Raw genomic sequence first — 70034 nt, forward strand, 5'->3', positions numbered from 1 at the left:
AGATTTGGTACAGCTACGCCGCGCCGTTCGGAAACTATTTTGGAAAAAGCTTTGGGGGGTCAATTTGACCCCCAGTGCGTATTAACGCAGGCACATTAACGAAGCTTTCTTACAAAATGGCGAGCTGACAAATACGTTACTTTTGTCAGTTAAGATCATTTGACCATAAGTTATGAACTGCCAAAAATTGGCCTGCAGCGTGACCTCTCAAAAATTTCCGCGGCTGTGACTCGGTGATCCTTCCTCGCAAATGTCTTAGTTTCGTTCAGGCGCCTTTCCGGCATAAGGCTTCTCTACATTACATCCCCAGATTTTGTGAAGACGTGAAGCTGTAATCCCTCGGTTGACTGAGCAATGATGAATATGATTTTTCCGGGTCAAATCAAGTCATATGGGCTAAATCAGTCCTTTAAGGAGCCCTCTTACTACCTCAAGAACTAAGTATGCTGGTGCAATGCAAATGACGGCGTTTAAAGCTCCTGGGAAACCCCCATCAGGTTGGTATTAGTGAACATAGATCAGACAGTGGAAAGAGCCTTATTCCTCGACTAAAAAACAGGAGAATGGAGATATAGAATAAAAATATATTCTCCTGGTTTCTCTCCGGGGAATAAGGCTATTACTACTATGTTATCTATGTGAATAATGTTCCTCGCTAAGGCACTGCACAACTTATGGTATTAGTGAACATCGACGGTGTGATCCATGGTATATCACTTTCAGGTCAAGGGGTGCAAGGCTATCGTTGCATTGGACCGTCCCGCCAATGTTGCATCAGAACTATATAAGCCATGTTGATGGAGGAAAACAGTGCTTCAATGACCTTCCAAAGATGTAAGATATGGACCCTTAAGGTAGAAATCACACGACCCTCAATGGGTCAAAACTGGTCAGAAAGGTCCCAGTTTAACCTAACTTGGCCATGGACAGCTTGACCTTGAAAAATCAGCTTGAACAATAGAAATGCACTTGAAAACAATAACGACAATAAGAACCTCCAGAAAACCTCTTGGAAGTGTGTTTCAGTACAGAAAAAAACGCTATTTGTCACTTTCGGGTGCAATGTCACGGACACGAGCCCGAAAATATCAAGCCTCATGAACTGTTAAGGTCAAAAACGTTCCATTTTACCATGCGTAATACTGATGTAAACTTGGTCAGCCAAAATCTCACCATGATGCTTTTTATGTACATCTTGTCAGATTTTTTATTTGACAAGACGTTGTTCCACGGCCTAGATTCCACGTGCTTTGGAGAAGTCTGGTAGCGTCCTTTTAACGCAAATTTCGCACGTTGTATGAATACTCTGGCCGTTTTAATGAATGGTCGTTTGCTATGGCAAGCGGATGAATAAATGATTATCCGTTTAAATGTAATAATTTTGCTGACTAGACGCAGATTTCTTCTTATTTCACCTCAGTGGCGTCGATTTTGACTATGGCTCACGACACATGGTTTGATTCCGACTGTAGCTTTGAGCAGCGCAGGGCGTCTTCTAAAAAAAAAGAAATCGAGTCGAATCTGACTCTGATCGAAGAGGACAAACCTATGTTCCGGAACTGGTACCAATTAAGCCGATCTAGATGACAGCAATTAATTAGATTAACCATTTGTGTGATTGGCTCAACGATGTAAATATGGCATGCATTTTATTACAATCCAGCTACGCATAATTGTGCGCCATTTGGTGTACTTAAAGCCCAGACACCATGTATTGCAGCACATTGCGCACTGTAGCCCCGGGAGCACGTGCTCCCGTTCCAAATATATAACATGTATTGATATGTAGGTGACTTCACATTGACAGTTACAATTTCAGGCAGGCACACAAGAATAAGAAGATCGGGAACACGCGATGCTGTTTTACGGAATGCAAGAAAGCTGACGGGTATTAGGCTCACAAAGCTCGGTTTTCGGTGCATCTTCTTGGGATGAACTTCTCTCCCCCTCCGCCTATGGTTGTGAAATTCTACATGCGCCCTTGTATAACCTGTCAGGCTATGGATATACGCTGCTGATTGCCTCTCCCTTTGAGGAGATTCACCGACAGCGTGGTTGGCTGAGCTCTGAATTTGAATCACTAGAAATCGCAAAGAAAACGATTTCCTTGTGAATCAGCGAGAGTATCGCTATCCGAATCGATTGTGACTCCCCTCGCAGCACACAAAGCTGATTGTTCTAGCCGTACACTCCACATCACAAAGCTGATGCTCTAGCTCGGTGGCGCAGTTGGTTAGTGCACGTGCAAATACGGTTGGGAGGTTTTCGCATCAAGTCAGACGTCGGTAGGACTCTCATCAAACAAGTCCTGCTCATCGATAGCGGCAGCTGGGGAGTGCTCGCCCTGCCGCGGGATTAACGCGGTGTCAACCCGCGCCTGTGGCGGTGGGCTCGCGGGCGTGGTCTGACTTCACACAGACTCTTTGGTCCGAGGACTCCCCCGGGACACGGCCTCGCTCTGGGCCACCGAAGCAGTCCTCTGACCACCAGCCCACGGCAGATCGGCATAGGCCCGATGCGTGCGTACGCTCCGCGGCGGCTATCCGGACCGTAAGCGCGCAGTCAAGGCTGTGTGTCCTGCAAGGGTATCGATAACACGACACCTTTGCCGTGTACAGCGTTGAGTGAATGTATGTGTTTGTGTGTGTATTCATGCGACTAACCAAAAATGGCCTGTGATGGGGTATCACAAATATTGTTTAACCAGTCTGGCCGGAGGACATTGTCAGTATCCGTTTGTGAAATGAAAAGTGAATGATTGCCTTTTTATCATCGGTTAAACCTAGCTAAATTTTAAAACAGGATCTTTGAGTGGCACTTCAGCAGTAAAGGTCCATTGGGACTCTTGCCCGTGTCATGATCACTGCTCAAGATTTGTGACGGATCTTGTATCAACCCTCTATAATTCAAGTCTTCAGGGAGCTTATAAGACACCGTTTTATAGATTTGGCAGAACCTGACACCTACAATGTCCGTATACCTTAGGTCCATGAATGACCGTGCACCGTTCAGTGCTGGGGCTGGTTTGAGCGTTAAATCGGGATGGTTGCGTGACATTTAATCGATGAAAAGTTTAAGCGGAGTACATAACTATCACGCATTCCGTTCTCTTCCAAAGTATTTCGCACCATGAGGGCTACATTGCTCAAGATCTCGCCAGACGCCTGGGCGGGGCATCCCCGCTGCAGGCCGACCGGCGGCGGCGGCGGCGCCCCGTACCGCCGGGGCAACGACCGGGAGGCCGTGCGGCGGCGCGGCGACGCTCTCGCTGTGGCCCGGCCGCGGAGGCCGGCTGCCACGCTCTCCGGCGGCGGCGGCCCGCGCGGACAGCGCTCCTGGAGCGGACATGGTCCGCCGCCCTCCGCGGCCGCGGCCCGCGCAGCCCAAGACGGACACGGCAGCCGATGGTGCAGCGCCGGCGGTGAAGGAAGCAGGGAACGTGGCACATTATGAGGCGCTGTTTTTGTGCAGGGATATGCTTGGTAATGTCGCTTTCGAGGAGAGAAACATGATTTTACGGACAGCATTGCTTGAAGTGCGTCACAGACACTGTCCCGTTTGTGGCATTGATGGCTTCATGGCCAAATACGTTCGTGGCTCCATGGCTAAATATGTCAAGGCATCAAGTTTTCATGTGGACGCGTATGCTCTTTGTAAAACGAAACTTATTGTAAAAATAGCACATAGCCACAGACCGAGCGTGTGAGCTTATTTATATCCCACAGCAAAATGCAACAAATGTACGTTTTCCCGTCAAGAACTCGTTCAAAGACGAGGTCTCACTGCGGGGAGACTGTAGACACAAATGTCACGTGACAAATGCGGTCCGAAATTTACACATTCTTCACTTCAGAACCCTATTGCAATTTCAACACGCTGGACGCTAAAGACATAAACTGTTCGGGTGCATGAGCGGTTGAATACCTGCGTGGATTGTCCAGGTTTAGGTTAAATGCGCACGGCTCGGAAACACCGCGTTCACTGGCGCCGCGGAACGCTGGCCGTCGCGCGAGGCGGGGCCACAGCAGGTGGTTCGGTCGACGTGTTGTCAGCGCGCCCGCACAGTTGCCGCGGTAACGGCGCTCCGTGCTGGTCACTGTACTGAAGTCGGCGCTAAGTGTTGAGAAGCGCAGGGACCAAGTGAGCAGTGTTTTTCAGATTGGCTGGACTGACGCCGTAGGCGAGTAAGGAAAGCCGCTGCTTGCGCCGCAGCGCTAGTGAATCGAGTCCATCCTCTGCTATGCATCAGTGCCTGCCATACACCCGCGGCCGGCTCACCAAAATGGCGCGGGCTGCTGCGTATCACTAGTGCAGGGTGGGGGCGGACAGTAAAAAGGTGTGACGCAGTGTAACGTGATAAAATGTCGTTCGCACAGCGTGCGAACTTCTACGACACGCACTGTCTGCGATGTCGCCATACAGTGTACCAAGTGGACAGAGTCGGTCCTCTGAAGGACTTCACGTTCTTCCACTCACAGTGCTTCAAGTGCGCAGTGTGTGGCACCAAGCTGACGCTGAAGAACTACTACAACAACCAGAACAGCCAGGTCGACAAGGAGGTGTATTGCCAGAGCCATGTGCCGAAGATCACGCCTGGCCAGATCGACGGCAACGCGGTGGGCATCCGCACTGCGCTCAGCGTGCCGAAGTCGCAGACGTACGTCAACGAACAGATCCGCGCCGGCGGCAGGGCCAACATCGATAATGAGGCGATGCTCATCAAGTCAGTGCTCAACACGAGCACCAGCCATCCGCCGCCCTCCAACGGACACAGCACGAGCAATCACAGTGACTACAAATACGGACGTTACGACGCGAGTGCGCTGCATATTCAACATGCCCTTAAGCAGACCGTGCTTCAGAAGGGCTACAAACGCGAGGCCAAGCCCATCACCGAATATTTGGTAAGTGAGCCACACCCATCCCCAAGTATTTGGTACGTGATCGCTGCCCTGCTGTCAGGTGCACACATGTAGGACAGCGGCCTCAGGCCTCAGAATGCGAATGCTATGCGCGCGGATTGTCGTTTGCAGAGATGCTGACAATTGCAACGAACGCGAAACGCTGCCTGAAAGTTACATAGGCATGGTTACTAGTTCTTCAATATTGTGGTATCTTATTTGAGCCAGCCACCCAAAGACATCTGGAAAAGACCATGCGGTTGAGCCGGAAGCCTCGCGGAATTTGTGCATAAATATGTGGGCAACGCCAATTGGCTCGTAGCCATAACTTTCCTTAGAGGGATATGAGATAACCCGAAAATCGAAGATTTTGGCCGAATTGCTGCCAAACCGTTGAATATTAACTGTGAACTTCTTAGCTCAAGAGAGGGATACATGCCGCGCGTGGCCCTTGGGCACACCTAGAAGTGTTCATCTCGTCCGGGGTCGTGTTCAAGGAGAGGGGGTGAGGCAACGGGAGCACACGTCCTCCTTAAAAAATGTGTATATGCATTAAGACGCAGCTCAAGAAATGTTCACATCAAAACACATTAAAAATCGAGCTGGACACCTGCAAAAAGCACATTGAAAACATGTGACGTTCACGCCTTGCAAAACTGTCGTCCGCTTGCGGCACACACAAACGAGCTTTCAGCAAAAACGCTCAACCATGTTATGGATATATATATATATATATATATATATATATATATATATATATATATATATATGGCTTAATGTTCAATGTAGAAGGACCAGCCAAACTTCTCCGCCACCACGTTAATCAATGCGATATGTACGCCACCTGAGGCCTGCACGAGTTCCGGGGCGCGTCAGGTGAGCCTGCACTAGTGTCAGTGGTGCGTCAGGCTGGCGAGCGTGGGTACGGCTGGGCAGGCTACCTTATTTGGGCAGAGGGACAAGTGTCGCCTGGCCAGCCGGTCGCAGCGCTGCGGGCAGCTGGCCAATGTTTGTCGCCGGCCGAGACCTGGTCCTCAGCGGATCCCTCTCCGGCTCTCGTGACCGATGGGCGTGGTTAGCCACGCGGGACCTCAGACAGGTGCCCCGGGCCGGCGGCCAGACCCTCGGCTCCCCCAGCGCGGGTGGTGCTCAAGCATGCCCTCTGAGCTGGCGGTGATGTCTAACATACACCGCCTAACGGACCGCCACGTGACAGGCCGTTTTCTTTCCTCTGCTGCTTTTCTCTGCAGCTCAGCTGGGCCCCGACTTTCATCAGGCGAAGACGGACAGCTCATCCGGTCCACAAGCTGACACCTGTCCCATTCCGGCGCCAAAGACCGTGTATGGCCATTTTACCAATCATCATTGAGCGCTTCGGTAGAGGTTGTGACTATCGGGTTGGCCGCTGCCGCCTCCCCGCGCAGGCCGGTCCCCAGCGGCCGGACAGGCGGCTGTTGTTGACGGCCGTTTGGTGCTGGCGGACGCGCCGCTCCACTGACTCCGGCTAGCGGCTGCTGCTATCTGGAGCGTGAGCGGGCCACCGCGGCCGGCCGTCCGGGCCGCGGCTCGATCGGACTCGTCTGACCCGACACCGCCCGTGCTAGTCCGGTCCGTGCATATGGGTCACACCTGCGGCGGGGCGTGCGTGCGATCGGCGCGCCGCCCAGCTGGACGGCTGGGAGCGGCGAGTGAGCGGCCGGTGGCCGACATCGCTGGCCAGCCCGTATGGGGGCCGCTACCTTTTCTCGGACGGTAGCTACCATCTTCTCCGGGGCGGTGATCGTCACCTTCTGCCGGGCGTCGACCGTCACCTTCTCCCGGGCGGCGGCCGCCGCCTTCTCTCGGGCGGCGGCCGCCACCTGTTCCCGGGCGATGGCCGGCACCTTCTGCCACTCCCCTCTGACCGGTGCTGGCCCGGGGTGTCGCGGCTGGCCTCCGGCCGAGGCCGTGCGCTGCGGTGACGGTGCGGGCGGCACTCGTGCGCCGGCGGTGGCGCCGCCGGCCTGGCCCGGCCCGGCCGCCGCTGGCCGGCAGCCATCTGTGGTGCCGCTGCCGAGCGGCCGGCCAGCTGGCGCCGCGCTCCCACACAGCAGAGCAGGGACCGTCGCTGAGGCCTGCGCCGACGGCGGCCACTCACGCCAGGCAGCCGCTAGCCGCCGCGGCCGCTATGGAAGGCGGAGAGGCAGTGAGACATGGACCGCAAGCCTGCTATAGGGGGGGGGGGGGGGAGGGGACGGTCCCCCATCTGCCACAAACGGCAATTGCTTCGTTATCTTAAGTGTCTGGGGGCATAGTTTTGAGAATGTGGTACTCTCTCTTTAAGTTACTAGCAAATTGACGCTTTCGCAGGAAACTATATTTGAGGACACCACACAACTCGTTGTAAAGTCGCTACAAGTGTCAAAGGTATTAATGTTCCTGTCTGAATAATTTCCCAATGCTCGGTATGTCGACTGTAGATGCAGTCGGCCGTTAATTGGAGCCTCCTTATTGACTGCCAGGACCGGTAGCTTGACCAGTGAGGACCAGTCGGCTGAAGGATAGAAGACGACGATTGCGTGGTGGGCTTTAATGGACTGCATTGTTTTTGCTTAGAATAAGCAATCAATAAATGCCCAAAAACATTGACAGGCAACAATTTCGAATCACGCAAACCACTCGATCTAGATGCGCTGCGTACGTGTGACCCCAGCCAAGTGTGCGCTTGACCTCCATACTCTTCTGCGAGTGTGGAGGTCGTACGGTGGGTCAGAAACAGACCGCCGCACTGCACAACAGAGGGCTAACACACAGCTGTGGCACGGGCCAACGCAGTGCTTCAGAACGTATTAATATAGTTGAGCCAATCGAAGGGCCGCTGAAAACAGAGGTTAGACCTCAAGGAGGCTCCTAGGTGTAATGTTTGTTTCCTCATGGGCATGGGGCACTTGCGTTGAAGCCCGAATGAACGTGCACTTCACCATCGCCGAGGGCCAAAAGTGTGCTGCTCACAGATGTCACATGTCCTATTCATCATTCCAAGGCTTGCTTTTTGTGTTCTGAGGCTATGGTAGCATTACTATTACCTTGCGTTTTGCTGATATACTAAGCGCGTGTCACTCGATTTGACATTGTTTTTCCAAACACTGATTTCGGAGAAAAAAAAATCCTGTCCGGATCGTGGTATGGACAACGTATCTCGCGGTAATGAGCTCAGAGCACCACGAAGCGCTCAGCCGCCTAGAAACACACAACGGGCAGATGAAAGAGAACGACAGTACAACAAAAAAGGCACAATTTCTATCCAGTTTTTTTTTGCCAATGGCCGCCATCTTACGCCTCCCCAGCTGACAGTGGCTGTCTGCCAGCTGTGTACGTCTGTCGGTTCCTCCCCGCTCTTGCCGCTCGTGACAGTGAGTCTCCTCACCGGGCCATTCTGTCGGCTCCTCCCCGCTCTTGCCGCTCGTGGCAGCGAGTCTCCTCACCGGGCCAGTCTGTCGGCTCCTCCCCGCTCTTGCCGCTCGTGGCAGTGAGACTCCTCACCGGGCCAGTCTGTCGGCTCCTCCCCGCCCTTGCCGCTCGTGGCAGTGAGGCTCCTCACTGGGCCAGTCTGTCCGTTCCTCCCCGCTCTTGCCGCTCGTGGCAGTGAGTCTCCTCACCGGGCCATTCTGCCTGTCCGTCCCGTCCGCGCCGAGTCTGGCTGCGACGGTGCGTCACCGCCAGACAGGCCGGCTACGGCGGTGCGTCACCGCCAGACAGGCCGGCTACGGCGGTGCGTCGCCGCCAGACAGGTCGCTCCGCTCGGCCGGCGGCCCGGCGGCGGCGGGTCGCTCAGCTAGGTCGCTCCCGTTACCTCAGCCCGCTACCGTGCGCTCGGCTGACTCAGCCGGTTCGCGCCGGCGGAAGCTAGTGGCGGCCCGGAGCACTCCGTATTGATCCGCTCTTCACTGAGGCTCCACCGTGATAAAGTACCAAGCCGGCTCCGGCTCGCTCAGACAGCAAGCGTTCACTTGATGTGTGCCGGTCTCTCCTTCGCCTGGGGTAAATGAGTTCGCAGTTACGATCACCGGACACCATTTCAGCCGCTGAGTGAAATTGATCCGAATTCCAAAGCAGTTTTATTGTCGCGCGGCGGCAGGGGACTGCCGGGAGGACCAGCACAAAACACGACCGCTTGGTCATTGTCAACCGCACATCTATGGCCCTGCACTCTGTCTCCGGCGACTCCGGTCAACGGCTGGCGCGCGGTGCACCATTGCCGCCGCCTGAGGCGTTTGGCGCCTGCCGGTTCCCCTCCCCCTCCCCATCGACGCTGCCGCTACGCCGACGCCGCCAATACGGGGGCCGGCCGGCTCTGCACGCTCGCCAACCTGTCGAACACCTGTCGCCGGCGATCGATGCGTCGCGCGTGGATCGATTGTGGCGCTTTCACCGGCGTCATGGAGGTGGCGGCGCCGGGAGGGGCGCTTGCACTGGCTGCCGGCGGGGGCGGGTCACTGCCACGCCTGACCCGCCACCACCACCACCGCCGCAACCGCCGAGGCCGCTTCAGCGTCGTGCCAGCGGCGGCCTCCACGGTCGGGCCATTTGCATAGCTGCCGGCCCGGGAAGAGAAAGTAATTTCTCCAGCGCTTTAAATTCTTCGCGACTAGTTAGATGCTGGGCGTGGGTGATCCGACTGCCTCTTGCGCCCATGTAGCCCAGCTGCGGCTCATAGCTGGAAGCTGTGAGAGCTTGGCGAGCTCCACCGACAGAGTGAACAGCGGCTGCGTTTGAGACTCCGATTACACACTTTTTCGTTGGTCTGGCATTCTCACCATTGTTCACATCAGCTGTTGCTCTAAGTCTTTTCGGTCATACCCGGCCATGCCAGAAGGTACATGTTAGACCTTCCGATGAGTGGTCATTGGATGTGATGCGATCTGCATGCCTGCACGCTGAGGCTACTTTCGCCTTTAGATAATCATCTCCCTCTCTCGTTTGTGCATCTCTTGGTTTTCACTCCACAAGAAAGTAGATCGGCCCTTTTAAATCGCAATGACAGCCCCTCTCAAAGTCGGTTTGTTCTCGCCCACGCTATTTGGCTACATTCTAGACAGTGGTAGATAAATTATCACGCCGGGATAGCATTTAGTTGACCACATTTTTGGACGTTGCACAAATCTTCATCAGGACAGCTAAGCATTATGACGTAACTCGTTTCTGATTTTGAGGTGCGATGTTGAGCTGACAGGGTATGCATATTGCTACTACCACAGGCACATTTTTTAGATTGTCCCATGTATCGGGTTTGTCCCGGCGCATTAGCGGTGGTCCGCGTCAACTTTGTTCTGATGGGGCGGGGGAGAGGGGGGGGGGGGGGCAGGCATCCGCCACCTGCAGGTATATTCGGATTGGAAAGAGATGGTATATAGAGAGATGGAAAGGAAGGTATATTCGGATTGGAAAGAGATGAATTCAACCTTGTTCGGTAGGTCATACCAATCTTAACAAGATGCACCCGGGTCATTTTCGTGTTTGAGGTTAAGGTCAAGGTCATATCAGGCATCATGCCAAACGCCGCCTTCGTGGTGTAGGGAAGGATGTTGGACCCGTAATCCAGGGGCACTGGGCACGAGTCCCAGAGCGGGCACATCGTTTGGCTCGACCTGAACGGCCGTGCCACAGCAATGTGGTACACGTAAAACCCTCCGCATTCCTGTCCGTTGAAAGGGCGGAGGCAAAAATACCCCTTTGAACTGGACGGCACGACTTGGGTGGTGGGTTCAGGATGCACACAATAAGCTTTGCTTAACAAGTGCACACTCTGAACCCAAAGCCAGCGTGCAAACTATCGGGGATATATTTAAAGTGTCATATTTCTTTCTTTCACGGGGTTTGCTCCAAAGAATGCTTCTTGAGCTCAAACTTACGTGGACCTGTGTATCCAGTATAGTATAAGAACTGTATGTTAACGATTTGCATCATCCAAGGATATTTGACACAGAACAGCACAGTCATTTTTTCATGATGAACTAGAAGTGTCCTTGCCAATCAGGGGTGTTCCTTTTTTGCCGGCGGCAGCCGGTGGCGGTGTCAGAGCCAATTGGGAAACACCTTAATTTGTTTTAACCTAGGCAGAGACCTATGTTGACCTTTCTGAGGTTACAGCATCACGTCTGGATAAGAATGTGGTTCTGGTCGAAGGAGCATATTGGGTCTAAGGCCAACGAAAAACAAACCTTACTAACAATAGGTCAGTTTTCAAGATCATGCAAGGTGAATGAGGCAACCATCTAAAAAAAATATGTTTGCGTCATCTTTTTCACATAAAATAGTGCCATTGACATTATGGAGTAAAGGAGCGCATGGAACCGAAACATACCGATAGTGATGCACGGTGTTCCCAAATGGAAATATAAAATCAAACAAATTTCTCCTCCAAAACAAAAGAAAAAATACTCCGGTCGGTTTAGTGACCTAAAATGACATTTGATCTTAAAATTCCACTCGTGGATTAATAGGCGGAGCTCTTGGATAATGAGCAAGTAAATCCGGAAATTTTTGCCACCACAGTGGATGTTACCAAATGGAGAGGGCCTGAGGTCGAGTTGGGCCAGTGAACGATGGTGATGACCACAATATGTTATTGTAGGTAAGGGAACGACAACATTCGGTAAACCAACTAGGAAGACCAAAGAAGGACCATATGACAACACATTGCTGGATTATCTCAAGTTTTATCCACAGTTTGGCATAACATGCTCAAGCGAAAACTGCCTTAGGTCGCTGACCTTACATGACCTGGGCATAACTATTTCAGAGTAAGCGTGAAATTGATGTAAGAGATAACGTAAACATTTCACGACATACGCTGCTCTGCAGATATTCTCGAGAAGGTCATGAAGGACAAATGTATTCACTCCTCTCGTCAGTGCTAGGGTTGACGCGATTCTACATCTTGCGCCAGAAACATTAAAATCAAGTCGGAGAGGTGTTCTGCGTGATGTGCCTATTCTTGATCTTTCCATCCACGATTCTTTTCACCCCTCAATGTTCTCCGCTCCATTCATTCATCGCTTCCTCTCTCTATCTCTCCCTCTTTCTTTTTTGATTCCTCGCTCTTCCTCATCTCTACCCCCTCATTTTCCTCGCAAGGGCCTCTGGTCCTTTCTCTTCCTTTGCGTATCCCAGTTGTTTTCCCCTCGGCATTATCAGGCCGGCATTCCTCCATCGATTTCCCATCTCCCTTTACTGCCGCAGCTGTTGGCTGGGTCCTTTCCCAAAGCTACTTGCGCTCTATCTGCTGCCCTTGCTTACTGAGCCTATGCGCTGGCGAGGAGCTCTCTGAACTCGTGGGATCCTTTCACCATCTCTCCGCTCTGCGTACACCATGTTGTATGTTCCTATCCTCTGGATACCGGAAATGACTGGCGTATTGCTCAGCTCGCCCGACTTCCACCGCGCTCTCTCCAGAGGCGTCCGCTCCTCCTCGCTGTCTACTATGCACGGCTGGGTGCATCGGCCCGCACGGACGGCGTCTGACGCGACTTCAGAGGCCGCCCTCTCCCCCCCCCCCCCCCCCCCACCTCTACTCCCACTCCCGTCCGGCGGGCTCAAGGTCATCCGCTGGTACATGGCGGAAGGGGGGGGGGGGAAGCAGGCACGCGTTGGGCCTGACGCTTGGCCTTGTTGAACCAATTCCGAAGTCAGGTAATCCAGTTGTGCCGATTAGCAATAGGCCCATATCTCTGCTCATTGTGCTCTCTAAGAATTTTTAGAACATTTAGCTTGCTCACAGCTAACAGAATATTTCAACGCGACGGGGCTGTTCCATCCATCTCAGTATGTCTATGGGGTGCACCACTCAACCGAGAATGCCGGCCTCGTCGCATTCAAACACCTGGTCACCAACACCGACGACGGTCCTGTATCGTCGGTAACGACGATCGATCTGTTAAAGGCGTTTGTTAGCGTCGACCACGACGCCCTGCTCATCAAGCTTTCTTGGTATAGCGTCACCGGTTGGATGGTTTAGAAGTTATTTGAGTGGTCGAGGGCAGCTGGTGTGTGGACGACGGCTCACCCTCCCAGGTCATGCGGTGTGCCCCAGGGCTCAATCGTGGGTCCTATTTTGTTCCTTTTGTTTACCCACAATTGACATGGATACTTGACTCATGGCTGCCTCATCCCCTACGCTGACGGCACTCTGCGCCTGGACGGCGCGCCTCCTGACGGACCGGGTCTCGCCGACCTCAAAATCATGCGGGAGATTCAGTACCGGTTCAGTACCAGCTCTCTCTAACTGAACGAAATCAAAGCCGCTCTTATGCTCGTCGGGTCAAAGAAAAATTTAAAAGGTCAGCTGACCTCCCTTTTGAAGCAAACGGTTCGGCTGTGCATGCATTGAGTCGCATTAAAATTATCGGCTTCATAGTTGCTTGCAGCCGGTCATGGGGCGTCAATGTCTCGGGCATCGTGAACAAATGCAATGACATCCTCGTTTCTCTATACAATCCCGTCATGACTTCACTTCAGATCTTCACGAAATTATCATTCAGGCGCACGTGTTCTCTTATATCACGTCCATTCTGTGCGTGTGGGGTGGTTCGACCAAGAGTCAACTACACCATAAAAAAGACAATCAGGATCAGCTTCGTTGCAAAAGTAATTACCAGCTCCAAAAGGCACCATCGTATAACTCCGGCTCGAGATTCCCTTGCTTGGCCGAGGATCGAGGCCATGGTGACGCGCCGCAACGTGATTAAAGTGTTTATGGCGCTGAAGGAGGGGAGCGCGCCTCACGGGGTCCGCGCGCTTTTTGAATCATGAGCCACTGTTTCGACCCGTCAAACGCGCGCCTCGAACAGAGATAGCCTGCACCTTCGCAGACACTGATTGACCGCCACACACAGTTTCGTATCAGACCGCAGCTGCCTGGAACCGCCTGCCATCATGGGTCTGTGATGCCACAAGGCTGAACGCATTTGTGCCTTCATATGTAATGTGACTGACCATTGGCCACTGACCACTGATCTGATCCGGCCCATAGTGCATAGATAGCTCTACTCATTGTTCGTATCATTTTATTGCATATTTTTAGCGTGAGCTTTTTATACTGCACCTTTTAGTATGCAGTTTGAAACATGACCATGACCCGAAACCGCAAAAGCCACCCTGTGGATGGTTTCCGATATGCTGGTACTAATTATGATAGTCTGATACTGACGCTGGCTACGCAGACTGGCGCCGCGCGCTGCCCGGCCTGGTGTCGCACATGGAGTGCAGAGGCACAACAGATTCTGATGACCAGAGTAGACACACCACAATGGGTTGTACATGAGACACGTGGCCGCACATCGTAACGTACACGATTCGCAAGACCCGCTTGACCAGCGGACACTGACCACACGTGGAGGCGCCGACCTTACCAGACCCGCATGACCAGAGGGTGCTGACCACACCTTGAGGCACCGTGACCTTACCAGACCCGCATGACCAGCGGACGCTGGCCACACGTCAAAGCGCGCTGACCTCGACAGGTAGGCCGGCATCGACAGAGTCGCCGCCCTCGTTGACAATGGACCCGGACAGTTGCGGCCAAAGTCAAGGACGAGGTAACGTTGTTTGCTGTCTGCAGCGCGGACTCATTCGCAGCCGCGCGGCGGGCTGTCATTGAACCGGTATCCGTCCACGTGGCACGTTGGTGCGATGATGTCGGCCGTCGGCCCTCTGACTCCGGTGAGCCTGCTGGCTATCGGCGCCAGCGATCCGTCACCATTTGGCGGCGTTCGGGGCCGGAAAGCGCCGCCAGCCGGCCGCCTTTCCGTCGCCATGCGCTCCTGTCTGGTCACCAGCTGGCTGCCACCGATCGCCACCTGACTGCGGGGAATGCGGTCTGTCTGCCGAAGTCGCAGCACAACCCGGCCACTGTCGGCGCGAAAGAATGCGGTCTGTCTGCTGAAGTCGCAGCACAACCCGGCCACTGTCGGCGCGAAAGAATGCGGTCTGTCTGCCGAAGTCGCAGCACAACCCGGCCACTGTCGGCGCGAAAGAATGCGGTCTGTCTGCTGAAGTCGCAACACACCCCGGCCACTGTCGGCGCGAAAGTGACCTGCAGCTGCGAGAGGATGCGAGAGCGTGGCGGGATGCCAACGAGGACATATTAGTTTTTCGCTTCCATGTCTAATCCATCGTAACCTGGGGCGTGCGTTTCTGGGCGTGTTTTTTATTCAGAGCTGGAAACTAAACAAGTAAAATATTGTTTCAGTGTTAATAAGTATTTTAAGAAGTATATTTTTACCCAGATACCATCCTCTCGCGTCGCCTCTGACGCGCAGCTCGGAGGCCAGAGGAACGGGGTGTCTGTCCATCAGTCGAAATGCGGTGCGTAAGTGTTAGCAGACTGTGATCCGCTAGCTGTTTCTAGCTTCTCGCCCAGGTCCTAGACGTGGTCAAACCTGCGATGGCGAAATTGACTTTTGCAACAACGTTAATTTTTTATAGGAGAAAACTCGGCCCATATTTATGAACTATGGCTGTGAACCGAAAGGCACCATTGGACGTGCAAGAGAACCGGGGTGGTGACTAAGGTGGTAATGACAGCCTCTGGGACGTTTTGAAGCACACGCGACAGGTGGGCCAGAATGCCGTTACAATGGCGGCTCGGCAGTGACACATGTGCTCACTATGACATTACGCGGTCGGAGGTGATGCCCAAGTTCGGCACCGTCTCGCACGGTTCCAGCGTGGTACCTTAAAAACTAACTAAAATATTTGTGAACCTTCGAATCGGGTCTACGAACCGCAGTCGAATCCCATTTCAGCAGTGACTTGGTCACTAAACACTTAGATCAATTCCGAATCCGATTCACCCCACGAACCAATGAAGCTGAATTCAAATCCGATTCTGTCCAAAATGAAATTGATTACGGAGACGGATTCACTTTTGCTGCAGCCAGACACAAGTCTGTTTTGCCTATGTCAGGTCCATGCCGTTCGTTTTCTGCATGGTTGGACTGGTGGTTCAGTGGACGCCAAAGCCCAGTTCTCCATCGGCAAAGTACTTACCGGGGTAGCTATCTATGACGTCACACACAGGCGATTGCACGCCGAGGCGTAGCGACTGCTGTGACACACATACCTGTGGTGTCCTAAGGTTACAACATGTGGACGGCGTCTGACAACGGGGAACGGGGTCCAGGCGCGAAGGGCACCTGGGCGATGGCAATAGCGCTCTCACCAGATGGCAGCACGTCGGCGGCCAAACTTCTGCTGAACTGAGCCGATTAGCATGATTAGCAGGTATACGGACGCTCGCAGCACTCACTTAATATGGTGGAAGTCCGTATTGCCATTAATCTTAATGTGATGCCGATAGTCCCTCTGCTCTTTAAATTGATCGCTCACAATGTTGAGCCGTGTTGCGCCGCCGCGGGTGGACTCAGTGTCAGCTCGCGTGCGGCCATTGGGGCTTGTGTGCAGTTAACATGTACATACAGCGGACGCACACCGTGTCATGCTCGACCCCGTGCTGCGTGCTACACTGCATTTATTAGAGCGCTTTTGAAAACGATTTGTATTCATGGATATCACCATGTGGAAATCACCATCATGTATTTCATGGCGCATGTCCTTATATGGATACCGCCTCTCGCGAGAATTGCCACCAGCTTCTGATCCGAAACGGCTGTTTCGTCGGGTTGGCAATCGGACGAGCTGTGGACCCGGTGGACGGTGATCATCTGCGGTTCCCTGGGCCGCCCGGTGCCGGATCGGACGAGCTGTAGACCCCGATGGACGGTGATCATCTGCGGCTCCCTGGGCCGTCCGGCGCCTGACTGAACCAGGCCCGGGCTGCAGTGCGCCGATGCAGCACGGCTTGGATGGCGACGCACTCGCTGTTTCGTCCTCCAGGTCGCCGTCTGCGCAGGGCAATGTCACCGCGGTCACATGGCCAAATGGTCTGCCAGATAGTGTCATCAGCTGTAGTCTAATGTTAGGTCTAATCTCATGTCACTCTAATGCTAGGGACGTTGGAGGCTGTGCAGCAGATAGTGGGGAGCAGCGCGGGAAATGTCCTCTGGGAGCAGGGCCGGGTCCGCTTCGATTCGACACAGGAGATATCCGAGTCGACGCCGGGCGCTGGGAATGTCATCAGCCAGCGCCGCATCGTCGTTCCGTGGCTCAGCACGGCGACAAGGCGAGGACCGGCGGCGGCCGGCTGCGTTGTGCGCTGCAGGCCAGCATCGGCCCTGCGTGGTGTTGTTCCTCGGTGTGCGCTGCACTGGCGCTGAATACCTCAGCTCTCTGTGACTTCGCACACAAAGTGAGGAAACTGCAGCCGAAAAACTGAATGCGCCCCATTCAGAGGGCATGCGGAAGAATACACACAACGTAAGTGCAAACGGGGCTGCACCAATGGGCAGTGTAGGAAGCTGATCCTGGTTTTCCTGCCCGCCCCTTGTTCTTGAAATATCCAAGTTCGAGGTAAGATTGCGTGTGGCGAATGCTTCCACGTTAGTGGTTAGGATCCTATTGTTGGGCAAACAGGTTATGTGTCAGCTTTCGTGCAAGCAGGAAGTTGGCATTGCGTTAGATTACTGATTGCATACCCTGATATAAAAGTTGTCATAAGCGTTACGTATTTACTAAAGTTCGCTGAGGCCAGGAACAGCCGTGTTACAGGCTCTTGTACCAACTGTCTCGTTGGTGCCCCTGATCTGTGAAATTGTTGAGAATCAAGCCCCAATGAACACAAGACACTGTTATGATGCACAGCGCCCGCACCAAAACAACTGTCGTTGCGTAACCTCGGGCCGCTGGCCTGACGTGACCAGGGCTACCGTCCCGACCTGGCCAGGCCGTGCATGACGCGGCACGGCGGCGGACCGGGACCGGTGGGCTGTTGGCCGGCCGATGGAGGGCGGCCGGCACCGCCTGTCGCCGCCCCAGAGGGCGGTGCGGGGCCGAGCCGAGAGCCGAGACAGCCCGGGCCGGCGGCGGCTCCACTGCCGACCGCCTCACTTCGGCAGAGGTCTGCTCTTTGCTTACGCTGGAGCGGACGTCGGCTCTCCCAGCTCGGCTCTGGACACGAGGCAGCTTTGCACGGCAAAGACATCACCTTGCCTGCTGCGTACTGTTTCGGCTGTTCAACTCTGCCTGGCGAAGATGTGGAAATGTCTGAGGAAGTCGTCCTTCCTGGCTCAGTGAGATCTGACATATCCGTTGCACGAACACAGAATGTTGAGGCGCATTGGATTTGCAGAGCCACTAAAGCTATCATCTCCCAACGTAGAAAAAAACGGTTTCAGCCAATGTAGCCGTTGTCGCACCGTAACGTGACATTTCCCGACCCGTGTCTATTGACACGGCGATGGTCACGGCGGTGGGCACACGGCGGTGACATGGCCTGCCGGCCCGAGTTTGTCTCTCCTCGCGCGCACGGCCGTCGTCAGATGGCTGGCGACCTGTGGCGGGCCAGGCCGTGGCGGTGCACGTGGCCGGTCGCTGGCGCCGCGCGGCGTCCCCTTCCGGCCGGAGACCGAGTCGCCGACCGCGGCCGGCGGCGGCTGGCGCGCCGTTAGGCGGGAGACAGCTGTTCGGAACCACCGCACGGTACCGGCCTGGTGACGCCGCGCGCGCCGAGCCGCCGCTCCAAGCGCCGCCTCGCAGTCAGCTGGGCTCGGGCGCAACCTTGGAGCCTCATCCAGCGAGGGGCGCCAAATGACCAGAGCAGGCAGCGATCTCTGGAGGCTGGGGCTTTATTCGTTGTCATGGCTTTCCATCACCTGGAGCATTAATGACGCTACCTTGCTAAAAATACATTTTAAACATGCGCGTCATTCGCGCAGTGTTTTCCTTCCTGCAAACTGCGTCTTGCCATTTAACAACCAACGCAGGATTATTATGCTATTAGATTACCTTGAGCGGCTAATGAGATGCATTCTTAACCTGCTGTAATAAGCTGATCCACCAGATTACGGCTCCCATTTAACTTCGAACGTTTCGGATCGCACTCCTGACCCGTCGCGTGACAAAGGCAGCTGCTAAAAGACATGGTGCTCACTGTCTCGCGGCAAACACTCGAATGGAGTGGTGCCGAGCGCCGCCCAGGTGTCCCTCTCATCTCTGCCAGTCGGGACGGGTCTGACGGCCGGGGTCGGAACGCAGGCTCAGGACATTTGCAGGGAGTGGGGTGTTCGCCTGCGGCCGGTCGTCTCGGGTGCCGAGCGTCCGGCGCTCGGTGTCGGCGGACACGCCAGGGCGCACGTGACTCACTGTGACGAACTGGTGCGGAAAACATGTGCGTGCGGGCTGCTGGAGCGGCGCCGGGTGTCACGTGCCGTGATGTGCTAGGCCACCGGGCGGGCTCGGTGCCGCGCGTGCGCCGTAGGCCAGCACGCTGCCGACTTCCCGGCCAAGCGGCGTCGGCCGACGGCGGTGGAACGGCGTCAACGAGAGAGATGCGTCACGGTCGGCTGCTATGGCAGCGTCCGTTGTCGCAGTGCCTGCATTGTAGTGGCAACACACCATGATTGCGCCCATGTGGTCATGACACTGTGACACCACACAAGGAGAACATGACACCGTACACCTCTGTCACAGCGCGGGTGTCACATCGTGCGCCACCACTCATTTTTAATACTTGACTCCTGCTTTTTTCGTATCTTCTGACATCAAGTGCATCTTGTATCATTTCAAGCTTTTTAAGTCCAAAGATTTCCAAAATATGTGTCGAGTGACCCCTTCCTCCTAAACGTATTGTGTGCTTTGTGTATTATGTGTCAACTTCACCGGTTGACCGCAAAATATAGCTGCGACCAACTACTTTGAGACGTATTTCAAGTTAGAGCCTCTTGGAGTTCCGTGGGCTGTGGTTACCTGGATGATGTGGGAGAGTAGCGTGTCCACTGGCGCTGACGCGGTCGATGAGCTGGTGGTGGGCAGCGTTTCCACCTTCTCTGTTCGCTGGCGAGAGGCTGGGCCGCCGTCACGCTGGCCGTCCGGCCGTAATCGGCCGCCGTCACGCCGGGCTAGTCCGGCTGGGAGCCGTCCCCACCGCACGGCGGCGCTCGCGCCGGTGACGCTGTGACAGACAGGGGCACGCCCAGGTGGGGCCACGCTGGCGATACGACGCCGCGGCACGCTGCGGCCTCCGTGTCCCGAACGGTGCTCAGTGGCGCCGCCGGTCCTCGACCGTGCGCTCGCCTGGCAGCGAGATGCCAACAGCCCCGCGTCCGTTCTCAGTTCTCCCCCGTACGCCGGCAACAGTGCACCTAACTCTGATTTCGTTTCCCTAGGGCAGCTTTTGAATCCCAACGAACCCCTAGCAACTAAATATTGGCACTGCGCTTTGTCTGTACCGTTATGTTACCGCATAGAACTGTGTCATAGTGAAAGCACCATTACCACGTAATCACTTCCCATAGGTGTTGTGGTCGTGCGGAGACCTTGCAGAAGCATTACGACGCAAAGAGAATTGCTGAGACTAAAAAAGGCTGCCACGTGGATAAGGGCTGCGTGGTGCAACCTCGCACATATTTATGCAAAAGTTTTCCGGTGAGCCCATCTCCCTAGGTTACTTTGCGTTCAAAGTTGAGGGCTCCCCTAACGTTTGAGTCATTGCAAAAGCGCGAGGAACAGTTGGTTGGACGGTGAGTTACACCAGTTGATGCTTGCAGCGCGCGCTGGAAGGCGTGGCGTGGTTAGTTCCATCAGACCATGGTGTGTTGCGTCAACCGGGTGTTTTTGAACGTTGGTCTGGCCGAATTCCGTGCTGTGTTCTTGTGCTTCACCGGTTATCATGCAGTCTCCCACCATCTTGGCAAAGACTGCACAAGACCGTAGCGACTAACACCAGGAAGATTCCATAGGTTTGTTTTCCGCGGTACTACCCTAAAACGACAATTATGTTGTGCGAATATGTGCGGAGATCCCACAAAAATCCTAAATTCGAAGTGGAAGTTTGAAAAAAACATAAAACCATAGCCTGAGTCCCGAATGATCCTCAGGCAATATATAAAGACATACAGATATCCAGCCAACAAAGAGCCACAAGGGCCCATCGAGGTTGGCCTACCTCAGGTTCTGTACACATCCTATACATAAACGTAAAAAGAGGTCAAAGATTCTGAAGGGCTCTGGCAAAATCTTGGAAAAGATTCACGATCCTGGAAACCCTTTCGTCTAACTTTGGGAGTGGATTTCGGATCCACTCCCAAGGTGAGACCTTTGCGCATGGTTGCAAGGATGGATGTTGGATCCTGGAAGAGCAAAGGCCCGGTACGCGGGGGTCTGATCCCAGGACGTATCTATGTGGTCTATGGTACAGGCTCAGATTCTTGGGCCCGCAATTTAACCAGCCTAAGCCAGCAAGCTTTTATCAACTTGTTGGCTGAGTCTGTTTGGCTTCCGTGTTGCATGCTATGAAAAGACGCATTATAAAGATGAAGTGATTATGAAGCTAGGTGGCAAGGATGCTCAGGCAAAAAACAGGGAGGGATTTTTTCAGTCTATTAGTGCACCAGTTGGTCTTGGTAGCCACCATTTTGGTAGCCTGTCATAACCCTCAGCCTAACTTTCGGAAGACACTTCAAGTTGCCACAGTTGGCTAGAAGTTTGTTTAAAATTTATATCATTGTGTGAAAATGTTTTAAAGGTCGTTAAACAAAATTTTTGATAATGTCTAGATTCCAATGCATCCTTGGTCACAGGTTTAAAACAGGTGGATCCTTGGAGGATCCACCTGCTCATAGGATCCTATTGGAGGATCCTTCAAAGGACATGTGAAAAATTGAAATTCCATTGGCCCCTCAACAAAACTTAACAGGAATCCTGGATCTCAGAGATGCTTCGAAAAGCTTCAAAATAGATTCCTTATCTTGGAAAGACAGAGATCAAGGACTCAGCGATCCTGTCGCGTAATCTATTTCTGGGATCTACGAACACGTCTGGTCATACGGATCCTAGCATTGGGCTTGTTTGTAGCGTGCAAGTTAAATCATTATGTGTGGTGGCTGTGCAGCGCAGTGTGTATCAAATGAATGTTTCGTTAAAAATGCCCCAACCAATTTGTAAGGCGCAAATGGAAACGAAATCGTTTGTGAATCTTTCCCAGTAAGCGTATGCATCGGAAACGGTCCAGTTTTCTCTGCCGTATTGGTTCTATGTCACTGCTATATCGGACGAAGAAGTGAGACTGTCAAGGCCTCGGCTCATACGCTTACACGACAGGATTCACAAATTACAAACGATTAAGCTTTTGCTTGTGACTTTGTGAATTGTCTGCCCTAACTTGCTGTTATGCTGGATTGCTTTCTCCGTTCCTATGTTTGCTCGCATTATGCTTGCGATCCAAAGGATCAAGCTTTTTTCATATCCGCAGGAAGCTTTCACTTGACCCGTTTCCAACGGGGGCTGCGATGGCAGTGACCCCCACAGTTCAAGCCACAATCAATCACCGAACAATTAGTGGTGAAAACATGCAATTACCCGCTACGGTATAAGCCTTTCGCTTCAGATTAAACGTCCCTAAGGGTTTCGCAACTGATGATAATATTATCTCGTTCAAGCATGGAGCACTGTTGGTAATGTTTTGACGTGAACAATCCTGTTACATGCATTCGCTTGGCTCGCATCGTGAAGGCAATGTAACACAGTTTCCCTTCTTCTTACAGGACAAGGCCGAACAGGAAGAACTGGAGAGGATACACAGAGAAGAAGAGGACAGACTTTACCAGAAGTTCGCCTCGCAGAGAGAGCAAGAAGACAAACGATTAAAGGAAGAATTCAAGGTCAGTTGGGCTGACAGCGATGAGATATGTACACACTGTATGTCATGGAGCGAATGGCCGCATACGTACATGACGGTAACACAGGTAACCGCAATGGCATGCGTTATTTCGGCATTTTACTCCAATTATGGAGAACAATGGGTAAGTATGCCGTGTGTGCAGTGCAATGCCGCCATTGTCATAAATATTCGGTTGAAAAAACATTGGCTGGACTTGGCCAAGGACGCTGTTGTTCGTGCTGACAGCATGGAGTGACGACAGATATGCACTTATGGCTTTTGGTTCGATTGTGGGATGGCACCTTTTGGTCTAAATTAACACGAGATATTTGAACTGTCGGTCGCACTGAGTGTGAGAGGACGTTGGTCTGGATATGCCACTATAAAGTTCATAACATTCATTAAGATATTCGTGAATAAATGTTAACAATTAGAAATACGGGGAAACAATAAAAACAAATATATTAAAACGTGCGACGTAGATCGACGCCACGCGAAGGGTATGCTTGTTTCCGGCGCATCAAACGGGATTTTTAGCGAATATTGGGGAGGCTTGCTTCCTTCATCATTGTGAAGATTTGCATACGCCCCGATAGCACGTGCCGCAGTGCGCAGCATGTTCACGCAGCACGCTTGCACTTATGCATGGTGTGTTCCGTTGTCATGCGTGCAGGGAGGCCCAATGCGTCCCACCAACACACGTGCAGTGGTGCCCTACATCTACCATAGCCACACATGCGGCCATGACCGATGTGTGACGTCACTACCCATGCAGCGACGAATTCCTATGCATCATCCTGCGCGAGTCACCACCGGTGCAGTGGTGACTGGTTGGTACGTCCGACGGCCACCCGTGCGGCGCTGCCCAGCCAGCGGGCCGTCGCCAGCGGTGCAGCGGTGCACGGGGCCGCGCCGGTGACGGCGGCATCAGTGACCCGGCCGCCAGCCGTCCCCGCGCCGCCACCGCTAACGGGACCGCTCGGTGCCTGCTCTCTGTTAGTTCCGCCTGACAGACCAGCCACGGCCGGCTATCTCCGGCGCCGCAGAGGCGGCGTCAGCGGCGCCGGCCGCGCCGGCCGCACCATCGTCTGGCCTCGGCCGCGCGCTCAGTACGCCCCTGATGGACCGGGCCGCTGGATTCCGAGTGTCGCATGCGTGCGCGCGTCCTCGATTTTCATGTGTTGGCCCGCCGTGCAGCCAGAATGACCGGTTGAATGGCTATGGCATTGTGGCGCCCGTCGAAGCAGGCCATTGTGACAACGCAATTATGCGGTGGCGGCTTCTCTGACCCACGCTTCCGACCTCGCCTTGGCGGCTGGCCACGCAGCGCAAGCAAAGAAACGAAGCCGCCCGCGAGGGAACGTGTCTTGCGTTTTAACCGATTCATGCATTCAAAAGTGTCAATGCACCGCTGCGATCTGCATAAAGCGAGTCAGTAGCCAGGCTGACCTCTGGGTGGCATCGAAGCGAAGAAGACCAACTATTTGGATGGGGAGGCGAGTAGCATGGCGGTGGACGGAGACGGATTGACATTCGCAGGAGACAAACTATGATGGCGCCATTCCTAGGCATCAACGGGCCGTGACAGGGATGCGCCTTCATGAGAATCTGATTATTTTCAAGACGGGGTGACGTGGATTTGTTCAGCATTTCACTCCGTGAAACATTTGTCAACTGACGCAGGTACTTAATGTAAAATACTTGTCACCGGCCTGCTTCGATTGCCCCCAATCGTGTCGTGTCGCTGTGACAGCGCCTGGCTCGGCTGAGCTGGCTACCCATCAGCGGGCCAGCCTCTGCCAGCGGTAAGGTGCGGACGCTGTCTACCCTGGGCTGAGTTGGCCTGTTCGGTCGGAACGCTGTAACTGGGCGCATACTGACCCGCCAATTGTTGCTGGGTTCGACATGCCGCAGAAACAAAATTTGTTTTTTTGGGCCTGAATATTTTGTAATTCAATTTTGGTCTCTAATCCGCTATCCAGGAACATGTACTTTAAAGAGATTGTTCCCATTTGCAGGGGGTTTTGAACCGAAACGGCCATATTGAAGATCTTTCGATGCAGCTCACGGCCAGACCCTTTTTAAATCCTAAAACCCTCTGGTTCCTGAGCTTAAAGACCGCAAAGTGGTGGGAGAGTAAGTTTAGGAGAGCATTTCAAATTCACCTTGGAACGCATGATGTCACAATAATTTCATTTAAATCCTGTCATTCGATTGTACGTGCGTCGATCAAAGCCAAGAAAGATCTTACTTTCGAGGCGCTCACACATGGTGTTCGTGAGCACGATTTTCAGACATAACGGCTGGCAACTGGCTCTTAATCAATGTTGTGCAAGGTGCGATGACGTAATCAAACAGTGGCGTATTGAGGGGCATATTTATTAAATAGAGAAATTATGTTGTCTAGAGCAGTCTTCCTCACTGGAAAGTACACCAACAGTTATGAGTGAACTTTTTCATCCTATTTGATGCGTGATTCAATATCTTCAAAGTGGAACACTCCCCTTAAGTAAAGACAAATGACGATGGTGCAATTGCATGGTTGAATTGTGAGGCCCTACCAGATCCGTGAGGATATTTACGCATCCATGCACTGGGATATTTGTGATGTCGTGGGTCTTCAATAACGCAATCAGTGAGGGCGAAGCAGTGGTTTACAACGCCTTGATCGGTACCCATACTTGGGAGGCTGCCTTCTTAGCTGTCTCCAACAGCGGCCGGTCGCATCAGGCCCGGGCGGACGGACCCAGCGGATTCCGCCGGGTTTGACCGGGTGTCATCCGCCCCCCCCCCCTCGACCCCCTGTTGTCTCTGAACGGGTGTCGGCCGCACCCCCTCCCCGATCCCTGCCGGCTCTGACGCCCCTCCCCCCTCGCACCCAACCCGGCCCCTGCCTGCTCTGACTGGGCGTCGGCTGCATCTCCCCCCCACCCCCCTCCCGACCCCTGCCGGCTCTGGCCGGGTGTCCGCCACGCGCCTCCCGACCCCTACTGGCTCTGACCGGGTGTTGGCCGCACTCTCGTGTGTGGGTATGTGTGGGTGGGTGTGTTCGGAGCGACCTCGGCCCGTGCCGCCGCGTGCGGCGTGCCGGCGTTCGGTCACCACGCCGGAAGTTGGCCATTGTGTGACATGCTGGAGCCGGCTTTGTGAGTCAGTGTTGTGGCTTGTCCCCTTCCTGTCGCGTCAACAGCCAGCTTTCCCTGCGAAACTGATGAATTTTTCAAACCGGTGGCACATAAGTCACCCACTGTGAAGACATGTCCAGAATAATGCGCTCTTATGTTGGCGAGTGCGATGCCGAAACGGCACTTTTGTGCGCTTGCATTATGTTGCAAAATAACACACCTATTGCGTTCTTGCCTCGTTATGGTTGGATGGCTATGCTCGCCACATTAAAGAGCACTCTGCAATCTAACAAGCAATATTGCGGGATATGAGTGACCAGGAACACTTTTAACAGAGGGTTTCATCTCCAAACCTACTAACCGAGGCGATTTTGCTCAACATTAAACTATATGACTTAAAGCAATGATTTCCTAGTATTTTGTGTAGCATCTTGTATGGCTCCTTACCTGTGTATTACGCCCTGCTGCTCTTGATCTAACAATTTATGCATATTGTTTTTGTTTGTAGGAAGAATGGGAGAAAGAACTAGAAAAACTCACCGCCAAATTCGAAAAAGATATGAGCAAGCGGAGAAGCAAAGACGACGTCAAGGTTCTAACAGTGAAGCATCTAAAAGAAAAGGAAGAATTCGAGAAGAACATGACCATCAAAAGAGAGAAGAAGAAGGAGTCAGTCACCAGAAAGCTTTTGGAACACGAAAGGTATGTTTTTTGCACTTATTAGTCCAGTATGAGTACTGTATCTCAATTCTACGACCGTATCCATATCCCACAGCCCTTGATTCATTATTGACGCATCCAGTTTGCGCCTGGTATGAGCAAGCTCCGCCTGTAGCGAGTGGAACTGTTTGCTTAATCTGTAGTAGGCAATTCCGCGTTCATCGCATGGCCACCTGTCGACTATGCTGATCCGTGGCCTTCGCGTGACGTCAGAGCCGCCACGGCCGCGCTGGTCGACAAACAGAGCAAGGAGATGATGTCCCTTATCAACGAGCGCAAGATCGAACACATGATGACGCAGCTGGGCGATGAGCGCGAGGAGGACGTGCCGGAGCTGCACGAGTACCCGGCCCAGCCGCCGCCGCCCTCGCCCGCCACCGTCGGCAAGATCGAAATCTACGACGACCCGGAGGTCTTCAGCGAGGTCGACCAGCTGGCCATCCAGGTGCGTGACGTCACGCCGCCGGCCGGCTCTCGCGGCGGGGCGAGCGAGCTCCGCCCAAGTCTCGACGTCAGGTGCTCTGTTGCGTTCAGTTTCCCGACCGGCTTCCAAACGCGTGTTCCGCGCTATTCACTTGCTACTGCACAGAGGGTGTAGATGGGGACCGCATATCGTGGATTGGATGGGAATGGGAGGCGGCCTGGCTGCCAGGACCTATTATAGTCGCGCGTTGTGGGACTCCCTGCGCGTCGTGAACACGCCGCAGTGGTCAGTGGCCGTCGCTTTGTCCATGATGCGTCACGCGGAGGATCTGGGTCACACCGTGGCACTGATGCCCGATTTCCGACAACAGATTGTAGGAAGATAATGGACCGGGGGCTTTTATAGCAGCTGCGACACACCTCTCCATCATGTTTGTTTCATTGTTGTGTCACGCCCGCCGGTAAGTGACCCGAGCAATTAGACCTCTGTCAAGGGAATTAATTAAGTGACTGGGACAACCCTGGGACCTCCAGCGAACTGTTCTGACCTCACAAAATGTTCGTTGCGGATAATATTATCACAAATAGCCTGTCAACGTCAAAGAGATCCCTGATCAAACCGTGCCATCTCGGCCTGGCACACTTGAGCCCCACGGTTGGCTGCACGGCCCCCGCCGGCACGAGCTGGCGCGAGCTCTGTTTACTAATGAGCGGCCACTGGCGTGGCGTGAGCCGACGCGTCTGGCCGGGCGAGGGGCCTGAGCCTCTCTGACCTCTCCCTGCAGGTGGCTCAAGAGGACCAGAAGACGTTCACGGACCTGATCCGCCAGCTGCTCGGCAACTACGCGTCGGACGTGGAGAAGGCCCGGTCAGTGAAGGACGGCGGCGGCGCGGGCACCGAGCGCCTCCCGCGCCCGGCCGAGTCTGCTGCAGTGGGGGGGGGGGGGGGGGGGGGGGGGAGCGAGGGACCCACACCTCGTTCGTGTGCCGTCTCCCGTGCATGGGTGAATGTCCCGTTGGGTACCGCGCTCAGGCTGCACGTCATGTTGGAGATTGTTGTCCGATGAGAGCGCGAGTTTCTTCTGTAAGCGGATGGCGGCGAGGCAAGAGTCCACCTGACCGCTGGGAGACGGCACGCTCACTGCCCGCCTGTCTGAAGCGTGCGCCGCCGGGCCGGGCATGGCGAGAGTCGACGAGCGCCGCGCCGCACACCTCCCACGGCTCTCTGGGAGCGATCTCACGGCTCGTGTGGCCGGGGGCGGGCTGCCCGCCTCCCGTCGCCGCCAGATGGGGCCGTGCTGGCGCTCTCACTTCCGCCGCCGCCGCAGCGCACGCGCGCCAGCCACCCGCCAATAGAATCAAAAATGTCCCCCCCCCCCGAGATGTACGCGTGTCTCACCGCAAAAAGGAAACAAAAAACAATCAGTGCTTCCTCTGCTCAGGCATCTTGTGTAGCTTAACTACAGACACAGCATGGGTAACTAACGATATAGCATGAGTGAAATATGAGCACTGATCTTACAAATGAAAAATCTTGTGAGGACTATCGTCCCATTTGGTGAGTTAGTATGTACACACAGCGTTATTATGTACCATGGAAGCGTTGTGGAGTCCTGAGAAGGATTGAAGGGAGTTCCGACTCTTCGCCACTCACGCGTCACAGTCGGCACGCTCTTCCCGGGCACCTCGGTGGTACAGCGCTGATCTCATGGCCAGAGCATCCCGGTCTGAATCTGAGCGATTCCAGGGAGAACCATTGAGCTGTAACGCGTACATGGCTGCCTCAGTTAGCTTTTTCAGGATACAAGAACACCTGACGACGACCGCACAATGAACTGGCCAAAACGTTTCGTACATTTTAGCGCACCAGGCGAGGGCGGTGATCAGAACAGCTATTCCATTCGTAATCCTAACACCTCGTCTCGATAATTTCGTGAAATTACAGCACGCGTCTGTCGCCGATTCAGTGTCGGTGTATTGTAAGATCGCGTGTTCAGCCCAAAGCGGAGCCAAGTGTGAGCAGCCGGTGTGTTTCATCTAAGATTGCTAAAGGTTTGAGCATGAACGCTCTCATGCTGGTGCTCATGGCACGTGTGTTGTTAGTGAACTATTCAGTGCTACGCTATTCAATGCTGCGGCATGCGGCAGCCGGTGTGTTCCATCTTTGATTACTGAAGGTTTGAACACGAATGTTCACAAGCTGGTGCTCATGGCATGCGTGTTGTTAGCGAACTATTCAATGCTACGCTATTCAATGCTACCCCAGCCGCTGTGTTCTTCTGGGATTACTGAAGGTTTGAATACGAATGTTCACATGCTGGTGCTCATAGCATGCGTCCTGTTAGTGAATCATTCAATGCTACACTATTCAATGCTACGGCAGCCGGTGTATTCCATCTGGGATTACGGAAGGTTTAAACATGAATTTTTACACGCTGATGCTCATGGCATGCATGCTGTGAGGGAACTATTTAACGCTTCACTTCACAGTTCGTGCTGCCTTTGGTCGAGTTATCACAAGGCTGAAAAATTCCCCCTTCCCCCCCCCCCCCCACAACGACATACACTCACACGTCACGCTATCTCGCTACGAACGAGCCAACACCGGCACAATCGCTGTGGCGCCAGCCACAATCATCGAGCGCTCTGGCTTTCAGAACGATCTTCCGTTGGATCACTGTGAAGAACCTCAACCAGATGAACTTTGAGGATGGCGTGCGCACGGACACGCCCATGGGCCTGCTGCGCGGCATCAAGTACGGCACCGAGAGCTACCACGTGCTCTTCAAGCGGCTTTGCAGGTGAGCAGGAAAGCTGGGCGCTCACGTGGGGGACGGCCGGTGGTACAGCTCGCGGAGTGGGGGGGGGGGGGGGGGGCAGGGGAAGGTAATGGCACGGTTCGTAGGGAGAAGGGGCTGGTTTGGCTCAGGCGATTGTATTTGGATTTGATTGTGACTGCTCTGGCTTAGGGTATGGCTGATACGGCCCGGGGGATGCCTGGTGAGGTTCAGGGAATGGCTGGACGGGTTCAGTGGATGGCTGGTACGGTCCAGGGGACGGCTAGTACGATCTATGGAATGGCTGGACCGGTCGAGGGAATGACTGGACCAGTGGACCCAGTGGACGACTGGTACGGCCCGGGTACGTCTAGTACGGTCTGTCCGGGGGGGGGGGGGGGGGGCAGCTCGGTGGCTGGAGACGGATAGTTTGTTCTGGGGACGGAGGCTGCGGCCCGAAGGTGGGGTTCGGCTCGTGTGGTTCGTGTCGCAGAACGACTAGCTTGGCTCGAGGGCTACTGCCACTTCACGGGGAGGGGCTGCTTCGGCTCGGGGAGCCGGATGCTTTTGCTCGAGGTCACGGCTTCGCTTGTGTCTAGCGGTCAGGCGGGATCGAAGCGAGCAGCCGAAATGCCACCTACAGCCTTGTGAGTGCACGTTACAAAAACTCACAACCCAGGCGTTTGTCCAAATGGCGTATTTGGCTGTCGCAGAAAAACGGACGGTGCTTCGTTGTGCTCACGTACTACACATTGGTAGTCTTGGAAGCAAACGCTGAGAAATGCAGCAAGACTGCTGACAAAAAGACCGTAATGCTAGAGCGGGTTTCGTTGTCGACAATGCGGGTTGTTGTTGCGTTATGCAGTGGTTTTGTTGTGTGACAACCTCTAATTGATATACTTTTTTGTTGGGGTTGCGTAAGGCATTGGTGCGATCAGATCCATAGACCATGTCTTAGGCATCAATTGTTCCTGATTCCTCTCGTTTTCAGAGTTGATTAATATTGCCGCTGGGTGCGACCGACTTTTGGCTGTAACTGGTTCATTAATTGTTGCGTGGTTTGCAATTACACTCATCCATATTCTGCCTAATTGTCAACAGTGTGCCGTTAAGCCAGCAGTATGCCTGACAGTCACTGGCTCCAGTACACCATCTAACTGTGCCCGGCCGGTGCACTTCGCTAAGTGCTCGTGTTGACACGTCTCGCGGTCGGCCGAAGCCGAACAACGGCTCGAGGTTGGTGAAGCGTTCTGTGAGAGCCGCGCCTGCGCCGTGACCGGAATGACCTATCGCGCCTCGGCCGCAGCTACGCCGGCCTCCACTGCGTGGTCATCAAGGGCTACAGCAAGTCTGCCGGATACCAGCCAGGAGTCAAGTTTGAGGACAACCGATTCCGCAACTCTTGGAACGCCGTCTACGTGGCCGGTAAGTGAGCGGCGGCGACTGCGGGCGGGCGCGGGCTGCGGTGGTGCCTGCGAGGCAGGCGTCGGCGCCGGCTGGAGCTGAGGCTGCCCTGGCACAGCGGGACGGGCGTCCGCTGTCAAGAGCGGGCCGGTCCGGGCGGCAGGTGGGGCCGGGCTGACACGGGCTCCGGTCGCCGGACGCCGGTGGGCTGGCAGAGGCACAAGGCCGCTTGTTCCGCCACAACACTCACTGGGACACTCCATGACCGGACCAGTTTTTGCCCGATCTAAAACGTAAGCCAGATTCTGGTGACTGACCGGTTTTGGTATTCCACAAAAAAACGCCATGCATGTGCCGTGATGTAATTCATTGTCGGTCGTGTCATTGTCACCGGTGTTTGTGGCGTGCAGCTGTGTAGGCTATGTGAGCGGCCATTGTGACGCTCACCTGCTCTTGCTCACTGTCTCCTGTCTTATAGCCTAAAGTGCAGTGGGATAGGCGTGGGAGCAATCAGCTGTCACGTGATGGGGGAGGTTTGGGATATCAAACTCCTCCCTCCCCATGTGGAAATTTTAGCCCCAATCCTATAGTGGCCAATGAAAAACTACTTAAGTCTTTGTCCCCTGTCTCTCGTGCCCCCAGTCCTGGAGAACGTCCAGTTCTCACCTGCAATTCTTGCGTGCTCAGTTACTGAAATGCTTTCCCCGTACCCCAACAACAGGAGCATGGCGGTTCGTCCAGTGCAACTGGGGCGCCCGACATCTGGTCAACGCCAAGGAGGTGCCCAAACCTGGCAACAAGAACAAGTCGGACAGCCTGCGGTGAGCGACGCGACCCGTCCCGCCCACGCGCCGTCCTGGCCGGGCCGCGTCTACGACTGGCCCCGGCACGGACGGGCGCGCGCCGGCCGCCGCTGGAGATTCAGCGATGCGGCGCCGTCCGGCGGACTGCGGGCCTGGCAGGCTGAGGCGTCACTTGCGGTGTCGAGCGCGTCCCGGCGTCGGCAGCCGGGGCCACGGCCTCGCCCGAGCCCATATGCGGAGTTCAGATCCGGCATGCGGTGGAAGGGATGCGGCTTTTCTCGGCCTCCAGTCGCGTGTTTGGCAGTGGTGACCGGGGAGGTGGCGCGGTTTGCGATAACCAGATAGGGGAGCTCCGGCCATGACCAATACCAAACGGCGCTTTGTGCTTTGGCCTGCTGTGGCGCTCTTGCAGTCGGAGGATTTTGTTTGGTTTGGATCAGAGACCTTTCGGCCAGCAGTGACCATTTGAGGGCTATGCGATGAGGGTGTGGATAATGGTGGGACGAAACAGCATGCACGGTGTCCTCTGCGGGTACTTAGCCGACACAGAGACCTGTATAACGGGCATATGCTCTGCGCTCGGACGGGTCCCTGGCCAGGGGTCACATAGCCTATCATGTAGCACATCTAGCCTGGCCCAGGTCAACAGGGCGTCGCGAGGACGCAGGATGAAGCGAGAATGCGGAAAGAAAGGCGGATGTCATTCACGACTTTACTCCTCGCGTTTTCAAACACTGTGCGAGGGTGCTGCTGAAAGATAGAGCCACAGCAGCTTTGTCTGGCACCGGGCTAGAGCGTTGACGCGGGGCGAAAACGTCGTCCTGAGTCTGCCGGCTGAGGTCACCCCTTGACCTGTTGACTCCCGCTCCCCCAGATACGAGTACGACGACCACTACTTCCTGACGGACTCCAAGGAGTTCATCTACGAGTTCTTCCCGCTGCAGCCGGAGTGGCAGCTGCTGCGCCACCCCATCACGCTGCAAGAGTTCGAGGAGCTGCCGTTCGTGCGCTCGCTCTTCTTCCGCTACGGCCTCTGCTTCCCGGACGAGGACACCAAGGCGGTCATGCACACCGACTCCACGGGTGAGGCAGAGCGGCCACGCCGGCCTGACTTTGGTCAGCCGGTCGGACCTGTGACGGCGTGAAGCTGACGGGCTCGTGAAGTCCCGGGCATCTGTTATCAGGTGTCCTCCGCCGTGCATCGCACATTCAAATCTGTGTCGTGCTAACAGTACATGATCCACGTGTTCCGAGTTTCAAGTTGTCGTTTCCACGCTGCGTTCTTTTTGTGCCGGCGAACGGAGTGGACCTCTGATGACATCTCTTGTAGATCTGATACGATGTGCAGGATTCGTCGAAGAGCGAAGATAGCATCACTTGCGTCATGAATTGACGACATTTGTGACTTTTAAACGTCAGTGGGGCTTTAAATTTGTAGCACATATATGACGTGCGAACTACCCGGGCACAGTGTTGCCAGACTTGCGCTTAGGCGAATCCATTCGGTGGAGTCGGCCTCGACTGATTCTCACGGCAGTGTTGGGACGATGTTGGTTCGAATGTCGGGCGCCGCCTTACAGCTCCCTCACCTGCCCTTTTCCGCAGGCGCGGCTACCATCCGGATCGGCATGCCCACTCACATGCAGTCCTCACTCATCTTCCACTACAATCTCAAGTTCTACGACAACGACGGCGACACGTACGAAGGCGTCAGCCTCAAGCGGTTTGTCATGCAGGTGAGAGTGCTGGGTGCCGCGGCCGGGGGCCTTGAGTGGGTTCTAGGGGGCGGGGTGGGGGGGGGGGGGGGGTACACCGCTGCCGCGACTTGGCACCGCTCCATCATCCGTCGAGATTTAAGGGCAGGTTGTTCTGAAAAGAACAACTAAGCTTGAGTGATGCGATCGGTGTCATGTCAACTGTCGCATTAAGTTAGTTTATCGAACCTAACCCTGTTAAATGAACTATCACCTACGCGACGAAAGCGCGCACACACATTCAACACGTTCCAAAACGTGACTAGATGCAAGTCCACATGACGGCTACTGGGGCGGCTATCGGCAGCGTCGGCTCTGGTCGGGCGCCAGCTGGTTACGTGTGCTGACCCGACGGCTCGGCGTTGCCGCAGTCGGTCGTGGGCAACATGGTGGCGTTCCGCGTGCACGCGCCCACCAGCGGCGCCCTGCTGCTCGACATCTTCGCCAACGCCGTGACGCCGCGCGAGTACCTGACCGGCGAGCCGATGAAGTTCAAGTCGGTCTGCAAGTTCAAGATCGTGTGTCGCGACCTGCAGACGGTGATGGTGCCACTGCCCGACTGCGCCAGCGGCGAGTGGGGGCCGATGAAGGCCAACAGGTACGACATCGCCGTCGGGCCCTCCGCGCGCTCCGCCAGCCCTGCTGACAGAGGAGCCCCCTCGCGCTGTTCGGATGTACTGTCATGGCCGTGTTGTGATGTGGCGCAGCGCTGGCTGGCAGGGTCAGCGGGCTATTCGTGCCATAGCCCGTCGTCTGCACGTGGTAAAACTTGATGATCGCGATGCGTACATGAGCATGTGCGTGCGCATGATTCGCGCAGAATTGTTGGGGTGTTTGCTAGTGCTCCCGGGCTCCAAACTGAAGTGAGCCGCATCACATTAGTTCGTATGACGCGTCCGAGATCCCTGTGCGCGATGGTTTTATTACGCATTCCTGTGGCCACATTAGATGACTCTGTCATGGTGCCGTTCCGCGACTGCACGCTCGCGACAGGCGGCCGCCCCTCTCCTGCGCTGTTCAACTGACTTCGAGTCGTCTGACACAGCCGGCGCACCTCCCGTTGGAGGACCGTTCGCCCCGTTTGACATAGCTGTTAGCGTCCTGTCCACAGACTGTCTGACCCCACCTGGCAGAGATTGTTTGCGTCTCCTTCCCGTCTGACAAGGCTGGTGGTCGGTTCGCGAGCCGTTTTACCCCATGCGACAAAGCTGGCGTGCTCCCTCCGTCTCGGTCAGACCGTCTGCCCCCCCCCCCCTGACCTGGAGATCTGTGATGAACCTGCCGCTCGGCCCCACCTAACAGCGCTGGTGACCTTCCTCCGTCCCGCAGGCTGTTCGGCCTCATTCCGGTGACACACCCGGACGCCCTGATCTTCTGCAACCGGGAGCTTGAGGTGCAGTTCCGCATGTCGCGGCCGCTGACCGACTTCATGGCCACGCTGCACCGCAACGGCACCGAGGAGAAGCGGCTCGGAAAGTACGTGAGCCACAGCGTCAGCGGCGAGCTGGTCACCGTACGCATCACCTTCCCCGAGGAGGGCCAGTACGGCATGGACGTGTACACGCGCGAGGTGCAGCGCGGCGAGCACGAGTCCAACGAGAAGCACCTGCTCACGCACTGCTGCAAGTATCTCATCAACTCGTCCAAGAAGAACTGAGCGCGGCAAGCGGCGGCGGGAGTGCGCATGCGCCAGCGACTGAGCGCCGAGCAGGGCGGAGCTGGCGTCGCTGCGCCGCTTGAGCTGCGCCGTGGAGGTGGCGGGCGTGGCACCGGGACCGCGTCCTGGCTGATGCCGATGTAACGTGACGCACCGCGCGAAGCGTCTGGCGCCGCTGGGACGCGCCTCACATCGTGCGAAACGTCTGGCGCCGCTGGGACGTGTCTGATGCCGTGCGAAGAGTCTGGCGCCGCCGGGACGTGCCTGGCGCCACGGCGACCACCAGGCGCCAGTGGGACGTACCTGGAAGCGCGCGTGGAGGACCCCGTCGCCCACTGGTGCTGCGGGAACGTGCGTCACCGGACGGCGTCACACTGCTGGCACCTCTGCCCCAGCCCGGCCGCAGAGGCGAACCCAAAATGTGTGGGCGGTGGCCGGCGCCCGACACGAGCCGAACCCCAGCTGGCCAGCGCAGACGAGTGATAACCATCGCAAACGGCCCCGGTCGAACACCAGCTAGCTGGATTTTAAAACGAGGAAGGCAGCGTGCCCGCTCCCCAGTTCACGCGTATTTACGGCAGCTGCTGTTCCCTGAAGAGGTTGTGGGGGTAACGAGCATGACCCGTTTTTCCCGTCCTGCGTTCTGGTTTCGTATGCTTGAATTAACGGACCAGCATGAGCGCTAACATGCATGGTTAAATTGAACACTATCGGCACGTGGAATGTTGTCTTCCACGATCGTTTCATGCGCGGAGCACGTGCGCGAATTACGGGACCAGTTTACACGCCTTAGCTACGGCGACGAACATATGCTGTGTTGTGCTAACCGACCAAATCTTCCATGCGCGGGCGTTGGACGGCTCAGAGGTCCTCCGCCGCGTGTGACGTTGACGCGTGTTGTGTGTGTGCCAGGTTGGAGAATGTGCAGGGTCCGGCGGAGGCCGGCTCCCACCGGGGCCGCCGGATTCTGTCGGCGCTAGCGTGGTGTTGTTTTGTTAAGTGGTACTGGTAATATGCCGTACCAGTGTCACACGCAATGCGCTTGAACGGTCCTGTTGATGCGCTACGCTGTCCGAGGACGCAGATGCACCGCCGCAGTCTGCTCATCTTTCCTTGTTTGCGAACATCTGTGGTGAAGGTGAGCGCATGGACCTATTTAATATTTAATGTAAGCTGTTGCAAACACCGTATCAATAAACAGTAACGGTTAATTTCTGACGTTTAGCTTTTTGCCGAATGTCGTTTGGACTCGACAGTCTCACAGGGTCTGGAAGTCTAGTACCGTAACACATGATCTGCAGATCACACCGATAATGTTGAGGTTGACGCATCCGCGTTAACCACTGCTCGTTCGGGAAGCCACAGGTACAGGGTCCGATTCCCCTCGGTGCCCGCTCTTCTTGCCAGGGTGGAAAGCAAGTGACTTCCTATAGTCTCAGCAGCTACGTGCGTTGTTAAGCCCCAGTGACGGACGTTGTTGATCTTCTCCGTTGCGCTGCGGCATGTGATCCAACACGTGATTTTTACTTGTGGCTCGTCGTTTGTCGGAGGTTTGAATTGCAGCGAGGGTCGTTCAGGTGCAACATCTCTCTGACAGCAGCTTGGCGTATCTGGCCGAGAGCAACTGTGACAAGTGACGGTAGTGAGGGCGAAGACGGCGAGCCCGGCGCGGACAATCTGCAGCCTATCACAGAAAGTTGAGCTTGTGTATCCCGTTGACCAATCTACTTCCTGAACTGCTCGGAACAGGAGCAGCTCGAGTACGTGTGTGATCATGGAAGCGGATACTATCCGCAGACGTCGGCGTATCAGCTGGCTTTGGTCGTTCCAGTTTTCCCGGTGTTGTTGCACATTACACCGCATTTACAGTCAGTCCTTTATTAACCGATAAACGTTCATATCTGCACATGACGAATACTTTGGCAACAACATCAACAAACAGGGGAAGGGGGGGGGGGGGCGCACGAGCAGCGTATGCAAACAACGCGCGCCACTAAGCACGCACGCGCACCAGCCAGCCCCATACTCGTCACACAGATACGGCCAGCAGGGCTCTTTGGCTTCTTTGCGGCATTGACACAGCACCGTCTAGCAGCCAGACCACCGAACCGAAGACTATGGCTGGGTTCGGCTGGCTGGGGCCGGCGGGCACCGATGATCAACAGTCTCCAGCACGGACGTCCGTGGCTAGCCGCGGTCGGGGCAGCTGACACGCCCGGAGCGGCGCGCTGAAGATGCGACCGCGTGCGCGGCTAGCGCCGACGGCAAACAGGACCGGCCGCCGCGGCAGGCCGAGTCGGCAGACGCCGCCGCTCGTGAGCACACGGTGCGGACAGGTGCACGGCGCAAACCGCGAGTACATCACGCCGAACATCGGCAAACGCTCACGAAGCTGATACGTCACGAGCGCGGGTGGCGATGGCGTTCAGGGGTTCGTTGTCGTGGCGTAAAGGCTTCACGGGCGTGGATGTCGTCGCACGAAGGGTGTGCCTGAAGACACGATGCTAACGAATGAAATGCAAAAAATACCACCGTGTTTAAAATGTCTTTCGATGAGAACACCATCTTCGGTGGTGACGAAGCCGCGAGAGAGCTAGCCATCAAGCTCGCACATCATGAACCATATGAACCATGAGGGCCTGCAACATCCTCCGCGGTCACGTAGTCCAACAACGGGCTCAGACGCATTCAACAGAGTGCATTTCAAGGGAAGGCTCGTATGATATGGATGACTTGAGGTCGGAAGATAAGCGAAAACTCGCAGGTACACGACGGAACGAACTGGTCTTGGAGGTCGGCGACAAATTCACACGTAACACCTACATTTGTGACTACAAAGCCCACACTTGAGAGTACAAGGGACGCAGCGTCTACACCCAGATAAACAGAGCGCCGGCCCCAACCGGTGACTAATAAGCAGACCTACACAGCGACAGCAACAACCAGCCGCCGCAGCGCTCTAACGCGCCGCGTACGGCCGCTCAGCACACCGAACATGAGCCCCATCTGTCGCCCCACAGCACCAGTAAGCGGTGTGCCACGTTTGGACTGGCACAGCTAGACTGTGACCGGCCTCGCGCGGACCCGAAGTTTAGAGGCGCGGAAGACCAATTAGAGGCCACAGGCGCGCGCCGCTTATCCACGCACGTCTTACTACCAGCAGCATCCGGGCACACGCGGGAGATCAGTCAGAAATATCGCGAGGCCGCCTGCTGCGGCCGGACGCTGTGAGAATTTAACAGGATCATCGTGCCGCGTGTGACGTTACAACTAAGTTGCCGCGGGACACCACTTCCATATAACGTGTGTGCGTCAGCTAGAGGACACCATGACAATATATGGTGTACGCAGTTGGACGGCAGAACTCCTGGCGAATGATGGTATTAAAATAGCCATACTCAATCATTTTGGTGTACAAGAACTTATCGCGATCGTAACAATAATCGATTCAGGAATATTATCACATAATTTACACATCAAGGCATTCAGTTCGGACGAATCAGAACATTGCAGACATGCAATCATCGTCAATTGCAACTCTGGCAAGACGTTTTCCATACAGAAAGTCTTTCCACGGATGCAAAATTTCATATGTTGGCAAAAGGTCTATTCTGAAGGAAGATCAGCTAGATTGTGACAGTACCACCAAGCTGTCCAATGTCTGCAGGAAGGCTTGTCCGACAGCTCATCATGCGTCTGTGGATAATACTATATTGAGAGGCGGGCCCGCTTACCACCAGCGCCATCCCGCGACCGAGCAGAGCGCGGCATGGACGCCCCCGCGCGCTGGCGGGGGGCGCGCCGACCGTTGGCGTCACGTGCCAGCCTCAAGCGCCTACTTCTCCAACAGCAGCTGTCGCAGCAGCTCCACGCAGCGGCGGCTGCCCTCCTGCGCCTCGGCGCTGAAGCGGGCGAAGTTGAGGAAGCCGTGGCACACGCCGTCGAGCACGGTGAGGCCGACAGGCACGCCCAGCTGCCGCCAGCGGCGCGCCATCGACACACAGTCGTCCAGACACGGGTCCAGGTGGCATGTGAGCAGGTGCGTGGCCGGGCAGCACGCCAGCACCTCGTCGCGCTCGAAGAACGGGCTGAGCCGCGGGTCCGGGTCCACCTCGAAGTAGCGGAACTCGTCTGTCAGGGAGTTCGCCACCAGCGTGTCCAGGTCGTGGCTGGCCAGGGTATGGCCCAGCTTGCGCCGCTTCGGGTTGAGCGTGTAGTTGACCTCGGCCTGGCCACCGGCCGCCGCCGTCGCCGCCGCCTCGCCGTTGCCGCCGCCGTCGCCAGGCTCTGGGGACGGCTCGACCGCTGGCGGCGCGTCGCCGCTGCGCGCGTGACCAGCGTACGCGTGCAGACAGCGCATGAGGAAGCCCAGCGGCAGCACCGGGTCCATCACGCAGAGCAGGCGAGCCGCCGACGGCGTGAAGGACGTGTTGAATGGCGTGTACACGAGGAACTGGCCGTCGGGCACGCGCACACCGCGCTTGATGGCCTGCATGGTGACGGTGGCGACCAGGTTGCCGCCGGCCGAGTCGCCAGCCACGATGATGCGCTCGCCGGTGGAGCCGAGCAGGCGGCAGTTCTTGACGGCCCAGCAGTAGGCGTAGAACGCCTCGTCGGTGGCGCGAGGGAAGGGCGCCTCCGGCGCCAGCGAGTAGTCGATCGAGAAGATGGGCACGTCCAAGTCGCGCGCCCACTCACGTAAGTACACTTCGTGAGACTTGGACGACTGGGCCACGAAGCCGCCGCCGTGGCAGTGCACCACCAGGCACGGGCTGGCGGCCAGCTTGGCGGGCCGCGAAGCGCGACCACCCAGCATGCCCTCGCGCCGCCGCGTGGCCAGCAGCCGGCAGTGCACGGAGTCGGGCCCGATGTGCACGGTGGGCGGCGGCACCTCCACCGAGCCGGCGCCGTCGGCGCGCGGCAGCACCAGCGGCTCCGGCGGCAGGCCCACCGTGATGTTGACGGCCGCTGCCGGACACGCCACCTCCGGGTACATCTGCAGGAACTCACTCTCCTGCTGCGACCAGAAGCCCTTGCAGAAGTCGATGTCGGCATAGCGCGAGATGTTGACGATGCGCTTCGCGCGGTACTCGGGGTCGGTGAGGATGCGCCGGAAGAAGACGGACGCCGTCGCCCAGCGCCGGAACGTGCTGCCCGAGTTGTAGAAGTAGTGGCTGTACATGCACATGAAGCAGGCGATGCGCAGCAGCACGGCCTGCATGGACGGACAGTATTGAGAGCCCATCATCCGGCCGTAGAAGCAGTACTGGTTGATCTCCTCCGCCTTCTTCAGCAGCTCGATCGGCGAGTGCCTGGCGTCGGGGAAGAGCGAGCCGGGCTCACTCCAGCCGATCAGCGTGTTCAGATGCTCCATCATGGTACCGATCGAGACCATCCACTGGCACCAGGCCTCCACGTCCTTGGCGCAGTCCTTGCGGCTCGGCAAGCGACGCCCGTTACTGTTGCGGATCTTGAGACAAGTCTCGTGGCTGGCGTTGACCATCTTGTCAAACATGTCGACGAACGAGCGGTACCCATTGCCCGGCACGGCTTCGGAGAAGTCGTAGTCCCGGCAGACGCGGCGCACCTTGTCCGCCTTGGTCGCTGTCGCCTCGTAGTGGTCGGCGAGTGATGTCAAGCCGATGGCCAGCCGCTGGCCGTGCTCACTGACGTCATCTTGGAAGAGCAGGGCACAGGCTCGTGCCATGGCAGACAGTGACTGCTGCCGGTTCTCATCCTTGGTTGGTGGCGCGGCTGGCGACTCGGCTGGTGGCTCAGCAGGGGGTGCGGCCGGAGCCACAGCGGAGGTGGCCGATGACTCAGTGCTGGCCATCCTCACTGACAGCTGAAGCTTGCTACCAGGTCGGGCAATGAACTTGACTAGCGCACGTAGGTGCAGGGCCATACACTGGGCACTGCTGACTGGAAACTGACTTGCCAGGCACCTGAAACAAAATGTGGGTATATCACATATATATATATATATATATATATATATATATATATATATATATATATATGTATATAGAATCACTAATGGCAAGTCAGGGCATTAGTGATGCTAATTACAAAATATAAATACACAAGACCAAGCAAAACAAGCAATGTTATTCAAACCCTACAGTTCAAGAATGGTACAGTTAACAAACAGCACAAGAAAAGGGTTGTTAGTGGCTTTCAACACCTCAACATAATATACAACATAGTACCCATTCCTCAGATTCCACCCAACTGGAAAGATCCAAGCAAATTTGCCTTTTACTAGCTTGGCTCGATAGCAGTAGCATGGGAGCAACAAAACATTACAGGAAAAGTAGATATGTGGCATGCATGCTCTAAAATCATTGCAGTGATGTTGCTGCTTTGCTGGACATGCTCTATGTAATATGCATTCTTTACAATATGGGGATGGGTTATTCTAACCAATGCCAGACTTATCTATGCCAGATTTTTAAACAATACTTTTGAGTAAGGCCCTGTCAAGGGATTCATAGTGCCAGTTTCTATTGAGAGCTTTTAAGAGAAAAATGTAACTGCCAAGCCCATCTCAGCATGTTCCAAACCAGCCATAAACTCTCTAAGCCATAACCTCACTTAAGCAGCATGCCGACACATGCACCAAAGTTATCTTTGAGATGGGAAACAGGCATCAGTTTCAGATAGCATACCTACATGCAGCACCCACCTATCTACTGGGTGACTGATGCATTTACCTACACCTAGTGGTACGTGACAATTTTTGGCACCCACATTGTGGAAGATTTCAGACAGAATTTCACTCTGAAGGAAGCAGGGGCTGAGCCAGTGAGACCAACTTAACACGCAAAACACTGGTCAAGTATCTGAACAACATACCCCGTCAAACTGGTTCGCACCAACCTGTGCAGATCCTGCAAAAGGCGGGGCCACCACACGCCTTCTCACCGCCCCTCACGTCTTCGTAAGCCAATGCAAACGCGGCGCACTAACAATCATTCACTCCCCACCTCTCTTTCAAAAAATATAAATGACGTAAAGGAGAGTGAACTGTGGCATCCGTTCTGTCATCACTGTGCTACAAAAGTTCTTATATGTCTGCTTGCTATAAATTTCAGTGTTTGAAACGTAATTTTAAAATTTAAATGTGTTATAAGACGTGATTCACTAAAACCGATAGCTTACCAGAGAAATGTACAAGTAGCATGACATCATACGAACACAAAACCCAACGTCTATTGGACTACTTGGCCAGAGCCAGAAACCAGAATAATAGAACACTGCCTGGGAACTTTGGCGTGATTTCGGGTTGCGTACAAGGTAGGGGGCGGAGGGCGTTCAAAATACTCAGAAATATTAAAATTAAGCCGTCGGCATTGTTGAAGTGCGCATTAAATCAGTATTTGTGTATTCCGCCTCCCATATATTTTTAACCAGGTTGAGCAACAAGTGGACTTTCGACCGCAGCTGCCTCTGGCGCGCATTTCGAAACAGTAGGGAAGGAAGAAAGGTACCTATCTACATATCTGGGTAGTCACCTAGGTAGCCACCTACCTTCTCACATTATAAATTCCCCTAGTTATCTGTGTTGACTGGTATTTATTGGTGCTCGATCTGATATACTTCTATTTATGGTTTGATCATTGTTCATGTGATGTTTGCCCCCAGTCCTGACTTTAAAAAATATGTGCTACCTCAAGTATGGAACATGTTGAACCTAGCAGCAACATCCAGCAACAATATCAGTACATGTACATCATAAATTAAAGTGGTCTGTTCTGTGCATGGTTGGCACCAATTTCAGCACAGAGCCAATGCTTGAAAACTTTGTGGTGCAGGAAAGATAATTTTAGACTAAAATACCCAGGAAATGTTTTTGTCTTAAAAAATTATGTGCAGATTCAGCACAATCTGACCTGCCCTGAGTTTGGCACACATGAGTGTGAAGTTTAGCTCATGGATATTCTGTAGTGGACTGGTGCAGTGGATGCATTTTTCGTTCCCTAACCCCTCTATGTGCAGACAATCTTTAACATGCTTTTCTTGTGTGGCTGGATATGACCAAAATCAGAGCATCTTGACTGTTGGAGACTTTGTCTTCTGCCTTACATGTTTCCACAGGCTGTTACCAGATTTCACAAGTTCTGACAGTCATCCCAGTAGTTGAGGCAGTTAGGGCATCTGTCTTTGGACCTACCATCTATGGCAGAGAGGGCCACAGCCATGTTAGGCTCTCCTTTTCAACTGATTGGTATGGCCTGTAGCTAATGTTAGCAGCCATGCCACAGGTTAGGGTTTACTCACCAAGAGCTGTTAAGCATGGGTGCTATAGCAGAAATCTGTCCAGTGCAAGGTAGGAGCTGTATCTAAATGTTATCACATACATGCCTGATTGTGTAGAATATCATGTCTGCTGTAGAGGCAAACTGAAATGCTATACTAAAACATTTAACAGCCTGTTTAAGGAAAGGGGTGTCACATTGAGAACCCAGAAGAAATGCTAAGCATTAACCATGCTCCTAATACTACATTTTGGACTGAAGAAATTTTGAAACTCAACTCCTGCCCCCTGCTTATTCCCCAGCCTTGACTTTCTAAATGACCCTAGTTACCAGCACACCCCAAAATACCAGTATCATGATCATCTGGCCAGGGCATTATCAGTGACCATATGCTGATTGTGTGCTTGATTACAGCTTTGCAGACATGGGGACGGTGCCAGAATCAGTGCTGTCCGACCCAACAGCACTGGCTCTGCTCCGCTCCCAAGAGTTAGGCCGTCAGCAGCGTGCCGACGAGCTAATGGCGGAGGTGGAGGCGCTGCGCAAGGCGAACCTGGCGCTGGAGGAGCGCCGTGACCAGCTGCGGGGCCAGCTGAACCGGCCGGCGCCGGCATCGGCCGTGCACGGGGGCTTCAGCGCGCTGGCGGCGCAGGCGGTCGCCCACCAGCTGGGCGTGTGGACGGTCTGCGCCACGGAGCGGCGGACGGTGGTGCGCTTCTGTCCCGAGCCCGACCGGCCGGCATATATGGTGCAGCTGGAGGAGGGACGGCGACGGCGCGCTGTCGGCGCCGGCGCACGATCTGCCGGCCGGTGTGCGGTTGCCCCTGCTGCTGGAGCTGCACGGTCACCGGGAGCAGGTCAGCACGTGCGGCGGCGCACTCTGAGCTGGGCCAGTGAGCAATCAGCTGAGCGCCGACATTGGCAGTAACCGTGAAATCAGCTGGCTTGTGAATACCCTGCATCATGCTCATGCCATTTCACGTTCAGAAATAAGGGTTATGTTATTTCGATAATATTTATGTCTTCTGGTCCGCTATCGATGACTGTAACTTGCTGCCCATTTACCTTTGTGCGGGTAGGGGTGGCACACCATGCCACGCGCTACCTCCTCGTTATGTGCCTTTGCTGGACCACGGACTATGGCCGGTAGTCATGCAGCTTACTCTGTTTCCGACAGATTTCAGCGCTGGTGTACGGCCTGGCCGCGGACGTAGAGGCGTATGCGCGCCGACGCCGCCAGGTGTCGGACCTGCGCGCTCGGCTCTCCCCCTCGCGCTCCCACATCTGGTACGACCCAGCCTGCTGCAACGTGCGCATAGGCCTGACGGTGAGGACCGAGGACTCTTCGCGAGCGAAGTTCACCTTGCAGCTGCTGTACCACGCGACTGGCTGGCTACCGCACGAGCGGCGCGTCACCGAGGCGACCCAGCTCTCCCGCGAGGAACGCGACGAGATCTTCACCTCCTCACAGGCTTTCCTCGAGCTGCCGCTGCCCGTGGCGTTTTCCGAGGCCTTTGAGTAGGGGCGGCGGTGTGAGACGCTGCTACCAGGTCCGCGGCGGCGCGAGACCCTGCTACCGAACTGGCACCACTCTGGCTGTTGAACTGACACCCCTCCCCCTCCCCTCTGGCTGTGGAGCTGGGACCACTCTGGCTGTTGAGGTGCCCCCCCCCCCCCCCCCCCACCCCCGTCACCCACTGGCTGTTGGGCTGGCTCCACTCTGGCGGCTCCGGTTACGCTGTTGCCGAGCTGGCTCGAGGTCAGTGGTTGCGACGCACACTCGGCGTGGTAACAGGTCTCAATACTTGTGATTCCCGACGCGTTGCTTTCGCGGGTTGGCGTGCTTTTGTGGCAGTGATCCCGGGCTCGGCGCTGCGCTGAGACCAGCGCCGGTCGACATGCGATGTACTAACTGCTGAGCAATGCGAAGCATAGCCCGCAAGCCAGGCTGACATCGTCGCACCGCCGCGAGGTGGCCGCTGTTGGCACGCATACCGTTGAAGTGCTGGTGCACAGAATAACATGCTGTCATGTATGTTCAGATGTGTTGATGTTGCAGGCGAGCCATGTGTGCTTCAGAGTAGCATGCCTGTAGTAGATGTTTCCGCGCAGGATCGACCATCGTTTAAGGCTCGGCTCATTGCACCGACCAGCTGGAATGTAATGGTTTGCCACGGCGCATCAATTTGCAGTCGAGGCTCCATGGTTGTTTGTTTACCTCAACCAATTAATCGCTTGGCTTATGTGTGGTTTCATTTTGAATTGCAGAATGCAGTAGTGGCGGGAAATGCACAGCACCTTGTTCACTAGACGCACCGCTCATCCCTGCTGTAGCTTGACATCTAGCTCAGATGCATGGGCCCCGAGGCCGTCGTAACGGGGCATGACATGATCGTCTGCCACCGATGCAGTCGCATCCACCTTGTGGCCAGGCGCATAACAATTGCTGAGTAAATCCAACAGCACCTGCCGGCATCTGTCCATACGGCAGCAGTTAGGGCTGCTAGCACACCCAGATAGCAGCAATATCGCATCCACCACGTGGGCTAGGCTGGAGTTGCTCAAGCGGCGTCCATCCTTGTTGTGCGCATGGGGCCATGCCGGCGTGTTGGAGCTCTTGCCCAGACAGATAAGCGACGGAAGCTGAGACTGCTGGAACAGACAGATACGCGACGGAAGCTGAGAGTGATAAACCGGACGGGTATGCGATGGAAGCTGACACTGCTGAACCGGACAGACACGCGATGGAAGCTGAGTCTGCTGGACTAAATAGGTATGAGACGGAAGTTGAGACCGCTTGACAAGACCCGTGCGCCCCACCTGCTGTGCCGGCACCCCATCCCTCTTCAAGGCGTCCAGCACCGCGATGTCGTCGCTCCCGCTGGAAATGGGACTCGCTATGCACGAAAATATTTGCAACATGCATGGGCTGAAAGATAAATGCACGCGAAAGGACGCAGCGGATGGTGTCTCTTGTAATCTATGCCAAGGGATATTTCATGTCGGAGAAACGAAGCGTAGCATTCGTGGTCGGTGTAACGAGCACCCTAGAGACGCGTTCGCGACGAACGTATGCTCTACTATAGCGGAACACATGGCAGAACGAGACACAGCAGAGGAGCATAACGCAATCAATACCAACTTCGAAATTATATTTCTTGTCAGCTAAAGACAACGCGGGCCTCGAGATCTTAGAATCGCTGCACATGTATTACCTCCATCCAAGGCTCTCACCTGGGACCTAGATGGGCAGCATGGCTTATGACATGCACGTTAATATAAGCATTGATTTTCGTTGTGACGCCAGCGCTGTCCATTTGCACATTTTTTCCGTCCTGATATGTTGGGTGCGGGTCATCGTAACCTTTTGGCCTAGTCGCCCATGTTTCGGGCGGCCGCTGTCAGTTCCGAGACTATCTGACGTCATTACCGTGTATCGGGTGATGCGGCGCGAGAACGTGAGTCCCCGGATGCTCGTGAAATTCGGATAATGCTCGTGGTTTCTAATAATCGTGGACCGAATTCTGGGCTTACGCGTGGTTTTCAGGTGAAACTGTTGCTAGACCTCAACTTTTGACACTCTTGTTCGTCAGCACGGCTTGAGAGGAGTATTGTCAAAATAACCAATGTTTGCTTGTAACCTTGTTCAACCAGTACCTCCCGGCAAATTGATGATCGCCAGCTCAGAGTAAAACGAAACTCATCAAACGTGAAGTCAACGTGAAATTGGCATGCACTTCCGGCGCCCGTCTGGTGCTTGAATTCTGGACGTCACTCATCTGACAAGCGACATACTTTACAGGAGCTGACGCAGACACTGAACCTGACTAAAGAGCCAGTCTGGGCATCAGCCCTTCTAACCTCGTACCTCGTCATGCACCTTACTAGATCTCCGAAACCCTCATCTCCGGAGCAAGCCGCGTGCATCAGCCGTGAGTGGGTTTCGGTGCCCCTCCCCTCGCGGTCCCAGCTCCCACAAAACCCCAAACTGGCTCCCTGTGCGGAGCAAGTCCTGGCAGCGGTGGATTCGCTGCACGTGGTCATGCCCCATCCCTCCCCACGCTCATTCATCCCGCAGCCCTGAAGAGGCCGTCAGACGGGAATGTTATTAATAGGAATATCCGTTACAAGAGAAGGAATGTTGTCAAAGTTTTACTTAGCTTATATCAGATCACGCCTGGAGCATTAAGTACTGGCTTGGTCCCCAAGAAAATATACACAGGCTGGTAAGAGACAGCAAAACGTAGCTAGGATGATTGGCGACTTGTCCGTTACAAGAGAAGGAATGTTGTTAAGAAGTTGTGCTTAGCTTATGTCAGTTCACGCCTAGAGCATTGAATACTGGCCTCGTCCCCAAGAAAATATGTATGGGCTGGTAAGAGACAGCGAGACGCAACTAGGATGATGAATGGGATTGGCAACTTGGAATACAAGAATAGGCTTAGGGCCTTGGATTTGTATTCACTGAGATATCGTACATTTAGAGGGTATCTGATAGAGGTATTCGAGACTATGGAAGGGATAGACAGGGTAGATTTGCAAGGAGCACTGGAAATTGGCCCGCAACCAAGAGGAAACCAGTTTCGATTAGCAAACGGAAGGAGTATTACTTTGAATGGCCCAATGCCATTGAGTCAAAGAGTACTAAACCCATCGAATGGACCGCCAAACGAAGTTGTAGGAAGTCCCCATCCAGCAACGTTTAAAAATCGTTTGGACAATTTCTGCCGGTCTATTATATTGGTCTAAAGATATCATTCATAGATAAATTCAGGCAGGTCAGGTAGTAAGATTAGTGTCAAGGATGTGCGCGAAATCTGAGGTAGGCCGACCTCGATAGGCCCGTGTGGCTCTTTGTTGGCCTGATATCCTCATGCCTTTATAACTTTATGAATGGGCTCTAATCCATACCATACCGAAATAGTCCGTGGACCTCAGCCACACACAGCGACCCGTCCAGGTCCAGCCGCACCCGGACCGTGCCTAGGTCGTGCGCCGTAGCCATCCGCAGAGCCGCCACATGCACTCCTGCCGACAGAGGCAGGGCCCGGACGAGCCGCCGCCTCCGCGGCCCCTGTGCGGCACGGAGGCGGGGCCGCACAGGGGCCGCGCCTCTGCGGCCCCGCAGCCGCTGCCTCTGTCGGCAGGAGTGCACTGCCGGCAGCCGCGCCGCGAAACCAACCCCGCAAGCCCCGTCGCCGGCTGCCGCTGACCAAGTGGCGGTCCGGTTACGCCCCGCCGCACTCTGCCCCGGCGGAGCAAGGCCGGCGCAGTCTAGCCGTCTGCCCCGGCTCTACTGGGGACGTGTGTCCATGGCATCGCTCGAGAAATACGCCCTCAGTCTGTTCCCTAGTACCCATCCGTCGCCGCTGCGATGCCTTCCTGTCAGATTGCCTCGCTAAGGTATGGTGATGGCCAAAGAGAGGCAGGAAGCAGTCAGGATCAGAGACGGATAAGATCGTCTCAGTCAAACGACGCTTGCGATATCGGGTTGTGCCCACCCAGACAAGCCTTCGAATTCCTCCGCGCCCATTCACGGAATGTTGCGAGGATCAAAATTCCGATAAATGATGCCGGCAAATAGGTGTTGATCACCACTGGCAGTATTGTTATTAATAACGATCACCTCCGCCGCTGAAATGAGGCCCTCAAACGCTTGGTTTTCTTCAGCACCGAGATCATACGGTCTGCGCTTCAAGTTCAGCATTGCCGGGACCCTAATCTCGCAGGGACTCGACCAGGCTTAGCAGCCGCGGTCTGACCAGATCGCTGGTGATGTCAAGCGACAGCGCCCACAGCGCCAACCAGGTGAGTGCTTTGAATATCCCACTCGCCAAATACACCGAAGATACCTTCATTATCAGTTTGCACTTGTTCTTAACCTTTTTATTCTGGAGAAGAATGCAGATGCTCGTATTTGTAGCACAAAGCAACTGCCATCAATGCCATTATCTTTCAGCTGCTTCCGGACAATACAAGAAAACCTGGCGATACACAAACACGTCCTCAACCAGCAGATGACAAAGGTGATGCAAACATAATCTGAAAGTGAAAAGAGCACCAGACACTCCAGCAATCGGTGCGCAACCAGAACATGTTTAGGCGACAGAGGCGACTGGCAACGGCGGCGAATGCGTAGACTTCATTTTTTTAATTACTAAACGCTGAGCTGAATAAGTCATACTGCATAAAGCCATGCCGGCTGGTGCACAAAAATGGGTGGATAACATCAAGTACTGGAATGTCTTCTCACAGACCAGTTTCCTGACATGGCATCACATCACCTCTGTGGCCACACGTCTCCCCACGGGTGACACCTGTAGATCCATCTCCGGCCTGGCCAACCGCACACCAGACCACAGTCAGGTCACACGACCTGCAGGTCCGTACCCGATAATGGCCAACAACACGACACTAGACCACACAGGCCGACCACAGTCCGCAGGTCCGCCCGAGCCCAGCCTACCGCACGACATCAGGTCATGCAGTCTGCAGATCCGTGCCGGAGCCCGGGTCCCCCAGACAGTCCGCCGCCGCCGCACTCCACTATCGCACGCACGCAAACTGGGAGCACTCGACACTGACAAAACTGCCGACCGGATCGACCATGACGCCGCGCTGCTCCACGGGCGCGTGCACGCGCACCTGGCGCATGTGCGTGTCACGACCGTTCTGGTGGTTGGTGATGACGGCGATCTGCACGTGGTAGGTGCGCAGCGGCCGGTCGTCGGCGCCGCGCAGCGCGAACACCACCCAGCCGGACGGCTCCGTCAGCTCCTTCACCTCGAGCTCGCGCAGGTCGTGGAAGCTGGTGCCGGCTCGGATCGACACCCTGCGCGCGCACGCGGAGACGCACTGGGAGGGCGCACGGCACAAAACTCGGCGCGACGGCGGACGCATCGCACAACGGCGGCCCGTGAACTGCGCGGGAGCCTCCAATAAGAAACATGCGCTACTGAGCACGGCGTCGTGAAGTGACATGGGGAATGAGCTTGTAAATGCTCTATCAATTCCTGTAACAATGCTTCTCAGGCCTTGATATCCTTAAACCTTGAAAAACCTTGAAACCTTGATATATTTAGATCTATGTGGCATGGTCTGTCATATGGCCTTAGGTGTCATCTCGATTTGCTACAATTTATGGGTTTCAACATGATTAATCATTGTTTTTGTAACTAAGTCATGTCAAACTGCAACTACCCTGGCATTCAAGACACAGTTTGGATACACAAGATAACCCTGAGTGTGTGTGGGGGGAAGGGTAGGGCGCATCAACTGCTGTAGGTCATGCAGCAGGATAGCCCTGAGTTTGGACCACTAGCTGTATGCACTTCAGAAGTATGACAAGACATTTTCCCACTTTCAGGGTCTGACAACACCACTTACCTTTTACAAACATCATCATCCATTGGTTCAAAACCAGAAAACCAGGATTTTTGTTAACACTGTTGAATACCCAATGTTGTGGAACACTCTTGAACTGGAAATCAAAACAGCCTTGCAAAATGCAAGGATGCTGTGACATTAATGCAAGCAGCCTGAGCAGTACTGCAACAGGTTGCAGCATACCTATTTGGTGTGTAGCTCTCATCTTGCTTGAAGTCAGAGTAGATACAGACTTGTTGTATAGTTGTTTTTCGTTTGAACTGTATGTTGATGAGATGTGGCTGTGGCCCATCTGACTGCCAGTAGGTCTCCAAACAGTGGTCTCTCAGCTGATCAACACCAAAACCTGCCACCAGAACAAAATGACATTACATTAGTGGGAGAGATTGGGTATCAGGGCAAATGCTCACACAAGTGCTGTTTAGTGTGGGCACCAATAAAAATCCACCAATTCAAAGGTGTAGAATAACACATGAAAAAACATGTAGGTAAGTTTGCTACACCTTTATGTACCTCCAGCCAAAAGGCATCTGGGACAATTCGCACATCTCTTCATGCCATTAGACATTAAGAGATGTGGTGATATGCCCCAGGGTGCAAACTACACCAATCTTGTGCCCATAAGCACATGCAAAGGCTGTGGACCTAATGCTTTGCAGCATACCAGTCTAAAACACGTAAATACAAAAACAATCCTAGGTCTTTCAATTTTGCATAGCCATACCTGGTTTACAAGTAGAGAGGCTCCAAACTGCCTGGTTTCCCACCTCACGAACCCTTCCAAGACGCTCCTCCTTGTAGGGGTCATACTCCTCTATGACATCAGGAGGCAGCATAGATGCCATTCTGGTGGAAAAAAGCTTGCATGAACATTTGCTGTTAGTGCACACTTAAACTTCACATGGATGCAAATTCAACCTAATTCAGTCTATAAGGCAAGAACCAGTTATATTGCATCCTATTATGTGGTTCTCACACACCTCAAGAACATTACACCAAACAGTCCTTAATTGCTTGGTGAAGGGCACCTTCAAGGCATAACCATGTTACATCATTTTCAACCTGTCACATGTGGTGAGATTAAGGTATGACATCTTAAATTATAAAGTTAGAATACAATAACAACAAAACATTAGATTGTACATCAAATGTTATATTCAAGCAAACTCTGGCAGAAGGCTGTAAGCAATCATAGCCATAGCCATCTGTAAAAGGGCATATAGCACTCATGTGAGCTGTTGAGCCAACCACAAAACTTTGATGACTGCAAAAAAACTCCAACTCGCTGGTCAAAAGTCACACAGTGCTAAGTCAAATGTTAAAAAGTCAAAACCTGAGGCTTAGCTGTGATTTTAGACCATATATCACCTGCTACATGCATTTCAAACCATTCCATCATTACAATTAATGTGGCTTCCAGCTTGGTCAGCTGGTTTTGAGTTTTCAAGTTATCTTTGTGCAGATAATATCTTGAAGGATTTTTGACTCATAGTACCTTTACAACAAATTTACTGAAATGCTAGGCTATAACAACAAACTGCCTGATGTTTGGCTCTCTGTGTTGAAACAGCTGAAAACCAAGTGGCTGACTCTGAACAGTTAGGTTTATGGCAATATGGCAAGAATAAGTACTAGCACATTTACAATTGTGTCACTGCTATGCCAACTTGCTTGGAGTAACACATATTTTTTGCTGGCTGGGAAAAAATAAAAGCCATTAAATGTGCTCTTATAAACAGTTTTATTTGGAAAGGAAGTGCAGTTCATGCAGTAATGTTATGTTAAATGTTAAAAAATCTCACACAGAACAATTACCAAGACCATAGTCTGAAACATGTACTACAAATCATTCCTCATCACATGGCTTGTTTAAAACCCATGACCAAAAAACAGGGCCTCCAGATTTCAGCCTTATGTTGTCTGTCTCAAGGCTCCAGCGCCTTAATGACAATACAAGGCAATATCGGATGTGGGTGTCAGTCACCGCCCAGCCATAGGTATGATCATAATGCATTATCATGCATACCTCTCCGTTAATTTGTTCGCTCGACTTCTCTGTCAAGCCTTTATGCAAAGGCGACTATCACCCGCCCCGCACAAGAAGATTCAGTACTACTAGTTAGCCAATACAATCCAAAACACAGGCCTGAGGGTAATCCCAAGACACGTCCACCATTTACACTGCCTCGCGTTCACCCCACTGAATATTAATATCACAGAAAAACCAGCGCAACCGAAAAGGCGAAAAAACACAAAACCACGCCAAACCTGCGCTTTTGCGACAACTAGCAATGCGTTTATTTCCGCGGGGGACGCGAGAGGGCTGCGCGATTGGTGTGGAGCTTACACCGGTTACACCACAGGGACCGCGCACTAGCAGGTATAGTATAGTAATCTTGACACCTGCCCATCCTGGGGTTCTCGTTTCAATTTTGTTTTCTCCCCCATGGAGGCCTTACCCTTCCTGATGAGCAAATCTTGGATCCAGGGACCGGTGTGAAACATTGAGGCTGTTTTAGCCGTGCCTGAAAGAGTGGGAATTGCAATAAGGTAGGAATTATATCGAGATTTTCCTGCCGGCAAAATAAAAAAACAGTGTTTGAAAGCCCTCCTGTGCGGCTTGTGGCAATGACGTCGTATTTTGAGGGAAACTGTACTTAACTGATCACTAGGTCTAATGCAAAATTGTCCACTATGGGACAAACAACTGACCTCAGTAGACATTGTAAATTATATTGCAGATATGGCTCCAAGCTGACATGTTAACAATGTAGCAATCTGTAAACCACAGAATGGCAGAATTCTTATCTAACTATCCCAAACAAAAAATGGTGGGAGAGACCCTGTGCCAAATGACTACTGGGTTGCTCACTATCTGGTTGAAATTGCTCTCAGAAGCTGCCATCAGCTGTTTTGCTGTTCTCTCAGTCCTGCAGTCATCTTCCAGATCATGAAACAACAGTGAATAAAGGCACCACAGAAATATGGGGCCACCCAGCTCAGTGTGTTTAGCAACTGTGGGCAATCGCCCAGGGAGGCAGCAATTAACCTACCTTGCTATGCAACAAATAAAACTATAAACTGGACCATTTCTCTTTGTTGCTTTATAGAGTTTCCTGAACCACCTTATTTGGACAAGCATTTGTCCCTGAATCAGATTGTTACTGACACTATCAGATGCCTATTGAGATGCCTGCCAGCTGTAATCTTGTCTGTTCATGAGAAAAGAGATGTGTGACAGTTTTGAAAAGCAGACATTGATTGACAATATGTTACTCATGTATATGAAAGTACCACTTTTGTTACTCCCAAACCAATAGGTATGCCTGTGAGCTTGATGATGGGATATGCCCCTGTAGAATCATGCATGTGCATAACCACCACTGGTGTCATTGTTGTCTGAACCTCAATAGCACACAGGTGGGTTGAACACCTTTTGTGTTTTGATGGAAACAGAAGAAGACTCAGTAGCATTTACTGATTCCATATCACAGAAGATGCTTAAACAAAATTTTGAAAACTGTTGTGAATTGCAGAGGATTGAATTTTTGAAGTTTTAAAACCTCATTTACAGCTAAATGTATGCAGATTTGATGGTTCTATTAGTTCTGGGGATGTGCTGGCGTTATCTTGGTCCAAACCCTTGAACTCAGTTCAGTTAATGAATTTCTGAGATGATTCCCCACACCAAGGTCAGGCAGTGTACGCACAGCTGTCCCGAACATGCACGGTGTTGTGCTGGGTCTAGTTTTTGCCCCTGTCACAGTCCAATTTTTTAAAGTGTATGGGTTATACTAATGTGTGCTATTATGTTAGTATATGGCTATACTAGTGATGATGTAAAAACAGACATCAGGATAATTTGTATGTGCAAATAATACAATTCCTCCACTTTGGCAATCTTTGTCACCTGCCAGTCCTTGAGTATACATACCAGCTCCACATCAAACGATATTCGACCTACCAAACCCCATCTTTTCGTAGTAGCATTATGACAAAGGGTTGCCACCTGACACTTCGCTGCTCATTTTAATGTTGCAGTATTGCCATCCTCAGCCATTGCTGAAATTCTCAGATTCGTAGTAGGCAAACATTTCAAAGTTAGGAGCCATATTTCGACAAAAGTGTGGCGTGCTAACGCAGCTTTACTGGGCTTGTCCTTGTTGTCACGTCAGCTATCAGAAGAGGTGAATGTACGTTCGAGAGTAACTCGGATTTCCTCACCCTTGATGCTTCGCAACGGCCTTGGGTCGTTGCAATGGGGCCTACCATAAGCGCATTCAGTGGATAATTCACCACGTTGCAGGGATTGTACCGATGACACGGCCGTGTCGCGCCCGCGCTAAGGGACCTGGAGTGGTCAGTAGCGGTGCAGCTCCTAGATGAGCGACACATACCAATGCAGCGCTGCCTTTTACACAGCGAGCACGCGTGCGGCAGGTTGAGACGCCAGACGGAGTACCGTGCGGACGTCTCATGCAGAGGTGCGGGCCGTCGATGGCTTGACTTTACAATGTATCCCGCGTCCGAACTGAGCGTGCCCGACGTTGGTCTAATTTCCGTGCGATTGCTGAGTAGAACAACGCTCCAGCACAAGTTAAAGCCGCCCCAGGAATCGCATGCTCAGCAACATGAGTAAGCGGTATGCCCAGATGCCAGCAACGTGGACAGCGGCGGGACATGAGTGTGTTCGTGCGGGATGGACCAAGAACGACCGGTAGCACTGCGCCATGAGTAGTTGTCGAAATGCCGACTTTTGGCGCACTTTTCAATTGTGTCCGGGCTTTTATATCCGAGCTTATGCACATGATGATTGACGATACCAATTCTCATGAAAACCGTTTATTGCGGATGACACTGAAAACATTATGCTAGTGACATGTGGCTACCTATCCCAAATGACAGTCCTCGTTTTGCAGGCCTGTGGTGATGCGATTGGGCTGTCTTGTTTTTGAAAAGTGATGAATTCCAGACTCCATACACTTCATTGGGTCCCCGGTCTGCAATAGTGATGTGGGGTATCAGATAACATGAGAAGAATCTGTAACACAAGAGCTCTATGCCAGTTCACGATGTGGGATTTGTGTTACTTTCCTTAATGGTTATTTCTTTCGGGCCGAAGACTACGCCAGCGTGTTTTTGCTCATAAGTCTTTTAAGCACGAATTGAATCTCAATCCCCATGCTGTTCCTCCCAAAGGCGAGTGAGAAATGTAGTGTGCTGTTCCATTTGTCATTTGTAGCACTCCTGACATTTGTCCGGCAGGTGCTGTTCTAACCGTAGCGGTATTAAGCCCAGACACATCTCCCATCCTTTAAAACTGGTTAAGTAAACGCACTTATCTTATTTCGTGATCACTGATGAAAAAATATACTTAAGATGTTTTTTCTACATATTTTTGTTTTGTCATGTTAACCAAAATGCATCCAACAGTCGAGAATAACGTCAGTGGTGTTTTAGAGAAGGTGCCTTTTTGGTGTGTGTACGTATATCTTATATGTGTGAGAGAGAAGCTTTACGACGCACCCTGCTGCTGAGGCTAAATGGCGTCGCCTGCCTCTGACCTTGACAGGAACGGCGAGCACCGCGGAGAATCGAGCCCCATACCTCTGGTTTCCCAGACGTGCAGTGGTTAACGCAGACGCGTTAACCACCACACTTCCGTCCCTTTTTTTGGGGGGGGGGGGATGAGCGCGATGCGTTCGTAATGTATGGTTAAAGAAATCCTGGTTTTTGTTTTAGATATCTGGGTTATCTGTCACCAGAGATGGATTTTGGAACATCAAGACCGAGCTCTTTTGACTCTTACCCGTCAAGCCCAGCCTTTGGATCTACTCCAGCTGCCTCTCCAGGCACGGCCGGATCAGGGAATGATAAAGAACTCCAAGAGTTCCTGATGATGGAACAGCAGAAAGCTCAGTTTCAAGCCCAGGTAAGTATTTTGGTCGCCTTTCCCCTTTTTTCCGTGGAACCAATTGCTATAACACACAGGAGCGATGTAATTTTGGGCTCACACTTAACCAGCGTAGATGGCATGGTTTTACCCTGGTTAACACCCCTCTTGATGCACAAAGTGAAGTTTTTTGGCCATGAAATCTTACTCAGGTAGGACCAAGCGCAGACGTACCTGATGTGTAATAACCAGACGTTTTTTTTCCGACAATTTGTGGGACTGACCTCAGGTACACAAGCTGAATGACCTTTGCTGGGAGCGGTGCGTTGACAAGCCGTCCAGCAAGCTCGACTCCCGGCAAGAGAGCTGCTTGGGAAACTGCGTCGACCGCTTCGTCGACGTGTCGCTCACCATCACCAACCGGTTCGCGCAGCTGGTGCAGAAGCAGCAGGGCTTGTAGATAAGACACGTGCCTGGATCCGAAGGGTGGATCCCGTATCCCACGGGTTCCATGTTTATGGGATCCCGGGATCTATTTTGGCTCCAGGCACATGTCTGCGTATAGACATCGCCCCGGGCCCGCGCAGTCTCGCGAAACCTGTTGTAAAGCGTGGTGCCTGGCTGCGCGGCTCGACGGAATCGATCCGCCATGTCAGTCACCTTAGCCCATTGTGTGGCGCCGCGATGTGTGTTGATTTGTAGCTCTGCTAATACATGCGACTGGTACATTTGCATACATGGAGGGAGCAGCACTCGCTCTGCAGCAAATAGAGTAGGCGGATGACGAATCACCACGCCGCAACATGTGGCTCCATCCTTCATAACCGTGGTTCGCCCCTCCCCCGCCTCGTCCCGCTGCTTTTATTTTTGGATGTTATACCCCACCCTTTACCAGCGGCAAGCCTCGCAAACCATGGCGTACGAACTTCATTAGGCCACCAAGTCAACAGCAGTTTCAACAGCAGAACGGCTGAACGGTGTCCATTACATTGCCCCCGCCGACCGGGAGGTAACTGCTCATGAACACATACTGGTTTTACATTTGTTATATCGCATTACGCCAGGGAACAACTCAATCTGCAACCACCAGCGGCTCGCAAGAATCGCAAGCATTGCCGGAACCAGGGTGGAGGGCGACTGATAATAGGACCATGCCCCCTGCGACGGTGATGAATAGCTTATGGTACCTGCGGTTGGTTCTCTGGCGTTCGCCTCTGGCCCTGGCTTCGTTATTTTGGGGTAACAGGACAGTATATCGACAGGCGAAAGCTGACTTCGTAAAATATCGACGCCGTGAAATGTCGACACAGCTAATAGTTACTTTCGACTGATGTTGCATTTAAGTTCAAAGATTCTGTAACTGTTTCCAGTATGACAGCACCCGGACAAGGATTTCACCGTTGGCGTGCGCTTAAGTCGCGGTAACACCCACCGATGGCCATTAATGTCTGGGTCCTGGGAAGGGCGTCATTCCAGGCCTCCATGGGCGTCATTCCAGGCCTCCGTGGGCGACATATCAGGCCTCGACATGGGCGTCATAATCAGGCTTCCATGAGCGTCATACCAAGCCCCTTTATGCGCGTCATAACAAGCCTCCATATGGGCGTCACACCAAGTCTCCATATGGGCGTCGTGCCTGGTCTTCATATGGGCGTCATACCTGGCCTCCATATGGGCGTCATGCCTATTCTCCACATAGGCGTCATACCGGATCTCTATGGGCGTCATGCCAGGCCTCCATGGGCGTCATGCCAGGCCCCATATAGGTGTCATAACATTTCACATCACGCTTGTTCAGGTCTCTGGGTGGGATGACGCATATCAGTGAGAGGTATATCGGGCCTTTATGAGCTGCACACCTGATTACTGTCACCTGCATACCAGGTATCGGCAGCTGCATACCAGATATCGGCAGCTGCATACCAGGTATCGGCAGTTGCGTACCAGGTAACGGCAGCTGCGTACCATGTATTGGCAGCCGGAATGTCAGGCACTGACAGCTGGTTTCTTGTGCATCATTTTGGAGCGGCATGATATAAAAATATTACCAACCGCCTAAACCGATTTAAACCAATAATGCAGTTATGGGTACGGCAGGAAACCCCGGGCTGGTGGGAAGGCCTACAGCGTAGATTATTTGCAGATCTGTAGTGCGTATGGTGTAGGCTGCACAACCCAGCACTCAAAGACTTCCACATTTAGTCCGTCACAATGACTGAAAACGGTTAGACAATCTCGCGTGAACCCAAACGATGTCGGGAATCTCCAGTTATGCCAGTGACCATCACTCGCGTCCGAAATCTCCATGAACACGCGGGTACATGAAGAGAAAGGCACAACTGGTATATCATTCCACTGCGTCTCAACACGGTATACGCGCAACCATATTAATAGGCCAATACCTGAGTAGGAATCGACACACAAGTACCTGGCATTCTGACTTTATGCAGGACCGGTATAGTCCTACATATGTGCAGGACCGGCAAGACACTCATAAAGGCCTGGTATGCAGTCTGAAGACCTGATAACCTCGTCGTAATGAATGGTATACCGCCCCCAGAAACAGGGAATATCGCCTACAGATGCCTGGTATTCCGCCGTAGGCCTGGTATGACTGGTGTTGGATACATGCCGCCACTTGCAGCACGCGTCCGCCGTTCCATCCTTTGCGGGGTGCCGCACCCGCCAGAAACATTTGCGGCACGCTTTAGCCTTATTTACTAGAAAGTCAGATGCTATGTTATGTTATGACACTACACTATGATGCTATGCCGTGCTGTGAAGATATGCTATGGTGCTCTTGCGGTACCGATGTTTTGCTTGCCGATATTTTTGCGGAGTCTGATTTCACGTGTTGCTGTCTCGTTCCAGATACCGTTATTTAGCAATGATCAGCACCCGCCATTGCATTCGCCCCGGTCTACAAGGGAGTCTGTGGCAGTCAATGTATCGATCGTGGTACGAAACTGTCCAAAAACAGGTTCGTCGCAATTGTCTATAAATGCCGCGGCAGTAATGTCTCGTTAATGAACAGTTCCGTAATGCACGTGCTCAGGAATGTAGTTAAATTTATCCACAAGGATGCTACATCCTTGTAAGATTGGCTTTCTCGGCTTTTCGCCACTGTATTGAAAGTACAGCACATTTAAGAAAACCAATAAAAAAACAGCGAGCATCAGTGACGTTCGCTACACCATGCTCTGCACTCGACATACCACCTCAATGGTTAGTGACCCGGTGGCCATTTGGCAAACACCGTAAAGACCTACACGAACTGGGAGCAAGCGTACTACCTTTCCCAAATTCCCCAATGCGTCATCTTTGATAATTTGTAAGCGGTTGCAAAGCACAATTTTGGCCGTCAAAGAACACTGAACGGAGGCGGTTTTTTCGCTGCTAACCATCGCATATATTTTGTCATACATCGTAATGTAGTTAAGGAATGTACACATCTTTACGTGTTTTGAATGCACAAACACTTTGGGCATGTTAAGCCAGCTAACAGAACAGCCGCAAGCGTGCTGAACAGTTGAGACTAACCGACGACGCACGCGCTAGGCATGAAGGAAACACTGGGCTCACCAACAGATTACGACGGGTGTAGCTATGCCTTCTAGTTCACGTGATTCGGGTACAATACTCCAGAGGGCGCCACCATCGCGCCGCCTCGACCGCACGGCTATCCACCAAAAGCTAGATGAGATAACAACGTCCCACGCACGTCCTCGGCGAGCCTGCTGGTGCCGCCCGTCAGTTCCGCGGGTTGGCGTGCTGGTGGCCACCGCCATGCCGGCCGATGCCCCAGGTAGCCCGGGGCTGCGCCACCGCACGGCCGCGCTCAGTTGGACTTCACTGGTGGGCTCTGCTTCAGCTGCAAAATGAGACTGCGCATGCGCGACGTGTCCTTGGTGTTGCGGTTGACCTTGGGGTTGAACTCGCACAGTTTGGCGATCTGTTCCCAGTCGGCGGCCGCCTCGGTCGACTTGTTGTCCCCGCTGACCAGCTCCTTCTCAGCGGCCCTGGTGGTGCGGCAGAGCCCAGGTCAACGGAGCGGCTCTCGGTGGACACGTGGCCGTCACTGTCCACGGTGCGGACGGCGGCGTCGGCCCCTCGGCGCGTCTACAGTGGGCACAGACGGCCCTGACCCGCCACAGTCGGGCCAGCCCACAACACGCTCGGCCAGGACAAATGACAATCAGCGACAGCACGTCCGTCCAGGGCCCCTTCGGTAAACACTGCAGCTCCCTTGGACGACAGGGTCATCCAGCGTGATGAATGGATAACTCCACCACGGGAGTTTGCTTCTCTGCTCTGGACTAACATGCATACCGCACGGACTTCCGATGTTCGTGAAGGCTCATCAACGATAACGTACGAGACGAAACACTAAACTGTGCAACACAATGAGCGGCTCCGTGAAGGTCTACAAAGTAAAGCAATACAAACGAAATGCCAGCTGTACGACTAAGACTGGCTCCTCATGAAAGCACCACTCAGAAACAATGAGAGAATATCCCACCCGCCACAACGATCCAAAATGGCTTCCCGATCCACGAGCCGGAAGCAGGCGCAGGCCATTACGTGTCGCCATGTTCTACGATATGTAGGAAAGCTAGTCATAAACAGCTTTGGAATGCTTGGTAAGAAAAAAACAGAGCACCAGCCATCGTGCGAGTGTTGTTCCCGATCCCCACGTGACTCAATCCCACTGAGTCCTTGCATCGTTAGCCATAGCCACGATTTGTGCTCTATCCCATGAAATCCAAGTCACGAAAATAAAAATGCCTCAGTCCACGGCACCTGCCAAACACCTGCCCAAACTTGCGTCTTCAAGGTAAACCCCCATAACCATCCAACACATGCCAACCTTATTCGACCCCGCGCGAGACAGACCGAGCCTCGGTATGGGCCGGCGAGTGGCGTGTCCCGGTCTTGCTGGCGCCGACTGCCGGCCGGCAGACCCCGCCAGGCGCCGGGGCCTCTGAACGCGACTGCCCCAACGTCGGCCAGTCCGGCCCCACGCGACCTCGCACGGCCGCCCGGTCCGTGGACCCGCCCGCTCGCTGGAGGGTGTCGGCGACTGGCTACCGTCGGCACACCACGCCGCCAACAAGCGGCGGGGGTGACGGAGCCGGCCGCCGGCCCGTACAGCCCGGTGATGCTGACCACGGTCGGCACACCACGCCGCCAACAAGCGGCGGGGGCGAAGGAGCCGGCCGCCGGCCCGCACAGCCCGGCGATGCTAACCACGGTCGGCACACCACGCCGCCAACAAGCGGCGGGGGCGAAGGAGCCCGACACCGGCCCGCACAGCCCGACGTCGGCGCGGTGAGTCCACGGAACAGCGGGGAAAACGCACAGCCGCTCCTCGCGGTCGGCATACGTGCACACGACTGCATCCTACGAGCGATGCACGTGCCGCAAGCGCGCGATGGAGGTGGCATACACTACTGGCATCCAGCGGTCTGCTACGCATGCGGTCCAGGAATTGGATGAGCTCCAGAGATATCCGGCATCGTTCCAGGTGGCTCGCTTACCTATCGATAAAAACGGCCCGGCGGGACCCAAGTGTTTCAGCCATTGTGTAAATGAAACCGCTAACATCCAGGCTGACCGAGGATACCCTCCCCCCCCCCCCCTCCCGGCTACGTCTGTATAAACTAGTACCCGAACCTGAATCCTATGACCAATGCCCATTTGGCCTGGGTGATACGCGACCACCGCCTCCGCAGAAGCTGCAGCGCGCTACCAGCTTGGAGCTATAATGTGCCGCCTCACTGACTACATTCTGACATGCACTGATGAGGTAGAGTGTGGTATGTCTTTTGACAGATATCTGAAAATTCAGGGGCTGCTAACATGACGAGTACGTGAATTGGACTATGGCTGTTAAAGACTGCCCACTTCCAGAGGATGGTCTTTATGTTAGCTTTGTCATCATGCATTTACATTGCATATGTATTGCTACAGTGATTACACAGTATCTTGTTTTAGGCCAGCCGGTTTCTTGACATCTGCCTTTTGTGTGTATGTATATATATATATATATATATATATATATATATATATATATATATATATACTCTTATGATATGCCCTTATAATGATATGTATGCACGATGTGTACATTGACAAGAGTATCTGGGATTATCCGGCCATATCATGTCATTGTTGCAAAATCAACTTTATACGTGGTTTTTAATTTTACGTAAGTTTTTAAGTGCGTTTGCAGGGAACATTATTCACATAAATAATGTTATAACAAAAACAGTAGTAATAGCCTTATTCCTCGATGAAGAATCGGGAGAACGGAGATACAGATGGGTTGATATTTCGGCAACATGCCTTTATCGAGTCAATAGCAGAACAGTACCAGTCTTCTGCTATTGTTCCATAAAGGCATGTTGCCGACATATCAACCCTTCTTTATCTCCATTCTCCTGATTTTCTCATCGAAATAAGGCCTATTAATACTGTCTCATCCAGGCTTGTAATTTTGATGGATGCTATCATGTTGCCGATGCTGGACCATGAGTCACCAGATGTTAAACATATTTGATATTTTGTCGCTTCACTGCTCCATGCATTTTTTAAACAATGTTTGGCAACGTGCAATTTTGTTGCCAGCCCATGCACTTACTACATCATCAATATCGGTATTGTGACAACACCAACCATGCTTATCATGTGCTTCATAGTGTTAACATGCCATTGGTGAGCTGTCTGGCTCAATCAGCCTAAATGTTTCGCTGTCGTTGAGTTTCCACCACTTCCTGCCAGTTTTTGCCAGCCCTTTCTAACCGGCAAAACCTGCCTGGCACGTCATCATCTACTACTTCGCGGCCTCGTCGTAATGACGTCACTGCGGGGTATCCCACTCCTCTAATACTGCCTGTTCCGATCTACGTCAATGGACAAGCTTCATGCCCACGGCACAGCTCATGCAAGGCCACCAGGGCGTCTGCCAGTGGCGCTGCGTGCATGCGACAGGCGGGTACAGGGCCGTCGCATAACTCACAGCGCTGCCTCTCTGTTGCAATGCAAAGAAGCGCAACACATCATGTGAAAAGCCAATGGCGTTTTCCGCGCCCATGACTCAGGCTCGTACACCGGAATACATAGCGAAACCAGCAACCATTGGAACATGAAACAAGTGTTCAGCTTCGCGTCCACTAACACAGTTGAAACTCTTGTCAGAACCCGTGTTGAACTACACAAAGACGCATTTCATTACGAAAAAGCGGCACGGCTGTGGACACACGTCAACGAAATACTGGAGATGGTCATGATAGGACGCGTGAAACACAACGCACGGTGATGGGCTGCAGTAATATGAAATCTACACAATAAGTGAACCACAGAACAAACTTACGTTGCAGGTTTACATTACATTATGCGAGGTAGTCCAGTGACTGCGTCAATCTAAACGGCTTAGAAGAGCACTTGTCGGTACGCGGACGCCAGATTCAGTACAACCAGCTGAACAAAACTCGCATACAGTTCTGGTCATCATGTGTGCCACCCAACATTCAATAAAAAATTAAATATTAAAACTGACTCATGCATATCACAGCCACTAGCCTTGCGATGTAAAGTGGAAGAAATGATTGTAACCAAACTTACCTTTCCCTGTTGAGCAGCCCTAACCAGCCCCAATCCTTGCCTAAATCATGTGCATATTTACTTGCGTAAATTATGTAAATGTAATACATATATATATATATATATATATATATATATATATATATATATATATATATATATACGGAGCTACATGCCAACAGCATCAGAGTATTTATGCCACCGCAGCTAGAGGCTGCTGTCTTAAGCAGGGGCCTCCACTAGCGCGCAGCCCCGAGCAGCGTTCCGCCTCGCCGGGGCTAGGCTCTGTGCCCCTGGTGAGGGCCCGCTGGCCGTCCGCTCACTCACCTGTTGGCGGCGCGCGTCTTGGAGACGGACTCCTCATGCTGCTTGTACCAGTCCTCCAACTCCTTCTTGGCCGACTCGCGCCACTCGTCCTTCTTACGCTCCTCTTCGGCGTCTGCGGGGCCGCGCGAGCCACGTGAACAGACGCGCCAGAACACCCACGCCACAGCACAAACAGTCGCCCCCAGATCCAGCACAGCACCTTCGCTCACGTGACCACGCGGCCTATGGGCAAGTAGAGGCGTCAGGAGCCCCGTCGGCCGGTCAACTGATCCAGGTCCCACTGACACCACGCAAACCCGTTGGCAGCATCAAGCCGGAGGGCTGACAAGCCGCCACCACCCTCTCCGTCTTCCAACTCTTGGAAACGTCCGTGTGAAGCCGACGACGATGGAAAGAAATACGATAACATGCAGGAGACATCAAACTGCCGCAAAGTCATCAACATGAAACATCTCGACTGTCGCTCCCAGCCGGCCTGAACGCACCCTTCTCCTCGAGTCGCTGCCGCTGCTCCTCGCGCCAGCGTCGGATCTTCTCGGGCTCGACACGAGGCGCCGGGGTCGGCGTCGGCACGGCGGCGGGCGCCGGAGCTGCGGACCGTCCGGAGCGTCAGCGCGCGGAGCCGTCAGACCGGCGGAGACGCCCGCGCACAGCGCCGTCCGCCGAGCCGCGGCCAGCGCCGGCCGAAGGCAGACGCGGGGCGCATACACTGTCCGGCAGCTCGCCACAAGAAGCGACCCCGACGGACGCTGCTTGGTGCGGAGGGTGGGCGGGAACGGCGCCGGCGCCCAGTGCTGGGTGGCGAAGCTCATCGGTCAGTCTGGTCTTCCAGGGCCGCAGATGGCGGCGGCACACACGCACTCGACGGTCACTGCCAGTATGTACGGGCCCAGACCCACGTCTGGGCAGAGACGAACGCAATGTCGTGGAAAGGAGCATAAGCAGGGTTGCGCACACGGATAGCAAAAGAGAAAAAACAAACCAGACCGCCGCAGGCAGCAAAAACAGAAGCCTTCTGAGGCCAGAAACGGGACAAACCTGGTGCGGGAGCTTCCTCGGCGTCACCACCTGGACCGGCGTCGCCCGCCGCTGAAAGACCAGCACGCACGAGTTGGTCACGCACCAGCCGGCACCAAGCGACACTGAGCCCGGCTGACGGCACGACACAAGCACACGCCCCGGTGGATGACCCGCGTACGATCCACTCAGGCAGCATGCGCCAGACGGACGGAGGCTGTCCAGACGGCCTCGGTGGTATCTGCCACTTGAGGGTGGGCCAACGTGGCCAACGCACGTTCGAAACGTTCGCCGGACTTTGTGAGTTTTCCTGCCGAAGTCTCGTCAAGCAGCGTGCCCATCGACGTCAAACAATAGGCCGTGATTGAGAACATGCTGTGAGATATGAATGCGTTCTCGGCAGCAGAAGACATCACAGAGGCAAGGCCACCAACATGCAAGGAACCCAAACGATAGCCAACATCCTGCTCAGCCAAACATTCATGAGAAATATGCATGTAGCGCGATCCGCACTTCTTTAGTTGACCAAATGCTTTCATGGGTAAGCTGGGATTTGTCCGCCAGTCGACCCAACCCCACCATCCCAGTGGAAGAATTCCAGGTCACTGTAATTTTGCCAGCGATGCAAGGTCGTGAGAAGCCGTCCATCTCTCACTCAGGCTTTCTTGGCCAGCTGCCAAATGACTGTCAAAGACGAGCCATAAGGCATTGCAGTACATGGTTTCAAGATAATACATATTCCTGTAGTTTCTATTCATTTATAACGCCATACTCACCTCCCACTGGCTACAATATTTGACAGTTTGGCGGCACCCATACCATATCCCGAGGGAATCGATTCAATAATGCATGCCAAAATGGCGACCCTGTCATCACGGACTGACCTGCGCTCAGGTCAAAGCCCATGTCACCCTGCGCCTCGGAGCCGATGACATCGAAGCCTTGGTCATCTTGCACTGCGCTTGGCGCGAACAGGTCGTCATCTTGGAATGAGATAATGGTAAATAGGCATTTGTGGAATGGTCGCATGGCATGAGCCACTTCTTTTGCATCATTCTTGATACTACTGTTCATATCCACACTTGGATTAAAGGGGAATGTTTGAAAATGGGACAATGTTAAAAAATAATGTAATTTTCGAAATGTTGTTACTGAATAAACCAATGAAAATGAAATGAAATTAATTCTTCTCAGCAAAGTTTACTCCCAGAGAAATGAATCAACAACAAATTGCAAGGAGAAGAATGCACACAATGTACACATCTTTACAGTTAAGTGAAATGGTGCCTCGCACAAACACCACAAGATGAAGGCTGTTCTGAGATGATTGGCTGCAAAAGCACAAACATAACATATTTAAGACATACTTTGCATACAGTCATGATAGGTTGGTATCACACAAATGAGGCAAAGAACCATGGTCTCTAATGGTTGGTTGGCTCCTGGGGTTCTACAATACACTCAGCAGCTCAGGCTGCATAGCTGTGTCTGCTTCTCACCCTGGAAGGACGGGGGGCAACATGGGGGATTGAACCCTGTGCTTCCAGCCAGTGAGACAGCTGAACTATTAGCACCCACTTTGTTGTCTTCACTGGATATGTACTTATTCTAGCATCTAGGTCTTCTAGACAACTTACATAAGTTGCAGATGTATGTGTGAAAGAGCATGATCATATATTGTAATAGCAAAAGCAACTATGAACAAAATTTATGAAGAAAGCCAAACAATGCAAGTGGCATACAGCCTGGCCAAAGCTGTGATACCAGGCATGCAAAGGAATCAGGCATCAAAGGCCCATTCAGCAGTTTAATGAGTCATAAAGGCAGGCAGCAGGCACCATGCTGCTACGTGGATGCACGTCACAAACATCACCAGTGCCAAACTATCATCCTTGCAGTGCACCCATACACATATCAGAGTGACCCCGGGAATGCAAATAACTAAGAGTACACTACCTCCACCTTTCGCCGCAAGGCTGAGGTTTCGGGGGCGAGCAGTTTGGGAACAGCCAGCCTGACTACACCACGGCCCAGCCACGTGCGGAGCTGGCCAGCCACTGCCAGGCGGGACCGTCACCTGCTGGCTGCGTCGACGGCGGAATGATGTCGTCTCCAATACCAGCCAGCTGGTCCTGCTCCCGAGCCAAAAACTCGGCCGCTGGGTCGGCGCTGGTGTCAAAGTCCATGGCTCTGCTAAAGGAGAGGCTCTGTTTATTGACAGAGCACATGGACTTGGTGCGATGTTACCCACTGATTTGAATTACTGTCACAAGTACACAACACATGCTATCCTGTCACCCATACCTTATAGCCAGTCTCACATCACTTTGCTGATCTCAGTCTGCCAGCATGCCAGAGACCCACAATGGGCTTGAAAGCACCAGAAGATATGCAGCCTGGATAAACAAACAATGTGAGACCAGGGTTGACAAATTTACTGTCATTGTGAGACACAGCCAATCAAACACAAGAAAACTGACAGTACCATTTATATGAAGTTCTTAGTAGCACAACACCCAGAAAATTGCAAAACAATGTGTGAGAGCTTCCTGCATTTGCAACAAAAACCTTACCATGTAGTATGACTCAACAGATTATGAAAATCAATATTGGTCATGGCACACTGGCATGAGCAGATGACAGTACTATTTATATGAAGTTCTTAGTAGCACAACACTCAGAAAATTGCAAAACAATGGTGTGAGTTTCTTGCATTTGCAACAAAAACCCTACCATGTAGTATGACTCAACAGATTAAGAAAATCAATACTGGTCATGACACACTGGTATGAGCAGATCTGACAACATTCTACCCAAATGGAAGTAAGATAGGTACATAGAATGACACACCCCATGCATATCACCATGACACCACTCCCAATAACTAGTCAGAGAATGCTCAATATAATTTAGGTGGAGTGGTGGGGTAAGGATATAGTTTCACCATCAAATGATGCCTGGTTTAAGTACCAAATGTTGCAACTACTAGTAACACTAATGGAGCATACATCACAGGAGACATAGAGAAGGGAGTGCTTTTTGTAATGGAGAATGTCTTTAATTCACTTTTAGATACTCCAAGTTTCCTTGAAAGGTAAGAAATGGCCAATAGCATCCATGTGTATTTGATAGAATCAAGGTAAATAGCACCTGGTTTCAATCCTTTGTGTTGGGATGTCACCACAGTCTTTAGAGATTTAGTCTGAAGCCTTGGATTAGATGGATTTCTGGGATCACCACTGACAGTGAGCAGTGCTTACTGCATGCATTCTGATCATGTTATGTAATGACAAATTTTCAGGTCAAATGCCACTGACTGCAAGTTGTCTCAGTTGGGGGAAAATAGTAAGTGCCTAGAGTAACTTAACCCACCATGCTATAGATGGCTGAATAGGATAGCAGGTATTCTTAACAAACTGAGCTATCAGAATAGACAATGGTTTGGTGAGCCTACAGAGTTTCTGGTATGTGTGTCATGTGGGCTTTACAATACAATCAGCTGCTGAGGCTGCATGGCATCACCTGCCTCTCATCCGAGCAGGAAGGGTGGGTACCACAGATAATTGAACCCTGTTCCTCTTGTTTCCCAGATATTCAGTGGTTAATGTAGACATATTTACCACTACACTACCAGCAAGCCCCCAGGGTTTCCAGCAAGGTTTGGCTATGATGGCATAAGTTGGGTCAAGAAATACAAAGATGTACTAACGCAGGAGTTCCTATTGCAATATGGCAATCTACATGCCTCAGACTGCCATCACACTTGATCAATACTGTATTAAAGCATATTCCATCACACACTTAATTTGGTGACCTTGGATCAAGAAGTTAGCAGGTACTACCCATTCTGAAGTATGACAGGTAGATGCCATACCAAAGATATATTATCAAGACAACAATAAATGGATTGTTGAATTATGATGCCATCCCCAAAAGCCAGAAAACGCATTGAATTTTTGTCATCCAGAGGCAAAAGAACTGACACCACAGTGACTACAACCCATATGGAGCTTCCGACATCAGTTAACTAATTAACTGAACAGAATTTTAGCTTATGTTTCACTGAGTGCCAGAGTCATTTGGAGACATCTGCATCATCAAGGTGTCATCTGAGATGTGGTGATGGCATGACAGGGGCCCAAACCCAACATCAATAGGTCAAGAGACAACTGCCCTAATCACTAAACCACCAGCACCCCAATAACCCCAATCCAAGCAGACAATGGAGCCATATG

General features: G+C 53.3%; 5 protein-coding genes across 16 annotated transcripts in view; 2 read left to right on the forward strand and 3 right to left on the reverse strand.

Moving 5' to 3' along the window:
• The first annotated feature begins 3921 nt into the window (after positions 1 to 3921).
• On the forward strand, positions 3922 to 35461 carry Hil (peptidase hillarin). Its single transcript, XM_037231014.1, has 12 exons — positions 3922 to 4904; positions 22538 to 22654; positions 26287 to 26480; positions 26712 to 26943; positions 27707 to 27789; positions 29579 to 29722; positions 31005 to 31123; positions 31824 to 31923; positions 32780 to 32988; positions 33511 to 33641; positions 34031 to 34257; positions 34989 to 35461. Exons 1-12 carry the CDS (start codon positions 4362 to 4364, stop codon positions 35314 to 35316), a joined length of 2427 nt encoding a protein of 808 aa, XP_037086909.1. The 5' UTR covers positions 3922 to 4361; the 3' UTR covers positions 35317 to 35461.
• A 1729-nt stretch (positions 35462 to 37190) lies between these two features.
• Positions 37191 to 42283, reverse strand: Hsl (hormone-sensitive lipase). 2 transcript variants are annotated; one of them, XM_037231447.1, is made up of 2 exons: positions 42196 to 42283; positions 37191 to 41261 (listed from the first exon to the last, which is right to left on the reverse strand). In XM_037231447.1, exon 2 carries the CDS (start codon positions 41219 to 41221, stop codon positions 39152 to 39154), a length of 2070 nt encoding a protein of 689 aa, XP_037087342.1. In that variant the 5' UTR covers positions 41222 to 41261; positions 42196 to 42283; the 3' UTR covers positions 37191 to 39151. The 2 variants fall into 2 exon arrangements, with proteins under 2 accessions (XP_037087342.1, XP_037087341.1); XM_037231446.1 differs by having other exon boundaries at positions 42172 to 42246.
• Positions 42284 to 49444: 7161 nt separating this feature from the next.
• APC10 (anaphase-promoting complex subunit 10) lies at positions 49445 to 53180 on the reverse strand. The gene is made up of 4 exons (XM_037231326.1): positions 52987 to 53180; positions 51685 to 51806; positions 51144 to 51306; positions 49445 to 50406 (listed from the first exon to the last, which is right to left on the reverse strand). The coding sequence occupies exons 2-4, from the start codon at positions 51803 to 51805 to the stop codon at positions 50121 to 50123; spliced, it is 570 nt and encodes a 189-aa protein (XP_037087221.1). The 5' UTR covers position 51806; positions 52987 to 53180; the 3' UTR covers positions 49445 to 50120.
• A 3522-nt stretch (positions 53181 to 56702) lies between these two features.
• On the forward strand, positions 56703 to 57581 carry LOC119107779 (mitochondrial import inner membrane translocase subunit Tim8). The gene is made up of 2 exons (XM_037231327.1): positions 56703 to 56892; positions 57143 to 57581. Exons 1-2 carry the CDS (start codon positions 56728 to 56730, stop codon positions 57311 to 57313), a joined length of 336 nt encoding a protein of 111 aa, XP_037087222.1. The 5' UTR covers positions 56703 to 56727; the 3' UTR covers positions 57314 to 57581.
• A 2652-nt stretch (positions 57582 to 60233) lies between these two features.
• Clc (clathrin light chain) overlaps positions 60234 to 70034 on the reverse strand; it is a 10480-nt gene continuing 679 nt past the window's right edge. For 4 of the 11 annotated variants that reach the window (XM_037230876.1, XM_037230870.1, XM_037230869.1 and 1 more), the window contains exons 2-8: positions 67877 to 67992; positions 66684 to 66782; positions 65821 to 65871; positions 65268 to 65372; positions 64783 to 64894; positions 63872 to 63883; positions 60234 to 60872 (exon numbers count right to left, since the gene is read on the reverse strand). In XM_037230876.1, the coding sequence (XP_037086771.1) occupies positions 60692 to 60872; positions 63872 to 63883; positions 64783 to 64894; positions 65268 to 65372; positions 65821 to 65871; positions 66684 to 66782; positions 67877 to 67985 (669 nt within the window). In that variant the 5' untranslated portion in view covers positions 67986 to 67992 and the 3' untranslated portion in view covers positions 60234 to 60691. The remainder of the gene's footprint in view (positions 60873 to 63871; positions 63884 to 64782; positions 64895 to 65267; positions 65373 to 65820; positions 65872 to 66683; positions 66783 to 67876; positions 67993 to 70034) is intronic. The other 7 variants (XM_037230871.1, XM_037230873.1, XM_037230875.1 and 4 more) reach the window with 5 other exon arrangements.

Source organism: Pollicipes pollicipes, unplaced genomic scaffold (assembly GCF_011947565.3).
Source record: "Pollicipes pollicipes isolate AB1234 unplaced genomic scaffold, Ppol_2.1 Scaffold_6686;HRSCAF=7923_pilon_pilon_pilon, whole genome shotgun sequence".
Classification (NCBI taxonomy): domain Eukaryota; kingdom Metazoa; phylum Arthropoda; class Thecostraca; order Pollicipedomorpha; family Pollicipedidae; genus Pollicipes; species Pollicipes pollicipes.

Bases quoted from the DNA above. Each gene is read 5' to 3' on its own strand.
- Hil (XM_037231014.1), top strand. From the start codon at position 4,362: ATGTCGTTCGCACAGCGTGCGAACTTCTACGACACGCACTGTCTGCGA. The intron at 22,655-26,286 runs GTCAGTTGGGCT...TTTTGTTTGTAG, and splicing joins GATTAAAGGAAGAATTCAAG to GAAGAATGGGAGAAAGAACT. The intron at 34,258-34,988 runs GTACGACATCGC...TCCGTCCCGCAG, and splicing joins GGGCCGATGAAGGCCAACAG to GCTGTTCGGCCTCATTCCGG.
- APC10 (XM_037231326.1), bottom strand. From the start codon at position 51,805: ATGGCATCTATGCTGCCTCCTGATGTCATAGAGGAGTATGACCCCTAC. The intron at 51,307-51,684 runs GTATGGCTATGC...TTCTGGTGGCAG, and splicing joins CCTCTCTACTTGTAAACCAG to GTTTTGGTGTTGATCAGCTG. The intron at 50,407-51,143 runs GTATGCTGCAAC...GTGCGCGCGCAG, and splicing joins GAGAGCTACACACCAAATAG to GGTGTCGATCCGAGCCGGCA.
- Hsl (XM_037231447.1), bottom strand. From the start codon at position 41,221: ATGGCCCTGCACCTACGTGCGCTAGTCAAGTTCATTGCCCGACCTGGT.
- LOC119107779 (XM_037231327.1), top strand. From the start codon at position 56,728: ATGGATTTTGGAACATCAAGACCGAGCTCTTTTGACTCTTACCCGTCA. The intron at 56,893-57,142 runs GTAAGTATTTTG...GACTGACCTCAG, and splicing joins AAGCTCAGTTTCAAGCCCAG to GTACACAAGCTGAATGACCT.